General features: G+C 45.8%; 2 protein-coding genes across 3 annotated transcripts in view; one reads left to right on the plus strand and one right to left on the minus strand.

Moving 5' to 3' along the window:
* Positions 1-3,509: 3,509 nt before the first annotated feature.
* Positions 3,510-37,165, plus strand: GPT2 (glutamic--pyruvic transaminase 2). 2 transcript variants are annotated; one of them, XM_082437719.1, is made up of 12 exons: positions 3,510-3,667; positions 3,901-4,164; positions 11,326-11,415; positions 13,467-13,575; positions 17,863-17,996; positions 20,126-20,369; positions 24,287-24,366; positions 26,418-26,554; positions 30,506-30,680; positions 32,202-32,357; positions 33,392-33,504; positions 34,745-37,165. In XM_082437719.1, the coding sequence occupies exons 2-12, from the start codon at positions 3,922-3,924 to the stop codon at positions 34,833-34,835; spliced, it is 1,572 nt and encodes a 523-aa protein (XP_082293845.1). In that variant the 5' UTR covers positions 3,510-3,667; positions 3,901-3,921; the 3' UTR covers positions 34,836-37,165. The 2 variants fall into 2 exon arrangements, with proteins under 2 accessions (XP_082293845.1, XP_082293846.1); XM_082437720.1 differs by lacking the exons at positions 13,467-13,575; positions 17,863-17,996.
* A 20,791-nt stretch (positions 37,166-57,956) lies between these two features.
* The window catches only part of DNAJA2 (DnaJ heat shock protein family (Hsp40) member A2), a 13,627-nt gene continuing 641 nt past the window's right edge, over positions 57,957-70,942 (minus strand). Inside the window, exons 2-9 of the mRNA XM_082437726.1 lie at positions 69,686-69,745; positions 69,146-69,369; positions 66,829-66,909; positions 66,453-66,586; positions 64,694-64,890; positions 60,605-60,749; positions 60,347-60,474; positions 57,957-59,782 (exon numbers count right to left, since the gene is read on the minus strand). Coding sequence (XP_082293852.1) covers positions 59,591-59,782; positions 60,347-60,474; positions 60,605-60,749; positions 64,694-64,890; positions 66,453-66,586; positions 66,829-66,909; positions 69,146-69,369; positions 69,686-69,745 — 1,161 coding nt within the window. The 3' untranslated portion in view covers positions 57,957-59,590. The remainder of the gene's footprint in view (positions 59,783-60,346; positions 60,475-60,604; positions 60,750-64,693; positions 64,891-66,452; positions 66,587-66,828; positions 66,910-69,145; positions 69,370-69,685; positions 69,746-70,942) is intronic.

Below are 70,942 nucleotides of genomic sequence, written 5' to 3' on the forward strand. Positions count from 1 at the left end.
AGGTATCATTCCAGGTTCTAGGGATGCAGAAGAGCCTGTCCATTTCCCATCACCCCACACCCTAGTCCAGGCCAACCCTGGACCTTATTTGTGCCACGGTTCATCCTCCTGCACCCTCTATTGCCCCCCTAAAATTCACCCTCCATACAGCAGAATTTTAAACATAAATATGATCATGTCACTCCCTAATTTTTTAGGCCTTCCAGGGGCTTCTAATTGTTCTTAGGATGAAAAGCAAAATTCTTACATTCGGGACCTGGCCTGCCTGTCCTACCACTGCTCACCTCTGACCCCTGTCTTTCAGCCCTGCCCCTCCCTCACTGTCTGACCTGCAGTCACACTAGCCTTCTTGGAGGTCTTCAGACCTCTCGGCCTTCAGCGATCCCTGGCCTGGGATGCTGTCCACCTCACCACTGACACTGAGATGGAGTGTGAGGTACAAGGTGGATATTAGGAATCCACTCCTGTAAGAGGAAGTGGGAGGAAGCAGGATCAGGCAGAGAAAGAAAAACCATGATGCAGGCCTGCCAAAGCTTTGGCCAACCTCCTGGGGAAGGCCTGGAGCAAATACTGCTCCAGCATGTCCCACAGGCTTCTCCAGTTAGGGTGTGACGGTGACCTCACAAGGCGGTTCTGTGCAGGTGCTGTGCAAGGCTGTCTGCTGACCGCACCCCGTGGTTAAAGGCAAGTTATCCCTTGACAGGTGAGAGGGCACATCTCTGTGTCTACCACACCTGCCAGTACTGCTATCCCTCGTCATCCAGCCAGGCTGCCGGGCAGCTCCAGCTTTCAGGCCACTTCCTTTGGGAAAGCTTTGCTCAGACCTTTGGGCTATAAGTGCTCATAAAACTCCTCAGCAGTTATCATAGTTTGTAATCGTGTTTGTGTGTGCAATCAATGTCTGCCTTCCCTAAGAAACTGTATGTTCTGTGTAGGCAAGGAAGGTCTGTGAGACTCACTATAGACCCAGAGTTCAGCTAGCACCTGGCACCTGGTATGTGCCCAGTAAAAACCTACTGAGGAAAGAAATAAAGATTGGTACCATGTCTTGCACACATATGACTTTCACAACTGTGTGGGTCGTCAAGAGCTTGCTGTGTATTTGGATCTCTCAACTAGCTCACAGGGAGGGCATTTATGATTATTTCAACCAGCTTTTATCTTTAATATTTAGGAGCCTGCCTCCTGCCCTACCTTGACCTGGTCTAGAGGCAAAATAAAGGCAGAGTTCACACTATTACCACCACCATCATCATCACCACGACTACCACCCAAAAGCCTTTTAAGGGCTCAGTGCATTTCAATGGGCAGCTCCAATTTCCAAACCCAGAGAGCTACACAAGCCTGGTCTCTGGGCTGCAGCACTGGGTTAGGAATCACACTTCCTGCTCTACACTTACCTGTGCCACCTGAAAAGATTAAGTAACAAGTCACTTAATCTCTCTGAGCTTCAACTGTAAAATAGGGATAATGTCTGCCCTTTCTCTTTCATTGATGTCTATCAGGTTCGAACTCCGTGATAGGTAAGAAAGTGCTTTGCAAATTGTGAAGTGTGGTTCACAGGAAAGTAAGGGAGCTTTCTTCTCATGCAATCATGACAGGTTGGCAAAGGTCATATTTGGGACACTAGTTTTCTACAGTGGTGACGTGGGAGCCCACATAGATGGGCTATGTGCTGGGCGTAGATGGGCTATGTGCTGGGTGTTGTTTTTCTCAGTTGCGCAGATGGATTTGTGCTCACCTAAGCCCGCCCTGCCTCCCAGCCCACGCAGGGTCCCTTCTGATCAGGGGTGGAGACAGCAGGAAGGGACTGTGTTTACAGCATACGCAGGTCAAGGTTAAGCGTGTTTTGGAGGTGGAGAGGAGCATGTGGGTGTGTGGCCCCCCAAGTGGGCAGAGCGGGTAAGAATATGACATTAAAGGCAGTGGAGTCCTTAGAGAAGCTAAGCTCCCCAGGGGAGAATCTTTTACCTGGAGACTGAATACCTAGCCATTGAGACAGAGGCTAGGAAGGAGACACAGGTGCTGGGGGTGGAACCAGTGATGAGAAGCCCAAATAACTTTCCAGGGACCTCGGCAGGCCAAGACAGTTTGCTAACATAGGAATTCTCAGCGCGATCTTTGGTTTCTGTTGCTCTCCCCATCCCCCTTTCCCCTTCATTGGTAATCAATTTATTTAATCAAAGTATATGGCATTCCCTTGATAAGGATGAACAAGAGTGATCCACAGCACTAGGTTCCAAACTCTTGACTTTTACAGTTACCTCACTGAACTTTCCCCATAGTCCCACTAGGTAGGTGTGTTACCCCATTTCACAGATGGGGAAACTAGGCTTACAAAGACTAAGCAACATGTTCAAAGTCAGCCAAGTGGTAAGTGGCTATATGCACCTATATTCAAACCCAGATTTTCTAGTACCTTCTCCCTTACACTGCTGTGTTTTTTAAGTTCCTTCTGCCCCCCACTTTCATGAATCTAATGTGTGTGTGTTTGTTGGGGTGAGGGAGCTTTGGACTGTTTATCTGCCTGAAAACACCTAGACACACAATTTCCAAGCCCAGGAGGGACCTCAGAGGTCATTTAATCCAACTTATTTTGCAGATAGAGAATCTGAGGCCCAGAGACAGGAAGTGACTTCTCCCACATCCTCTCTGTCGATTTTGTTGTCTCAGAACAGTTGTCTTCCATTCCTACTCTTGCCCTGCACTCACTCTGGGTAAGCCAGGATGCCTTTTCCTGCAGGTACCTTTGCCAAAATAATAGTTACCATGCGCTGAGCATTCATTCTTCCGCAAACGTTTACTGGGTGCTTACTATGTGCTGCGAACACTCAGAGGTGTTGTGAACATGATGAACAAGAAAAACGCTGCCCCTGCCTTCTGGAGCTTTCATGGTTAATGGGTGTAGAAAGGAAATTAATAGAGGTAACGGAGGTGTGGTAGCGTTTCAAATGGAGTTGTCAGGAAGCCTGACCACCTGGTATATACCAGCTGCTTGGTCCTTTAATTTTCACGACATTCCTTAGAGGCTGTGAGCTGATCTCCGTTTTGACGACAAGGAAACCGACGCTGAGAGGGGTAAGAGTGGCAGTCAAGTCCAAAACTGCTAAGCCCCGCTTCCTACCAGCCCCCGTAGAGCGGCCACTGCCACCGTCGGACCCTGGATGATGAAACTTGGGGCGAGGACTGCACCATCTCTCAGCCTGTGCCCTTGCAGGTGTTGGGGGAAGGGATGTAGGGGGGAATGCAGGATGCGCTTCCAGGGAGAAGCTGCAAATAGCTCTAAATTCGCAGAAGGCTGAGGACAGACCCCGCCAGGACCCGTCCCAGCACCGCATCCCCTCTGCCAGACAAAGAGCCCGCCCAGCCTACAGCAGAGCCAGACCACCGCTCCCGCCTCCTGCCCGGCCCCCGATCAGGCCAGCGCGGGGCACTATGGGACTTGTAGTTCGGCCACCTCTCCACAGCTGCTCTGAAAACAGACTAGGGAACTACAAGGCCCAGGAGGCAGCGGGCAGGCTCGGGCGGACTCGCCGGCTGTGGGTGTGCGAGCGCAGCGGCCGTGTGTTGCGGGACCTGGGATGCGGCTGCGGGCGTCCGAGTCGAGGAGCAGCTCCAGGCGCGCGCTCTAGCCGGACTAGAAGAGGGGGTGGCCAGGTGGCGACAGGCACGTTGCATGCATGCATTGGGAGCAGACTTTGCAAAACCCTGTCGTGCAGCGCTTTGGCTCTGCAGCGGCTAGGTGCAGGGTCCGAGTCGACGGGGGATGGGCACCCGCCCCAGAAGCCAGGCTGGCACCGCTCGCTGAAAGAGCCCTTGGCTGGGCTTGGGGACGGGTGCCGGCGTGCTCGCCTTGGGCTGTGCGTGACGTGTTTGTTCTCTTTCCCTTTTTGTCCTAAGGTTTCTCTGGGCGGGCGCGCGATGCAGCGGGCGGCGGCGCTGGTCCGGCGGGGCTGCTACCCCCGGACCCTCGGCCCCTGGGGCCGCGGTCAGAGCAGCGCGGCCGCCGAGGCCTCGGCGGTGCTCAAGGTGCGGCCCGAGCGGAGCCGGCGCGACCGCATCCTTACGCTCGAGTCCATGAACCCGCAGGTGAAGGCGGTGGAGTATGCGGTGCGGGGACCCATCATGCTCAAGGCCGGCGAGATCGAGCTCGAGCTCCAGAGGGTGAGCGCTGGCGCCAGGGTCCGTGGGGCGGGAGGGCCCTGGGAGGCTAGGGGGCACTGGTGGGGGGAAGAGTAGCAGCTGTCCCCTGCTGGCGTTCGCCCGCTGGACTTCCTCTCACCCGCGTGGCCAGCTCTTTCATTCGGCCCACCTTGGCTAAAACGAGAGAATGCCCTCCCCCCATCCCTTCACCCGCCAGTGCCTGGCACCTGGCACAAAGAAAGGCCCTCAAATACGGTTCACTTGTTGAATTGAATTCATCAGTTATGATTGAGCTGCCCTTAGTGCCAGGCACTGCCTGCTATGTGGCCGTCCTACCCGCGTGGAACCAAGATCCATGGGGGGGTGGGGGTGGGGGTGAGGACAACAACAGGCAGTTAAGAAAGGAACCAGAATTTCAGAGATCACATTAGGTACCAGGGGAGGGAGGAAGGCTCTGAGGAGACTTGGGTTTGCTCCCGAAGCTTCTTCTCTCTCTGTCTGAGACCTTTTGGGTCATTCTGCCGGTAATGATTCCCTGACAAAAGTGGAGTTGTTGCAGAGTGTCCTGCACAATTCCTTCCCTTAGGCCCCCTTTGGAACCCTGACTGACAGCCGTATCTTGTTCTCCCAGTGAGTAGCAGAGGCTTGGGCCTTTTGGGCCTTGGTAGGGTGGCCCTGGGACGTTCTTCCTCCTGGTGGCCATCTGGCTGGGACCTTAACTTGAGTTCATAACTGCGTGTAAAGTGACCACACACCCAGTAGTGATTTCTGCCTCCCTGCAACCAGGGCGGCTGAGGTGGGTGTAAGAGATGCCCCTGTGAGATACCAGAGTTCTAACCCAAGTGGAATTCAGGAGGCAGAGTCAAGAGGGTAATGTAAAAAAAAGTAAGCACTCCTAAGATTTGTAAGAACTGATGAAATAGTCACCCAGCTGCTTGCTCAAAATAGTTCTAACCCAGGAGGGGGGGAGGGTTCCTTGATCTCGCTCTCACAGGCACCAGAACTGGATGTCTTGGGGGTGAGTTGGCCACTTAATGTTCCTTGAATGCATGGGAGGAAGCCGTGGTGGGACCGTTACGTGAACGCGGGGACTTTCGGGGTTTGATGAGCTCATGGCTTGCTGAGACCTTGTTGGGACACTCAGTTCTGCTGACTCAAAACAGTGAGTTGGACAAGTCAGAGTCCAGTGTCTCCCTCTGACTCCTTGCAGGGCTAAGTTTAAAGCCTGGCCCACAGAAGGCTGGCTCGGTTCCTGTGCCTCCCTATCCCGAAGGTGGGCCACAGGCAGAGAAGACAGGTGTTTGCTGCTTTGCTCCTTATTGATATCTGGCAGACTCGAGCTGGCCCTCCTTAAGACAACAGTCTCCCTGTTAAGGCTGAGATTAAATTGTTTCCGGTTTATCACTTTACAACTGATCTTTCTGGTTCCAGAACTAGTAGGGGTTCCAGGGATTATCTCTGCCTTTTGTTAAATAGCAGCTTGCGTGTGGGCTCCATGAAGTACAAGGATGATTAAGGCAGAAGGGGACACTGTCTTTTCCTTTCAGGTATCTGATTGCCATATTGTCCTCTGGGCCTGAGCTTCTCTTCCCCCAATTCTTTAAGCATTGGTGGGATTTTTTTAGCAGGCACAGAAAATGTGAGAGCATTCCAGGTGGAAGGAGGGCTGTGAGCGAAGACAGAAGGTTGGGAAGTTCTGGGCGTTTGGGGAAGTGAATTGGTGCCATTTGGAGAGCACTGTCTGGCAGAGAGATATGGTAGATGAATAAGATGGAAAAGGGGGACTGGAGTCTTGTGTGCTGGGCTCAGTACTTTATGGTGCAAAGTTTGGTGTGCAATGGGGAACCAGGACGGTGTTCCAACAGGGTATGGCTCCATCATTGAGGTGGAGAAATTTCTTGGTCATTTGGGCTGGAAACACCCTGTGATTTCTAAGACAGATGTCCCCACTGCCATGTCCTACCCCCGAGTAAGTTGAGACATTCTTTCTGTCCACCTACATTCTCCGGTGCTTTCGTTCAAATTCCTCCCTTCTTATTCTCTTCTTACTTGGTCGAATCTCAGTTGCCTGATTCTTGGTGCTGGAGATAATAGCCCCAGCCAAGCCAGCATAGCCTTGCTTAAACCTTTCATTCTCTAGAGACAACCTTTCCATTTTGCTAGCTTAAACAGTGCCCCTTCTGAGAGAGCCATATTTTCCCAGTCTTTTTTTTTTTTTTTTTTGGCTTGGCTTGGCTTGCCTTGGCTTTGCACAGCTTCAGTTTTTCTACCTCTGTTTTGAACTCTAATGATCAAAACTGGACTGATGTTATTTTAAAGGGTTCGATTTGGTTAGAGATGGGATTTGTAGGGAGTTGAGTGACTTGGGGTGAATCTTCGATCCTCTCTGGGCTTTGGTTTCCCTAGTCTATAAAAGGAAGGTCTGGTGGGCCCAGGGTTTTTCCCCAAGTCCTGACTTTTGTGCCTCTTTGTCCATCTGAAGGCCTTTAAGCTGCCTTATGGAATCATTTCACCAGGTGCTCTGTAAATAGTACCGGCTGATCGGCTGGACACCTGGCTCTGGTTTTTTTTTTTTTTCAACATCTTTATTGGAGTATAATTGCTTTACAATGGTGTGTCAGTTTCTGCTTTATAACAAAGTGAATCAGCTATACATATACGTATGTCCCCATATCTCTTCCCTCTTGCATCTCCCTCCCTCCCACCCTCCCTATCCCACCCCTCTAGGTGGTCACAAAGCACCGAGCTGATCTCCCTGTGCTATGCGGCTGCTTCCCACTAGCTATCTATTTTACATTTAGTAGTGTATATATGTCAATGTGGCTCTGGTTTTTGACTGTGGGGTGTCTTGCCAGGCAAGTCTCGTCTGTCTTGCTTGGTGGTAGGAGTGGAGGAGAATGTTCAGGAGGGCCTGAAGGAGGAGGGGCACTTGACTAAGTGGGTGTGTGAAAGGGGCCATTCTCCTCCAGCCTGGGCTGTGTGCTCTCAGGGAGGCCCTGTTTCTCCCTGACAGCAGCTCTCAGCGGGAGAACCTATCAGCTTTTCAGATCCTGGTGTTCATTGGGAGCAGCATTTAAAAATAAGCTGCCATTAGTAGGAGTTTTGAAAAGATCTGTCTGTTCCTCCTCAACCTACTTCTTTTTCCCTTGTTTTACTGGGGGAAGGGAGGAGGTTGGCATAACTGGAGACAGGAAGGCTTCTGTTTGTAAAAGTACACAGAGTCAGGGCAAAACATTTATGAAGGGAAAAACTGAATACTGTTAACATCAGTGTGTGCTGCTGCATCTAAACACAGGTAAAAGTGGAGAATGCTGTAGCACCTCCTTACTGTTAGCTAAGAACTAAGTCTGGAAACTCTGGATGTGCCAAGCACAAGAGGTGAAATCTCATCGGTCATTCTCTTTAGAGCTTAGATGCTATCTTAAAATAAAGAAATTTGTAGTGTAGGCTTCCATTTGGATGAACCCTCCACCCACCCACCCTGCCCAAGTCACCAAGGACCTGCATCCTGGGCTTTGCCTTTATGTGCTGTGGGCCTCAGACAAGTCATTCAGAGCACCTTGGCCTCAGTTATTCCTCTGCAAAATGGGCCCAATTTATTTCTCCTAAAGACTAGTTGGAGATGTTTAGTGATGATGCTTTGAACAGCTAGAAGCTAGTCAGAACTCTTTTTTTTTTTTTTGGCCCCTGCTAAATGGCTTGCAGGATCTTATTAGTTCCCCGACCAGGGATTGAACTTATGCCCTCAGCAGTGAAAGGGTGGAGTTCGAACCACTGGACCGCCAGGGAATTCCGCAGTCAGAACTCTTAAGAGTCTTCGTTTTCAAGCTAATGAGAGTTGCTTGGGGAGAGTGCCAAGGGTCACTCTTTCCTTGCCTTCGTCTTGAGTCTCTGGGTCTAGGAATGTGCTCTTTGGGGTTTCCTCTCCTGCCTGGGCCTTAGCCTTGCTATCTTGAATTATCCTGTTTGGAGCTCATTCAGCTTTCATCCCTGCAAACCTCAGCTTCTACGGTTGACCCTCCCACAGGCCCCTAGACTTCAGGAACCTACGTCCAGCCTTCCCTGCTTCCATGGTTAGGAAACTCAGCCCTTGGAGCTCCCACCTCAACTCTTAATCACAGGCCTGTATAGGTTTGGCTCGGTTTCTTCCAACTTTGCTTGTCATAATGGTCCGGGCCAGACCCTGTGCTGAGCCTCGGTTTCCTCAGCTGTGCAGCGCACCTGTTTTCAGGGACCCTGGGGACTAGTTGGGTTTGTCTCTGGGGCTTCCGTCTGCAGCTCTCTGTTGGGCTTCCTGCCTGCCCAGTCCTGCTCATGGCCCTGGGGTCTTTTCACGTGGCCTTCCTGGCCTGGAGCCAGCTGTGCCCTCTCTCCCTTCTCTGAGGCCACTTTTTCATCAGCCTGGGCTCTGAAGGTGGTGGCCTTTCCTGTGTTGCCCACTTCTGTCACAGGGCATGATTCATAAGTGTTTGTTGAACGAGAGGGAGGCTCTCTGGGGATTAACTGTCCTACCAAACCTTCCCGCTCGCATGTCACATGACATAACAGGAGCCATCCCTACCTCGAGGAAACTGCCTTGTGCCTGTTAGAATTGTCCATTGTTCTAAAGCTGGGCCTGTGAGCTGGGAAGGACAATGCTAACTCCTTTTTCCTTCTCCCTGCTGACACCCTCTGAAATATGCCATCCCCAGAGCCTGGGGGCCTGCTCCTTGAGCCCTCCTTGAGCTGAATTGTGGGAAGAGAGCCCCCCCTGTGTTGGCTCTCATCTCAGTGCCCCACAGGGAGGCAGCTCTGGGCAGGATGTGTGCAGGTGAGTTTAACAGGTGGGCTCTAGGATGCTGGGAATTGGAACTAGAAAGCTATGTGCTGACCTGGCAGGCTCCCGAGGGCGGGGCTGAGGTGCCATTGGGTGTGCGTGCAGGCCTGGATGAGTCACTGTGGGCAGGAGTTTGCCCCTGACTCCTTGGTGTTTCCCAACCCATGTAGATCCCAAGTGCCAAGATACAGGAGTCTCCTTTGTATGGTGGCCCTTGGCTGGGCAGGCTGGTCCCCTGCCCATTCAGAGGAGCCAATTTCCCACCCTGCAACTCATCCATCATAGCGAAGTGTCTGGAGACCATAGATACCCAGACCCGAGAAAGGAGATACTCAATGCTCCTAGGCTGCTTGTTGGCAGGCCCCAGATTGGTTGAGCAGTGCAGGGGGAGGGCACGGAAAGGAACATCCAGGGATCTGTTCCAGGCATTATTCTCTCCCTGCATTGAGCTGGCCGAGGGCCCGCAGCTGTGTGTTGTAGTTCCTGGCCCTCGACTGTGACACATTTACTCCCTACCGAAGAATGGACTGTGCCCACACCATGGAAATCACCTGAGTTCAGCTGGCCAGGCCTGGGGGACCGTGGCAATTGAGTGAGGCTGACAGAGCGTCCCGTGCCAGGAGCCCAGGCCAGTGCCAAGGGGTGGGTCAGGTCTGCCCCTTTGCACACAGTGGCCTGGATTGCTCCACCTGTGGGACGAGCCCTGAGGCCACATGCCCCACATCCTGTCTCCAGGGTGCCTGCCCTCACCCCAGCCCAGCCCTGGGCAGTGGGTGGTGCTGTCCCCCTGCCTTGGCCCCCTGAGACGTCTTTCCATATTGGCCATCCCTGAAGAACTTGGTAAAAGGGGCAGGAGGGAATTAAAAGGCCTTTCTCCCCCCTACCCGCCACCAAACATAGCTTTTGGAGACTTATCAGGCCCTGTTTATGACGGTCCAGCGCTGTTTCTGGGGTGCCCTCCTCAGCGCCCCATGCCTCCTGGCTCCCGAAGCAGCTGAAGAATTTCTGTATGGGAGGGGCTCAGGAGTGGCAGATGAGGGTCAGGAAGACTTGTTTGCCAGCTGCTTTCATCCCTGAAGCCCACTGGTCTTTACTTAAGGGGTATATTACTGAGTTAAAAAAGGGAAAGTTTTCTAAAGTTGCTTTTATGCACACATTGTGAAATGGAGAAAGCAAGTGTCAAAACCATAGAACTGTACCTTTAAAATTTGTATTTAGGGTGCCTTTGGGGAAAGGGCAGCTGGAGATGGGAAGGTGGCCAGGCATTCCACCCAGGCCCCCCCTTGGTACTGCCACCCCTTGCCCCACCGCCTTCTTCCTCCACCATGACCCTTGTGACCTTGTTCCTGGTGCAGCTTTGTAAGATGATGATGTTTGTACTCTGCCAAGTGCTTTCATACTGTTTGTCTCAGATAATCCTTTCAGCTGCCCTGGGAGGTCCTTGAACCTGCTGTTGATTCTATCTCTTACAGTGGCTAATTCTGGATTTATCAGGGAGCTGCGTGGAGTTCCCACATTTCCAGATGCGCACAGTTCTCCACCTAAAACGCATTTTCTCCTTAGCAGCAGCCGGGGTGTCCTGCAGTCACCTCCCCAGTGACGTTGTTGCCAGGGTTTCCGAGTTCCTCCTCTCTCTGCCATCTCTGTTCTGTGCTAAACGCATTGCTCAGGCAGTGGCCTCAGTTTTGCTCTTCAGCCAGTCTTTTCATCCCTGATGCTTTTTTTTTTTTTTTTCAATATGAAAATCAGCCCACATTCTTCATCCTGCAAAGACAGGGTTGCAAGAGAATGACCCCCGAGAGGTCCCTGCTGATCAGTGTCTTCTGGAGGGGAGGGTGGCTGCAGTTCCCCAGTCATTCACTTAGGGGTGGAGGTGGAGCTGCGCTTGGGGGGAGGGAGCCGGCAGTTGTGGGCTCCTCTCCCTGATGCTTTCTGCTGCTGACCCCTCCCTCCCTCCCACCACATTTGCCCCAGGGCCAACGTGGACCTGCAGCTGCCTCAGGGTGCTCTGGCAGCCCAGGACAGCTCTTCTAGCCTTTTCAGAAAGTGGGTAACCTTTTGAAGCCTTAATTTCCTAATCTGTAAAAAGGGATTAATATGGGTTGGCTGAAAAGTTCATTCGGATTTTTCCATAACATCTTATGAAAAACCGAAACCAATTTTTTGGCCAACCCAATACTGGCCCTTCCTCATAGGGGTGGTTATGAAGGTCACATGGGACCAAGCATATCAAGGGCACTGTGCCTGACACCTGGCAAGGCTCAGAATAGGGCTGCTTATTAATATCCTGTTGAGCATTGCTTGGCCTCTGGAATCCAGGGTCTGAGAGTCACTAAGTAACCACCTGTTGCTTTCTCTCTACTCAGGGTATCAAAAAACCATTCACTGAGGTCATCCGTGCCAACATCGGGGATGCCCAAGCCATGGGCCAGCAGCCAATCACCTTCCTCCGACAGGTGAGCTGGCCCTCAGGAACAGAGGCCACTGGGACAGCAGGGAACCAGCCAGCCAGGCCCATTACATTACCTCTGCCTCCTTGCCTGTCCAGCTCCCTCAGGACACAGCAGACACCAGAATCCCACAGGGAGGTGCCATTGAAGTAGCAGCCCTCTCCAGTGCCTGACATCCCCACTGGTTCTCTCCCTCAGTCTCCTCCCCTTCCAAAGCTGTCTAAAATTCCTAAACCCATTTTGAGGATGCTCTAGTATACAAGGCTCCCAGGTGCGTGGTCCTGGATGCTGAGTTCAGAGCTGGGTTGGTGAGGGCATCAGAGAGTAGATGGGAGAGGTAGAGGCCCAGTGGGCTGGGAGGTGGTGCGTGGGGGTCCAGGTATGGCTTCCCAAGTGAGAATCCCCAGGCTTTGCTGCTTACCAGCTGGGTGGCTTTGGGCAAGTGGAGATCACCAGACACTGCCTCAGAGGACTGCTGGGGAACTCCATGAGATGAAGAGTATGAAGGCCCTCAAGAGGCACATTTCAGTGTTTCAGTTTGAGTGCCAACTGCAAGCATGCAGCATGGGCCAAAATTGTGGGATTGGTGGGCTAGAGGGGAAGAGATAAGGTGGGAGAGTACTCCAGGGCCTGCTAGACAGAGGTTTGAGACCAGCTACAGGGAAAGCTTTTCCCTGGAGAAGGAATGGGGCAAAATTTGGTCCTTGTGTGGTTAAGGTTGGCAGGCTGGGGCAGGCAGGAAAGCTGAGTGCTGAATGCCCTGGTCTTCTTTTCCTGCCTGTATTTCCTGCTGCAGGGACTGGCACACAGGAGGGGCGATCCTGCCCTGCTCCCTGGGTGGAGGGGTGTTGGGGGCCCCAGGGCCTCAGCCTGCAGCCCCTCAGGGAATTCACACAGGGTATGGGGGAGAAGAACCAAGGCTGGCAACGACCTCAGGAACGTCCACTGCATGGACTCCCGTGGCCGCTGTTGCAGACCTCAGGAGCGTGCCAGCTGCCCATGAATGTCAGAGGCCCCAAGCTGGTCCAGTGGTGAGGAAGTGGATCAGACCAGACAGAGTGGCTCTGCCAGGGAAGTGGAGCGGGCAGAGCATCCTGGTTGTCCTGGAAGGTCGTCCTGGAAGCACACAGTTTAGGAGAGGAGAGGCCCAAAGTGGCTTGCCTCTGCAGAGGTTCCCCATAGGTGCCTGGGGCGCCTCCTGTTGCCTCAGCCTTTTCTGGCTGGCTGGCACACTCCCGGATCCAACCCTGCCGCTGGCCATGGCAGGCCTGGCCTCTCCCACTTGGTGCTGGCCTCCTCCAGCCTTCACAAGCACCCCAGGGAGGAGGGCAGGCTGGGTCACTGCCTATTGCACAAATCTTTTCGAAGAAAAGCTGGGCTTCAAGAAGCCTGCGCCCGCCCAAAGTCCCCCAGCCGTGAGCATAGCCTGCCTCAGTGCTCCTGGCTCCCGCTCTTAAGCTTCCAGCTTAGACTTGCCTGGTGAGCGGGGGGTTTGCCAGCACTTTTGCAAACATTTCCTTGCTTAATCCTCTTAATTTGTGAGGTTAGGGTGATTTTCTCTGTTACAGAGATGAAAAAGCTGACTCGGTTTTCAGTTCTGGCCAGGAAAAGGGGTGATGGGGTGTGCTCAGGCCATAGGCAGAGGTCTGTGCAATCCTGTCATCTGGGGTGCACCTGCCTCCGCAGCCCCGGCCCCCTGCTCTGGAACCCCTGGTTCTTGTGGCCTTGGGTATGTGAGCTGCTGTCCTTTATGGAGGAGTTGGGGCAGAGTAAGCAGCCCCCTTCTGTCCCCTGGCTCCTCTTCTGGTGGCCCACCCTCCACCCAGGCCCAGGTCATCATGGACCTTGCCTCTCACCGTCTCCCTTCCGCTGCAGAGCGTCCACTGTCCTCCTCCCCGCCTGTCCCCAGGCCCCCACAGGCCGGGGCCCTTGTGGAGAGGCCTGTGACGGCACTGTCCCTCAGAGCTGTCGTCTCACACCGTCGCCTGCCCGCAGTCCTTTGTGCCCCTCCGGGGTGGGAGGTGCTGGGAGCCCAGCTCATGCCTCTGTTCCCCCAGGTGATGGCACTCTGTACCTACCCAAACCTGTTGGACAGCCCCAGCTTCCCAGAAGATGCTAAGAAACGAGCCCGGCGGATCCTACAGGCTTGTGGCGGGAACAGCCTGGGTGAGGCCCCGACTTGCCAGGTCCCAGCGGGCGTGAAAAGAACGTGTGTTCTCAGCGGGGGCCTGGGCCTTTGCCCGGAATGGAGGGGTAGACGTTGAGTGAGTGTGTGGATGTGTGTGGGGTGGGTGACATGCAGAGTAAATGACAACGTCCTTCTTGTCCATGCTCTGTCAGCCTCTTGTTTGCTGAGCTTATGGGGTCGATGCCATCTTTGGGTGGATTGGGGCACTTCAGGCGCAAGAGCCTGCATCTGGCTGGGTTTGGGGTTTGCACTGGGAGCTGGCTTTGATGCTGAGCCCACCCTCAGAGCAGAAGGTCTCCGAAGCCGGAGGCCAGAGGGAGGCACACTCCCCGCTGGCCCGGCGTCTCACTTCCCTGTGGCCACGCTGTGAGGTGCCTGTGGCCCCCTTTTGGTGGCTCCCTCGCTCTGAAGGTGCCGCCCACCCCCCAACTTGTGTGTTACGTTCCCGTCACCGGACTGTGCTCCTTTGTGCCGGGAGCCCACGCCCAGCCTCGGCCCCCGGCACCAGAGGGCTCCACGGAGGAAGGCCCTGTAGATGTGAAAATGATCTTCTGTTCCTTCCCTGCTGAGACGGATTTCCAGCCTCTGGGCCTCTGGCTCTTTGTTCGCATCTCATGTTCTTTTTTCCTGTTTATTTTTGCTTCATTCCTTTGCCCAGTGCCTACATAGGGAATCCAGCTTCCTTTGTCATGAGGAAAATCGTTGTCCTTAGGGCTTCTTTAGGACTCGTGCCTGAATGTTTCAAAACATGGGACAGGGATGCTTGTGGCTTGTTCAGCAGGGGGTCAGCCACGATTGGCATCTCTGTCACCTCCCTGCCTTTCCCCTCCCCCTTTTCTGCTCTGTCCCTTTATGAAGAGCCCTGTGCTTACCTTCCTGGCTGTAGTCACCCTACCAGCCCTCTGTCCAAGTTTGTGTCCTTCACAGCGTCCCTCTCAGGAAGGGGCCAGCTTCCCTTTGCTTCCCTGCCCGCCAGCCTGGTTGGGGTGTGGGCCAGCACCTTGTGTGGCAAGGACTAAACCACAAGCTGGCAGAGGCCAGCCCAGAGGCCTGGCCTCCAGGCTCCTTTCCTCCTGCACCCTCTGCCCAGCCCAGAGGACAAAGGCGCTTCTCGAAGACCCATGGCAGTGGGCCTGAGACTCCAGGAACTGCAACCCGGAGGTGGAGGGAGGGGGTTTGCTCTTGCATATCTGATGTCAACGTCTGGGGAACGGAGAGGGGATCTTGTGCCATGCACTAAGCCTCATCGACAAGTTTTTTCTGTGTTAGCCAGGGCTGGGAGAATGGCATTGGGAGGCCATGTCCATGTGAGTCAGGACTGTTGGCCTTTGGGGTTTTGGGAACCTGCACTGAGTTCTGTCTGAGGATTTCACGAGGACAGGTGAGGTAGGTGCTCTCTGAGCTTCTTTCCTCGTCCTTGAATTAGGAGAAACTTTGTACCCACCTCCCGGGTTTGCAGGAAGGTTGGCATTTGTGCCCCTTATCAGATGTGGAGAAGCCCCGCCCTGGAGGTCACTACCTGTTCCTGCCCATCGTGGGGGGATGGGCAGTGTCCTGGCCGAGACTGGGACAATGGGGGGTGGTGCTCTGTCAACTAAACCTTGGGCAGCCTGAGCACCTGCCCACAAAAATAAAGGAAATGGAAAATGTCAGTATGCCCAGGGCTACCCTGGCCCACGGAGAGATTATAAAATGTGTACGCAAGGTCTTAGGGCTCACCTGGACGTGTTTTTATCATGCCCTTTAAAATTATTTCTTACTGGGGCTTCATTTATTTTTTGTTTGATGAGTAATCCAGTTCTCAGGTTGTGTCCCGGACCTTAAGTGGGATTGAGGTGAAACCTAGACACACCTGGGGGAGGTGGGAGCCGGGAGATAATGCCCTCATCAAGCTCCTCTCTGAGCCCACGCCGTGTACCAGGCACTGCTCTAGGCCCTGAGGGACACTGGTGAACAAGGCAGGTGGAGTTTCTGTGCCCGTGAAGCTCACTGTCAGATTTGGGAGAAACAAACATTAAAAAGAATTAACACAGAAACATAATCCCCAGTTTTCATGAGTTCTTAGAGAAAGAGCAGAGAGCTGTGGGGTTATAACAAGGGATTCTAATGTAGAGGGAGGGTTTAAGGAGAAACTGGCATTCAAATTCACGTGGAAGATGACTAAGAGAATCTGTTAATGCACACCAGGCAGAGGAAATGGTATGTGCAAAGGCCTTGAGGTTTAAGAACTGAGTGTGATCGAGTGAAAGGGTCTGGGTGCGATGGCGCTGGGGGCTTGGCAGATGGTGCCAGTTTGTGGGCAGTGGGAGGCAGGTTGCCATGGGTCCCAGGGCAGAGTCCTACACAGGGGTAGGTGCTCTACAGAGATGAACAGAAGAAATAGGTGATGGTCCCTGCCCTCAAGTCAACATGGGGAGGCAGGGGTTCATCTGTATAAAATAAGATAACTGGAGAAATCACAGACTGGGAGAAAGGCTGGGGTGGGGCCCTATCTCAGGCTTCCTAGAGAGAGACTAGGTCTGAGCTGTGAAGGATCAGTGTGGTTCAGAGCATAACAGAAGGTGGAAGTCTGTGGCTGGCAGGAGCAGGGAGCTTGCCCGTGGGGGAAGGTCTGGGAATTCAGGGAAGCAGGTGAACTACAGGCAGGAAGAAGAGGAGGCTTAGCTGGTGTGGAAAAATGGCCAGGCCGCATGGAGTGGAGGGGAGGGCGCTGAAAGAAGGCAGAGGGAAATAGGGAGCACAGGAAACTTTCTGAGCATGGGAGCTCAAGAAATATCAAATAAGACATCCAGTAGAAGAAGGATTCTCTAACACCGGCATCTGTACCTCCCCACTTTTTTATTTACAAAATATTTCAAATGCATTCTATACCCCAAATAATGTGACAAGACTCTGTACTCACCACCCAGGTTTGATACGTGTTAATGTTTGCCACTTGAACCTTAGAGAAGTGGTCCAGCCTCCTTCCCCCCTCCACCTCCCCCACTTACAACTGGTCAGAGGGGAAGGGCAAGCCCAGTGCTGCACAGACCCTGAAACCGAGGGCCTCCTGGGTGCTGGGCCTTGGATGCTGTGCACTGAGACCCAGAGAAGAGCTGGCCACTTTCCAGAGCTCCATCCTGCCTCCTGGTGGTGCTGTTGCAGTAGTCTTAGAAGGAATGAGCTGGTTTTCTTTAAATGTGGTATAAAATTCAAATGGTATAAAAGGATATAGAGTGAAAGATCTGCCTCCCATCTCTGACCCCCAAGCCTCCTGGTTCACTTCCCCAGAGAATTCACCTCACCAGTTTGAGTCTCCTTCCAGAGAGATTTTGTGCATGTGCAGGCACCTATTTTCAGTTTCTTTTTAAAAACAGAAGTAGTGGCTTGACATTTTGAAAAAGTTTTTACGCAAACAGTAAAAAGCACAAATATTAATGTGCACACCTGTGTAACCCCTGCCCAGATCACGACATTGACCATTCCCAGCACCACAAAAGGCTCCTTTGTGCCCCTTTGCAGTCAATACCCCCAAGCCCAAAGTGGTCACCACTGGTTTTGAACTTCATGTAAACGGTGGTTTGGATTTTGATCCTAATTGGCAGCCTGAGCATGCTGTTGGCATGGGGTGGGGGTAGGTGGATCATGCCTCACAGCCCCAGGGGATCTGTGGTTAGTGCTGGTCAGGGTTCTGGATTCCTGGGCTGGCAGGTGGTGCCATTTTGGGGTGACCATTCTCTCAAGTTTTGTGGAACCATGTGTAGGCAACAGTGATGAAAGCATAGCAGTCCCAGCTGTAATGGTACATGCTGTCATAGAACGTGTAAATCCCAGTAGGGTGGGTAAAGCAGGTATGGGCACCATTTAACTGGTTAGAAGCCAGGGCCTGGAATAATGCTTGATGTGTAAGTAGGTTCTCAGCAAATACTGGGTGGATGAATGGATGAGTGGGTGGGTGGATAGATGAACAGAAGGGCAGATGGGTGGGTGGGTGGGCAGGTGAATGGATGTATGGATGAATGGATGGATGGCAGATGGGCAGACGGCTGGGTGAGTGGGCAGATACGTGGGTAGATGGATGGATGACAGGATGGGTGGATGAAGCCCAGATAGGTAGTTAAGCAGCTTGCCACAGTTCCAGAGCCTAGAGTAGTGAGAATAGGGCCACACTGAGATCTCCCTGACCTCCCCCTCCTCCCCACTCCCGGTTAATTATGTGGATATCACGGACTCTATGCAGCCAGACATCCTGCCTCTAGTCACTGTCTTGCTTGCTGTCTTAACAGGATCTTACAGCGCTAGCCAGGGCGTCAACTGCATCCGTGAAGATGCGGCTGCCTATATCACCAGGAGAGATGGTGGTGTACCTGCAGACCCGGATAACATTTACCTGACCACTGGAGCTAGTGACGGCATTTCCGTACGTGTGAGGGTAGCTTGTTCTTGTCCACCGTTCACCCACGTGAAGAACAGCCGTGCATGTTAGGGCCGCGTGTGTGAGCCCGCTAGCAAGGGGACAGCCTGGGAGGAGAGGTTGGCCTCCCTCTGGTCGCTGCTGTCTGCCCCACCCTGGTAACCTGCTGTCCTTACCTTGTTCAGTCTTCATGAACCTGGGTACCCCGGCAGCCTCAGTTTCCCTCCAGAGTGGCACCAGCAGGTCCAGCTGGGAGGAGTCAGGGGTCACTCAAGGGTGCCCGTCTTCCTGGCGACATCGGCCTTTTCTCTCACTCAGCACATACGGTGTTTCTCCTCTGCGAGGCACTGTGCCAGGTGCTGGGGAGATAAACACGTTTGGCCTCTGCTTACACATCAGTGCTGGATCAGACTGGCGTTAATAGCACATAAATACATGTCAAATCTTAAGCTTTCAGTTTCTCTTCTGGAAGAGGACAAAGTGTTACAGGAGGGAGCAGCAGGCACTCTGACCTGGGGGGCTGGGGAGGGCAGGAAGGTTTCTCCAAGGAAGGCCGAACAGATAGAGATCTGGAAGCTGCGTACCCGTGAACTCAGGAAGGCAGGGGATAGACGGGTTCGGAGCAGAAGGTCAGCATGTGCAGAGGCCTTGAGCTGGAAGGAGGCTGTGTGTCTGGAAACAGAGCGTCAGGGGGCACGAGCACACATGGTGAGGGCCAGTTACCAGCAGTGGGCTGGGAGGCAGGTGGGGCCTTGTTGTCCTAAGAGCCTGGCAGCCACTGAAGGATTTGAAGTAGGCGGAGGGACATAATTAGATTTAGGTTCTTAAGCTTTAAATGTGGCAGGAGGGGGCATAATAGATGTAAGGGAGTGTTTAGGAGGCAAGAGAAGAGGCGGCTTGGGCTGGGGATCAGCCGTGGAAGAGGTGAAGAGGGGCTGGTATCAAGTGTTCCGTAGCAGAAGGGGCTGAACCCAGGGCCTGAGGAACCTGCAGCCTCCCTTCCCTTCCAGAACCCTGCGCCCGTGCCCAGTCAGCGCTGGGTGCCATCCACTCACTTTGTTCTCCCTACTCAGGGAGCCTGTCCTGTCTGACCCTTCCTTTAATGGAGTTATCTTTGTCTGTGTCTCTTGACTTCCAAGGCTCCTGTTTTTGTTTTTTGTTAAATGCTTTAGTCCTTTCCTAAAGCCTTTCAAATGCATTAAACTCTTCCTGGAGCCCGGGAGGAAACTGAGGCCCAGAGACCTTAGGTGGTCTGCCTGCTCTAAGTCAGCCTCTTGTGGCATTTGAGATTCTAGTGTTGGACTCAGGCTCCCAACCATGGCATCTTCCACTGTGTTCTGCCAAGGCCCCTCTATTCCCAGAGAAGCCCAGGTATAGGTAGAGGTTCCAGAGGAGGGTGGGGGGAAGGGTCCTCAGGATTTAGTAAAAGAATCAAGTCATTGCAGTTTTTAATGCAGTGGCATTCTTGCAGCAAGGAGCCGAACCTGAGAAAGGAGCTAAGTCTGTGTGTAAGGTGGGGACTCGCCCAGAAGAGTTTGGGCTTATTAATCCAGTGAATTATTGCCACCTCCACCAGTGCCCCACAGGACTCCCCAGGCCTGGTTTCTCAGGAATCCTATGAACCTAGGGTGCACTCAGCTTTGGAAACAGCCGGGTTGGAGCGCCACCTGGTGGCCATAGCTGGGTATTTTATCCCATTTCAACAATCCCTCGTTCAGGGGTCTGTCCAGCCTTGGGCCACCGACCAGACAGATTCCTGGGCTCCACCCCAGACATACAGAATGAGTTTCAGGGGTGAGATCAGAATAATTCTGAGACAAGGCCAGTTTGTGGGCTACTGCTTTAAAAGACCTCTTTAAAAAATACTAACAAGTATTGCGTGTTAAACTACATACCATGCACTGTACTGAGAACTTTAAAACATTTTGCTTATTTCTCAGAGCAGACCCCGTCTTACAGATGAGGAAAGTGAGACTCGGGGAAGTTCAGCCACTCCCATGGGGCTGCACTGGAGGCAGGCAGTGGGGTGGCTGGTGAAAGGCGGGGGTTGGGGCCTTCCAGCTTGCCTGCTGCCAGTCAGCCCCCGCGGGTGGGAGGTGGCAGTGGCCTTGCAAGATGTGACTTCTCGGTTGCAGACGATCCTGAAGATCCTGGTCTCCGGGGGTGGCAAGTCACGGACGGGTGTGATGATCCCCATCCCGCAGTACCCCCTCTACTCGGCGGTCATCTCCGAACTCGATGCCATCCAGGTGAACTATTACCTGGATGAGGACAACTGCTGGGCCCTGAACGTGAATGAGCTCCGGCGGGCCGTGCGGGAGGCCAAAGAGCACTGTGACCCCAAGGTGCTGTGCATCATCAACCCCGGGAACCCCACAGGTCTGTGCTTTACTCCCTGGCCAGTTTCTTGGGGAGCAGGGGCAGGGTGGCTGGAGTACTGGATGTCTGGACACTAAAGCTCTAAGAAACAATGAAGTCCTCTCTGCTCCCAGGTTCCCAATCCAACTTCAGATTTGCTAACATAAAGCCATAAAATTTGCCGCAGGCCACCTTAGGAGGTGAGCAAATGCAGGCATTTTCCTGGGCAGGGTTGTATTAAGACCAGTTTTTCTCCTGTTCTTGCATTTGCAAAGAATCTTCTTTTTGAGGGCACGCACAAACCATCACCATTAATCATAGGCCTCGTTTTACCCTTACTCCTACTTGTTTTTCTGAACCAGTTTTCAGATTGCTGGTGTGTGCGTTGTTTTTCTTTGACACAGCGTTACTGTGTACTTTGAGGCCTGAAAAGGAAATGCCATATTAAAAACAAAAGCGAACAAACCAAAAACACCTGATTCCAGAAGTTGAAAATCACTCCTAATTTTGCGTATTTTTCTTTAAAAAAAAAAAAGCACAGTTCTGCCTGTTTTGATCTTTCCAGGCTGCTGGCTTCATGTGCCCCCGATGCTATTCGGATGCCGAGAACAAGGGCTCCTCTCTCCTCCTTTGTTGAGATAAACTGGGTCAGGGCCAAAGCGTGGTGGAGTTGATTGTGGAATCTGCTTCTTGGGAACATCAAATGATGCTTCAATCAGCTGAAAGCGCCACTTGAATTCCTGAGTGCAGAAAATGGGTGCAGCTGCCCTCCACCCTGGTTTTTTTCCACCGACTGCTTGGGGGAAGGGATGAAGGGTCTAACCTGGTTCAGTAGGAAAATGACAGAGCTGGGTTCTCAATCCTGGTTGCACATTAGAATCACAGAGGGAGCTTTTAAAAATGTCAAAGGCCAGGCTGCACCTCAGAACCTCTGGGGATGGGGCCCCCCGGCATCAATATTCTTTGCAGCTGAGGATGAGAAACACTGCCCTAGGATGATCGTTCTAAAACTTTAGCTTGTTAAGAAAAAAACAAACTGCTGGGCCCCACTTCTAGGTATTCCGATGAAATTAGGCTGGAGTGGGGCTTGACAATTTGCATTTCTAACAAGCCCCCAGGTGACGCTGATGCCACTGGGTCCCAAACTTGGAGTAGTAGGTCCTACATCTTAGGAAATACTCTGTATACCTAGTTTATATCATAGGGTTGGTAACTTCTTGGCCAGGTGCTTACATAAATCTTCACCTGGCTGTCTGGGGAGAAATAACTGCACTAGAGACTTTCCTGTTTTAGGTCAAAGGTGGGGGAGTCATGTGAGTATATGTTAATATAAGCAGTTTTGGGGGTTCTTTTGGCCATGCTGCACAGCTTGTGGGATCTTAGTTCTCCGACCAGGGATTGAACCCGTGCCCTGAAAGTGAAAGCACTAAGTCCTAACCATTGGACCACCAGGGAATTCCCTCTCTGGGGTCTTAATGGGTGAAAATCAGCTATTGGAAGATGGGGGATGGAAAATAGAAACCTACCTGTGATAACCACGTATCTTGCCTGAACCACACACTGTGACCACTTTGGCTAAAAGGTGTCAAAATGGACTGGATGTAAGTGGCTAACAGGGCTCTTTGGGATTCAAGACAGAAACTCATCTTAAGACTTGAAGGGAGCGGATCTGTGAAGTCCAGGGTAAAGCAGCACACTTGAATCAGCGTCATTGTCATAGGAACCCCGGGCCATTTCCCAGCCCTGCTCTCCTCTGGGTTGGAATCCTTCTCAGGAAGCATCTGTCCTGGGAGTGGCCTCCAGCAGTTCCAGTCATCACCCAGCACCTGAGCGCCCTCCGCAGAGAGCCTTGGCCATAGTTTCAGCCAAAGCCGCGGGCCAGACTCTCACTGGCGCACGTTGGCCAACCGGCCCGTGCCTGACCTGGTTAAATCACTGAGGCTGATTGGCTGGGTCTGTATCCCGTGTCCCTTGCTGGAGATTAAAGAGAGGGAGTTCCCCCTAGGACAGCTGAGTGCTGTTGCTCAGAGGAGGGCAGGATGCAGGGCTGGTGCCAGCATCAGGTATCCCCATTCGTTTGTGGGCAATTCCTTTGGCCTGGCCTCTGGCAAGGGGCACTTAGACCCCTCCCCAGCTTTGAGGCCTACAGCAGAGCCACCGCTTTTGTGCGGTGGGCTCGTGTCTCCCCCTGCTGGGCACAGCTGTGCCCTGCCCCTCTAGAGCCTATGTGACTCTCCTTCTGTACCACCGTGTGTGTTTGTCCATCCATTGGCTCAGCAGGCATGTTCTGAGTGACTCCTTCGTCCCAGGCACTGGAGAGAAGTAAGCTCTGTCCTTGTCCTACAGTTTGCATCGCTCATATCGTGGGGATTATTTGCGCACAGCAGGTCCCCTCTCCTCTCCTGAGCTGGAGGCTTCCTGAGGCCTGGCCCTGGCTCAGTTCTCTTAACACTCCCCCTGGCATTATGTACACATGGTTTGATGCTCTTGGTGCTCAAACCTTTGCTTGCATCCTAACAGGATACACTTTGTGGGATGGCAGCCCTGGGAGAGAAGACCAGCAGCATTTGTAGGCAGGCTCAGCCCCCTGGATAGGCAGCTCCTGTCTGTCTGTGGGAACAGCAGCTGGCTCCTTGGAGCATCCAGGGCTACTACCCTTCCTAATTCCCAGAGCCATGAGCTTGCTTCATAGGAAGCCCGGTTGACCCTTTCTTGGCAGGAGATAGGTTGGTCCCTTAGCAAAGGAATTGGTTCATTGCTTAAGACAGTTTAAGTCTGAAATCCTGGCTGAATCATACCATGCTCTTATAAGATACATCTCTATATTTTTTTCTAAGACTTATTCTTGTTATTCTTACATGGACAAGAATATAGTTATTTCTATTTTTAACAAGAAGGTAACATACTCTATATACTGGTTTGCATCAAGATATAGATGCATATATAAATAACACATGTGCACATACATACACACATAAATATATACATATATGTAACATCCACAGATGCACATTTATGTATAGTAAAGAAACAGCCTTTTGTGAGAAGTCAGCATGCCTGACTAGTGCTTTCCCAGAGGCTTTGTGAGTACATCAGACAATCCAGTGCCACACTTATAGTGGGCCTCAGGAAATATTGGGAAAAGGTTCATTTCTACCTTGTTGCATTTGTTCCTTTCCCCACCTAAACCCACAGTATTTCCTGTGAACTGATGGGTAAGTATTTTGCTGCTGGCTGGCACTCATTTCTCTAAGATGGATGAAATGTTGGGTCAAGCCCTGAAGGGAGACCCTGGCAGGGACCCTGCGGGGGACCCGGCAGCATCCTCAGAGGGCGCAGCTCCCATGTAGCTGCTGCCGGGAGAAGCCAGAGCTGGCAGGCAGTCTCATTTCATTTAGAGCTTATTCCACAGTATTTACCGGGGCCCTGCTGAGTGCTGGCTTTGAGGGTCAGCACTGAGCCTGCAGACCTTGTCCCTGCCTCACCGAGCTTGTGTGGGGAGAAGGTGTAGCCAGTGCAGTTCTCCTGGTGCTGCCGCTGTGGGGTAAGGAGGGGAGTGGGGCTGAATGATTTAACTCCTTCAGTTTAATTTTCCTGTTCTCCATGATGCTTTCATGCCTTCTTGCCCTCCAGCACAGATTAATACAAATATACCCCCCCCCCCACACACACACACCTCCAATAAGAATAACAAGAAAGTTGGGTGTGAAACACTGCTCCCTCCACATACCCAGCTTAAGTGAGTCAGAGGGATGGGGCTGACTGTCGGGGCTCCCTGGAGGTTGACTGAACCCCCCCAGTCACAGCAGCTAGGGAGGGTGGTCCCACAGGGTCCCGGGGAACACAGATACCTGAGTGATTCTGACTGGGGTTCTTACCTAGGGACAATTTAAACAGCATTACAACCTACCTTCTGCTTTTGTTTGGGGACTTTTTAGGTCAGGTGCAGAGCAGAAAGTGCATAGAAGACGTGATTCACTTTGCCTGGGAGGAGAAGCTCTTTCTCCTGGCTGATGAGGTAAGAGCGGCCTTGGCTCTCAGAGGTGAGGGTGCACTTTCTCTTCTGGGAGAGGGAGCCAGGCCTGGTTGTTCTATAGCCAGAGAGAACTTTCTAGGTGTTGGAAGAGAGATTCTAACAAGGTTGAGGATGTTCAGTGTTACACCCTGTGAGACTGTGACCAAAAATCATCCCAACATTGGTTTGGCATCTTGGTTATAAGTTTCAGAAATCTAACCCAAACTACTTTAAGCTTGAAAAGTAAAAAGGTGGTAGGGTCTCTGGAGTGGGGCTGGATCCAGGAACTCAAACCATATCTTCCAGCTCTCATTCCATCCTGCTGCCTTGGCCTCACACACGGGCCTGCTATCTTCCCAGTCTAGAAAGAGAGCATTTCTTCCCGGTGGTTCCAGCAGAAGTCTCAGAATTGAGCCTCACTGGTGCAGCTCGGGTCAAACACCCATTGCTGAGCCAATTACTGTGGCCCAGTGGTTGCAATATGCAAACTGACCAGGCCCTGGGCACGGGGCAGTGTCTCTGCCCTGTGCCCCCAAACCTGCAGACAGAGCAGGGGAGGCTGTTCCCTGAGGCACATTGAGGGCCTCTTTCTCAAGCAGGGAGAGTGGGTGCTGGGTGGGCCTAATGCTGTGTCCCGTGAGGAGGGGAGTCTTAATTAACCCCCCACAGCTGCTGCTTCTTGAACCCCAGTTCTGGAGACAAGGCATGCCCATTCTTTTCCTGCAAGGAAAGAAATGAAAGACCCGTCGTATCCTGTTTTCATTTCTTCATTGCTGCATGACTTCTAGTTAGTCGCAGCTTCTAACACAGAAGCTTCATTTCTTTGCCCCTCAGCGCCCCCCCCCCCGCCCCACACACACAGCTTACCCACCAAATTGTTGCCGTGATAAATAGCAGATGGACCTAAAATCTTCATTTCTATAGGAGAGAATGGACAGCAGAGCGACCTGGGGCACAAACCTCTTCCCTCGGGGTCTGGGAAGGGAGGCGTGGGGCAGGAGGAAGCTCGGCCTGGCTTGTTGAAGGTGGAGCCGGCCTGACCCTCCTGCTGACCCACAGCACTCCAGAGAGCCTCGGTTTCCTTGATGTCCAAACTGGGTATGGGAAGCTCATCTCCCAGGGCAGATGGGACGCTTGCCTGTGGCGCGCTAGACAGTGCAGGGACAGGGAGGCGCTGCTCGCACCAGGGTGGGGGCTGCTGGGTCCAGTGTGGGGGCTGCTCGGTGCAATGTGGGTGCTGCTCGGTCCAGTGTGGGCGCTGCTCGGTCCAGTGTGGGGGCGGCTCGGTCCAGTGTGGGCGCTGCTCGGTCCAGTGTGGGCTGCTGGGTCCAGTGTGGGCGCTGCTCGGTCCAGTGTGGGCGCTTCTCACTCCAGTGTGGGTGCTGCTCGGTCCATTCTGAGGGCTGCTCGGTCCAGTGTGGGGGCTGCTCGGTCCATTCTGGGGGGCTGCTCGGTCTAGTGTGGGCACTTCTCGGTCGAGTGTGGGCGCTCTTTGGTCCAGTGTGGGCTGCTGGGTCCAGTGTGGAGGCTGCTCGGTCCAGTGTGGAGGCTGCTCGGTCCAGTGTGGGCGCTGCTCGGTCCAGTGTGGGCGCCGACAGCAGTGGTGGACAGAGAGCTGGGTGAGTGCCGTGAAGTGCGGAGGGTACACAGTTAGCACTTCAGGTGCGGAGGTCAGGACAGGTGCATGAACTGCTTTCACCACTCATCTTGTTGACGGAAGTGAACATCACACTCCGGGAGGAAACCTGCTTGGGCAGGTGGGGTACTTGATGTCGTCACTGGCACATGAGGCAGAAAGGAGGTCTGGAGACTGGGTGAGGTTCATGTGGGCGAATCCAGTGGGCATCCAGCGCGAGGCCTTCCCTCCTTGCTTGTTCTGGAAGGTTCCCTCAGGCACGTCTGGCTTGGCAGTGGTGTCCGAGGCTGGGCCTCACGGCAGGCTGCCTGGCTGCAGTTTGGCCCGGAGCACCTGTGCCCTCCCTCAGCTGCCACCTGGGTGGGTCAGGCTTCTGGGGGACTTGCGATGACTGTCTCCATCCCGTCCCCTCCTGCAGGTGTACCAGGACAACGTGTACTCTCCAGACTGCAGATTTCACTCCTTTAAGAAGGTGCTTTACGAGATGGGGCCCGAGTACTCCGGCAACGTGGAGCTCGCCTCCTTCCACTCCACCTCCAAGGGCTACATGGGCGAGTATGTGGGCCCCCACCTCCCTCTCGCTGCCCCTGGGCCTGCTTGGTCCCTGTGCTTCTCCGCCCTGCCCCACCTGTCTGCTGGATAGAGACGGCTGCCCTTATCCACCGTCTCTGCTGATCTAAGAAGCAGGAGGAGACAGGCCACACCTCCCCAAAGGGAGCACGGTGGTGTGAGGACAGACCTTGTGCAAGGGCTCGTGTATAATAAGGCTGTGATGAAAATGAAAACAGGACCTCACAGCAGCTTCCAGCGCTAGTGTTTTCTGCCAGCCATGTCGCTGTTGCTCTGACATTGACTGAACTCTGAGGGCCAGGGAAGGCAGGTTGAGTGGACAAATGCTGTCAGGCCAATAGGCCAAGCTCTGTGTGCAGGAGCTCTGTATGCACCCTGCCTTAGCACTGCGTGACCTCTGGGGCCAGAGTCAGCTTCAATCCTGTATTCATTCATTCAGCTAATATTTATTGAGCACCTGCTATGAGTCCAGTACTGATCTCGGCACTGAGGTTACAGCAGTGAGCAAACCACAGCCATCCCTGCCCTCACAGAGTTTTGCTTTAGTGAGGAGAGAGAGGCAATAGACAAACGAATATCACACGTCAAGTGGACAAAAATAATTAGAGAAGAGATGGGAATGCCGAGAGGTGGGGTCTGGTCACTGAGGAGTTGGCTTTTGAGTTAAGACCCATGGGAGGTGGTGTGGGGAGCTACACAGATGTCTGAGGAAAGTGCATTCCAGACAGAGGTAACAGCACGTGCAAAGGCCCTGAGGTGGAAGGAGCAGCTGTTTGAGGAGCGGCAAGGGGACTAGAAAGGAGTGAGAGAGAAAGTGGCAGAAGTTGAGACCAAAAAAAGTCATAGGAGGCCAGATCACCCGGGCTACTTAGGTTATTTTTTACTTTTACTCAGAGTGAGATGGGAACCCTTGGAGGGTTTACACAGAGGTGTGACTTCTCCTGACTTATGTTTTACCAGATTCTCTGGTTGCTGTGTGATGGGGGTAGGGACAGAAGTGGGCACTCGAGTCAGAAGGCTGTTATGGTCCAGGGGAGATATCGTGGGCCAGGGTAGAGGTGGGGAGAAGATGTTGGAATTTGGATATGATTGAAGGTGGAGTTGACAGGTGTTGCTTGATGGAAAAGGTGGGTGTGAGAGAGAGAAGTCAAGGATGGTTCCCAAGTTTTTTTGTTCAAACAGCAGGAAGGATAGAGTTGCCATCAATAGATGAGGATTGCTGTGTGTGAAGCAGGTTTTGGGGTAAAATTAGAAGTTGGTTTTGGATGTGTAGAATTTGCAGATGCCTATTGGATGTCCAGATGGAGATGGATGTGTGAGTCTGCAGCTCAGGGCTGATATCCAGCTGGAGATTAAAGTTTGTGAGATGTCGATGTATGAGTTGTTAGACAGATCTCTGAGCCCGGATGTCTCACCAGGGGTGAGTATAGATAGAGAAGAGGTCCAGGGACTGGGCCCAGGCCCTCCCTGCTCAGCAGTTAGGGGAGGACGGAGGAACCTACAAACGAGACTGAGATGGAAAGGCCAGTGCATTTACAGCTGAGGACATTCATTCCCCAGCGTTGTGGGAGTTCTGCTTTATGCCAGGTGTCAGGAGGGGGTCTGGAGGCCAGTGTAACTGTGAAGCTTCAAGAAATATTTTAGCCAGGTCAAGGGAGCTGTCCCCTTGGGATGGTCACCCAACTGTTCTTGGCTATATTTGATGTGGGCAGGGGTTGATTTACGCTGGTCTTTCTGGTCTACCCCAGTAGTGATGCTGCCTCCTTGCTAGACTTCATGTGTCGTGTAGCTCTTTTCCTAAACAAATATGTTCTCCATTAACTCATTTTTCAAACTCAAGTGTGTTTGTCACATACCTGCCCATCTCTCCATCTGTGTTACTGATGACTGTTTTAACGGTAATACCCTGGATGTCGGTAACCTGAGGTGGTATCCTGTTGCCCTCAGATCCTGATTACCTAGGATCAGACCGATTTGCCCAATTTGATATTCTGCTCATCAGCAGAGGATAAAGCAGAAAGTTTCTTCTTTCAACTTTGTTACAGGAAACGTTTCCGAGGTGCCAGAATTTATCTTCCTGCATTGGAAAAGCGAGTTGAGGGATCACATGGGGATCTGTCTCTGCCAGTTAATTCTGCAGCCTGATCCCAAAAGCGTTTTATTGAGTGTCTCATATCAGGGGCTCTGAGGTTGTGTGGGTGTGGTACACATACAGAGGAAGGCAGGAGCTGGTGCCTGCGTTTCTGTGCTTATTAGTCTGAATGTTATCAATCAAAGTCCAGAAAGTGTGACTGATGGAGCTGATTTCGTTCTGAAAGGTTTTTGTTTTGTTTTGTTTTTTTGTATGATCTCAGCTTATTTTCATGAGATTTGACTGTATATCAGTCAAGATCCTTTTGGAAATAAGTAACAGAAACTCAACTTGAACTGGCCTACATCAAAGAGGCTTTTTAAAAAATCCATATCAGGGGACTTCCCTGGTGGTCCAGTGGTAAAGAATCTGCCTTACAGGGACTTCCCTGGTGGCACAGTGGTTGAGAATCTGCCTGCCAATGCAGGGGACACGGGTTCGAGCCCTGGTCTGGGAAGATCCCACATGCTGCGGAGCAACTAGGCCCGTGAGCCACAACTACTGAGCCTGTGCGTCTGGGGCCTGTGCTCCTCAATGGGAGAGGCCACGACAGTGAGAGGCCCACGCACCGCGATGAAGAGTGGCCCCCACTTGCCGCAACTGGAGAAAGCTCTTGCACAGAAACGATGACCCAACGCAGCCAAAAATAGATAAAAATAAATTAATAAATTAAAAAAAAAAAAAAAAAGAATCCACATGCCAGTGCAGGGGACACGGGTTCGATTCCCTGGTCGGGGAAGATCCCACATGCCGCGGAGCAACTAAGCCCGTGCACCACAACTACTGAGCCTGCGCTCTACAGCCCTCGAGCCACAATACTGAAGCCCGCACACCTAGAGCCCATGCTCCGCAACAAGGGAAGCCACCGCAATGAGAAGCCCGCGCACCGCAACAAAGAGTAGCCCCTGCTCGCTGCAGCTAGAGAAAGCCCGCACGCAGCAACAAACACCCAACGCAGCCAAATAAAAAAATAAATAAATAATAAATAAAATTTAAAAAGTCAAGGAGTAAAGTTGAATCAGGGGGCTTAAAAGTGTCACCAGATCTCTGTTTCTGCTTTCTGGCTTTGTCTTGTTTTCTTTCTCAGCTCTGCTTTCCTTTTTATTTATTTATTTATTTTTGCCCGCACCGCGTGGCTTGTGGGATCTTAGTTCCCCGACCAGGAATTGAACCCTGGCCCTCAGCAGTGAAAGTGCCAAGTCCTAACCACTGGACCGCCAGGGAATTCCCTGCTTTGCTTTCCTTTGGGTTGGCTTTGTTTTCAGGCTTCAGAAAGTTCTAGCAAAGTCCTCAGGCTACTGCTCACATGCCCACCCCTCGAACCTGTGCAGGGGGTGCCTGGTCTGAATCACATGCCCCTTTGGAGCAGGGCCAGTATGTAAGTTAAGAGTCAGGCTAAGCTGCTCTAACCAAAAGGCCCCAAAATACAGTGGCTCAAACAAGATGGAAGTGTGTCTCTGTGATAACAGTCCAAAGGCACGGAGAGTCCAGGACTGGCTCTGCCCCATGAGGTCATTCAAAGATGGGCTGGTGGGCTGGCTCTGTCTTCTCAACGTGTGGCTAGCGCGGAGGCTGCTGTTCTGGCGTGTGCATTTCTCAGGAGGTGGGGAAAAGGAGAGAGGAAGGAGAGAGCACGCTTTTAAGGAAGTGATGTGGAATTTACACATATCACTCCCATTCCCTTTCCACTGGCAACACTCAGTGTTGTGCATGGGGATGTTTACAGAAGATTCTGGCCGGCTGGATGCACTTAGTAGAGGTCTCTCTGTGACTGGTGGGTCCTCTCCCCATCTTCAACCTTTTAGGTGTGGCTACAGAGGAGGCTACATGGAGGTGATCAACCTGCACCCTGAGATCAAGGGCCAGCTGGTAAAGCTGCTCTCGGTGCGTCTGTGCCCGCCAGTGTCTGGGCAGGCTGCCATGGACATCGTTGTGAACCCCCCGGTGCCAGGAGAGGAATCCTTCGAGCAGTTCAGCAGGGTGAGTCGGCTTGTCCCATGGCCTGTCTGCATCACTGCCGCGGCCAGTGTTCACCATGTATTGTCTCAACGGCCAGCCTCTGTCTAGATGGCCTCCCGGGGATGCTTGTTGTTCCACGTGGTGCCTGACCCACCCCAATGAGGTTAAGTCTCAGGATGCAGCTGGGCTGTATTTGAAGTGGGAGGACTGTTGCATGTGTGTGTGTGGGGAGGGTGCACCCCTTCCTCTTTCTCGCCTGTGAACACCACGGATGGGCAGGCGCCCAGAGGGAATGGCCTTGTGTCCTGAGAACACCCTGGGTGGGAGTGGGAGGGGAATGACTCTGTTACTAAACTAAAAGGGGGAAATGCATGAGCATGGCATTGATTCCAGGCCACGGGCCTGCCTGTGGCTTAAGACACAGCTGCAGGCTGTCCTTGCAGCTTGAAGTGATGCAGTCAGACCTTTTTAACTGCAAGTGACAAAAACCCAACTCTAAGTAGTTTAAACAGAAATGGAATTTATTGGTCATATAACCAAGAAGTCAGTTCCCAGCTGTTCTAGATTCACAACCTTTTTTAAAAATTGTGGTAAGATACACAGAACATGCAATTTACCATTTTGATCATTTTTAACTGAACAGTTTAATGCATAAAGTACAACTCAAATTGTTGTGCAACCATTACCACCATCCATCTCCAGAAACTTTTCATCATCCCAAACTGAAGCTCTGTACGCATTAAACAATAACTCCTCATTTCCCCCTCCCCCCAGCCCCTGGTAACCTCTGTTCTACTCTCTGTGAATATGACTACTCTAGGTACCTCATATACAGCATTTGTCTTGTGACTTTATTTCAATTAGCATGATGTCTTCAGGGTGTATCCCTGTTGTGTGTGTCAGACTGTGTCTCCTGTTTAAGGCTGAGTGGCATTCTGCTGTGTGTACATGCTACGTTTTGCTGATCCGTTCATCCACAGGCCACAGCTCTTCACCCACACATTCCAGTAGTACTTGCAGAAGCGCTGGGCTGCTTGCTCCAGCTTTGGACACATGTCCACCTCTGAGCCTGTCACTGATGTGCTTTGCCTGGATCACGTGCTCCAAACGCACCATATGGATTGGGGGAAGGGTGGCTCCCCAAAATGAAGTGGTGGGGCTGTCTCCTAGAAGCATGTTCTAGGGTGTTCCATCCAGGCCCAAGTTCATTCAGACCAATGCGCAGGGACTGGTTTTTCTCATTTTCAGGAATGACATCCTGGTACAAGAGTAGAACCCATGACACAGGCTACCTAGGACCTACCTGTGGCCCGTGTGCTCCTGCCCCAGGGCATGTGGCAGCCTCATGGGCTGAGCGTCTGTGGAAGAAGTTCCTGCAGAGGGATGTGTGTTTCGCCCACCTCCCCCATTTGCCGTGCTTATGCACACACAAGCTCACCTGCACCAGTCTGCCCCGACGCCCTAGTTTGAAGGGCTAGTTTCCGGGGTCTGGAGCCATGATGTCCAGAGATGCTAACTTCTGTGCTTTCTCTGTCTCATCAGGAGAAAGAGTCCGTCTTGGGTAACCTGGCCAAAAAAGCTAAGCTGACAGAAGACCTGTTTAACCAAGTCCCAGGAATTCACTGCAACCCCTTGCAGGGGGCCATGTACGCCTTTCCTCGAATCTTCATCCCTGCCAAAGCCATGGAGGCAGCTCAGGTCAGGGGTGCCAGGTCAGGGCTGGCTCTCTCACTGGGTTCACATGGGACTGCTTCTTGCCATGGGGAGCTAAAGTGTTGGCCCTAGAGGCTCTGAACTTTGTGTATCCGTTGGTCAGATGGTACTTAATGTGTAAAGATGACGGGCTCTCAGAGAGCCAGCCCTGCAGCATGCTGTGCTGAGGCGGCAGGTGTGAGGCCGCCCCCAGGTGAGCGGTGCGCTGAAGGCAGGTGCCCACGTGTGATGTGATGCATTTAAAACTGAACAGATGCTGGGGAAGCATCAAGAGCTGTCGCTTCCACCTGGCCACAGTACCCTAGAGCAGCGCTTCTCAAACTTGAGTGTGTACCTGGATCACCTGGGGTCCTGTAAAAATGCCGATACTGGTTCAAGAAGGCTTTGGAGGGGCCCAAGATTCTGCATTTCTAGTAAGTTCTCAGGTGGTGCCACAGACCCTGGTTTGAGGATCAAGGGCCAGAGCCGTATTTCTGAAAGTGTCCTCACACCCCCTTACCTCCTCAATACCTTGTTAAACATTCAAAATCTGGCCCCACCCCTCGGCCGATTGAATCAGAATTTCTGGTGTTGGAGCCTGAGAACCTATTTAACAGGTGGCCTGGTTGTGCAAACCGAAGTGTGAGAAGCACCAACAGTAGGGCCCCTGAGAGGCTTGTTCCTTAAGGCCCCCTGGGCAGAGATGTCAGGGCCCCGGCTTGGCGTATAGGAGGACACAGCCAGTCCTTGTGGAGCTGCTCCGTAGGGGTGGGGTACACAGGCAACAGGCTGGCACTCCGCACTGGAGAGCAGAAGCCCCGCAGCCCATGGCTGTCCCAAAGTGGCCTTTGGGTTCCTTGTTCCCGGTCCCAGCTGCCTACAGCACCCAGCATCCTGCCTTGGTTCTCACAGGAAGGGAGGGCAGAAGGGCCCTGCCATGGGAAAGAACCTGCCACCTCAAGTGTACTTGGCTTTGAGATTGTAATGTTTGTACAGTGCGAAACCAGGAATGAATCCTAAGTTCTGTCCCACTCCCACAGGCCCATAAGATGGCCCCCGACATGTTCTACTGCATGAAGCTCCTGGAGGAGATGGGCATCTGTGTCGTGCCTGGCAGCGGCTTTGGGCAGCGGGAAGGCACCTACCACTTCAGGTACCACTTCCTCTGCACCGGCGGGCTGGTCCCGGGTTTGTCTTGGGAAACTTGGGCTTCTTAACATCAAGGCACCTACAGAGACTGGGATATGTGGAGCCCCTGTCCCCCCATCCCACTCCCATTCTGTCCTGCTGCAGAGATAGCTGAGACCCTGCGCCAGGGACTAAGGAAGACTGTGGGCAACGCCAAGGTCATCTCCTTGACTGCTCTGTCTCCATCTATCACACGCCATCTGCAGTGTTCCCGTGCTGTGTTTTCTTTTCCTTCCCCTGTCCCTTTTCAACTCCGTGATGGTATCTTACAGCATCCAGGAGCTCAATAGCTTGTCCACTGCACCAAAAGCCTGCTGAGATGTTGCCTCCGAGACAGGGTGGAATTGCTGTGCCGCCTTTCACAGGCATGTGACTCTGCTGGGCAAGCCGGAGCAGCTCAGCCAGGTCCTCCGCTGAGGCCAGCTCTGTTCCAAACAGCACCCTCTCCATGCACGGCACTCTCAGATGTTTCCTGCGGCAGGTGCTAAAAAAAGAAATGTCATGGGCTTAGCACCTGGGGCTAAGTCTTGAGTCAGTGAAGGTCGTGGGTAGGGCCCCCCGCCAGTGGACAAACATGTGTGGGTGGTGTGGATGGCCTTTCCACCCTTGTTGGGTTCACCTTGGCACTTCACGGCTCATTCAAGAAGTGGTTACTTCTCGAGGGCTGCCCTTAAGGCTGGGAAGCAGGCTGACAGTATTGGAGGGAGGAGTTAGTTACCATGGCAACGTGGGAATTCCTATGGAGGAAAGTTATAACTGGAGGTTCTCACTATGAGACTGATGGTGGAGATGGAAAAGGCCTGTCTAGCAGGAGTGGAGTCTCGCTCTGTAGCCATAGGAAATACCAAGAGTCACACGCTCGAGAAAGCCCTATGCACCTCTCAGTGTTGGGCAGACCTTTTGTGATTATGGGTGGATATGTTAGTGAGCTGAGGTGCTGCCACCAGCTTATTGCTTTTGTTCACATGTATGAGTTGGGTAAAAAAATGTGTGAATGGTGGGAGAAAGTGGTTCAACAAGTGCCAGGTGCTGTCCAGGGCCTGGAGCCATCGCAGTGGACAAGACAGGCCTGTCCCTCCCCACGCAACTTGCCCGCACCTCCTGGTCTCTGCAGCCGCAGGTGGACGAGTGACCTGCCAGGTTCACTTCTCTCCCCTCTTCCAGAGCAACTCATGTCCGACTGACGCTGTTCTCTTTCCTGACAGAATGACCATTCTTCCTCCGGTGGAGAAGCTAAAGACGGTTCTACAGAAGGTGAAGGACTTTCACATAAAGTTCCTGGAGAAGTACGCGTGAGGACTCCTCAGGCCCCAGAGGGAGACCTGGCCCTCAGCCTTCCTCCTGATGCCCACCCAGCCCAGACTGGATTTGCCCCCCCACCAGCGACTCCGCCTCAGGCCCTACGAAGGCCACTGGTCGCTTTCATCGTCATTTTGCCCCAGGAGACTTCCTTCTTTGTGCCTTGATGTTGGGAACACCTCTCTTCTGAGCAAATGTGAATTGGGGTTGTCTCAGAAGCCCTGTTTTTTGATGCAACCAAAGTAGAGGGGACTTGCTCAGCGTATGTGGTGGTGTTCTCAGAATCTCTTGTTGTTGCTTTTGGAAAAATCTTTCGGGGTTGAAACAATCAGGGTGTGTTGGGTGAGCTGTTTCAGATCTGGAGAAACAAGGTGTCGGGAAATGTATAACTTAACCATGATGAGGACTGGAAATCCCAAACTCACCACCATGATCTGTGAAATAAAACCCTTAGCGGTGTGAAAATCTAGTCCTTCAAACAGGAGAGCCTAGAGTCCACTGGAGGCTCTGCCCTGCTGAGGCAGCCTGCTGAGGCAGCCTGCTCTCAGACAAGAATGGTAGGGGCAGCAGCGCATGGGGCTGGACCGCATGCCAGGCTAGGTGGTGGCGGGCACCGGGGGCTATGGCCAAGGTCAGAGGGTCCTGCAGGGGAGGAGTGGGTGTGAGCCAGGCTCCCATTTGAACCAGGCCTCCACGTGGGAGCACACAGCAGGTAGTAAGGACTCTGCACACACAAGGGCTTTGGGTGAAGGGTTCTCTTGGGCACGCTTAGGCTGGGACGCCCACCCAGGGGTCTCCCTGGACTCCAGGGGCACAGGGTTCAGCCCAGCAATATCCCAGTCACGTAGAGGGACTCTGCCTGGTGGCGTGTGGCTCCATCCCACTGTTACCCAACAACCAGTCTCACCCAAGGGCTTGAGTGAGCCTTTAGGTGATAGGAGGGCAAGGAAACACTGAAAATGTCCTAGTGAGGGAGGGGTGTCCTTAAGGACATGAAGACAGTTAAACCACACCCCCTTCCCATAGCGTTTGTTGAGTTGTCTCAAGCGGAATTTGGTCCATTTCCTAGCTCTTAATTGGTCAAAGTGCCTGGTAGCATGGCTGCTGTGTACATGTGATCCGATTCAAAGTTTATAGAAGTATTTTACCTTATATGCAAAGTGTTTTGCCTCCACATCTGCTTCTGGCTCCCCTCCCAGACTCTGCAGACTGTCCTGTAGCATCAGTCATCTCTCGGGGGGGTGGGAGTTGGGGGGGGTCATCCACCAAGTGCGCAGTTTCCCTGGTATGAGCAAACCTGGGTGCAGGGCCCAACCCGTGCTCCCAGAAAGTGGGCACTACGGGTGGCAGCAGACTTACGCCCTCTTCTCCTACTGTGGGCCTTCCCTGGTGGGCGGTTAGGGAAGCCAAGGCCAGCTCAGGAGTCTGGGGATCCAGCAAGTCCCAAAGTGGAATTGAAGGGACTGGAGAGAAATCTGAAAAGGCTAAAGGAGTGAGCTTTGAAAGCAGCCTCCTGTGCTATAAGTCCCATGCCGGGTCCATGCAGGGGATGCAATAGGAAACTTCAAACTGTCCTTACCCCGTAGCATTACAGTCCCTATGAAGAAAGTAGCCACAATCTCAAATAACAAAGAAGGGAATGTTTTGGGACTTCTTTTTCTTCCTTAAAAATTTGAGAAAATTGCACTTGTGCTTGTTGATGGTATAAAATCCAGGATGTGTCCCAGAGTTGTGAGATTTCTGGTGGAAAGGTTAAATAGTAGAAGCTAGTATATTTTTTATATTTTTGTAACAATTGCTTTTTTCATGGGGGGTGGGGTAGGGTTAGTCTTTGTAGTTTTAACAAGTCCAGTAGTTTTTTTATGAATCTCTTCAGATTATAAATAACCCCTAAAAACTTTGCAATGTTTACATGATTTTTTTAAAAAGATGTCATATACACTTGGTTTGGTTTTAAAATAAATGAGTAAAAACTTGATAAGGTCAGTTGGTTTAGGAGGTTAACTTCATTCAGGTAGGAACGCTGATCATGATAGATTTGATTTTCTGCAGATTCTGATGTCTTGTTTGGGCACCACCAGGGTAAGTCGTTTGTCATTTGGGGTCGCACTTTAAATCCACACCTGTGAAGTTTTCTGCTGTTCATCTAGATCTGCATGTGGGGATGCTGGGCTATACCTTGTTGGTCCATCCCTTTGCACCTTGAGGCCGGACTGGTTGTCCTCATGTTTGTGGATTTGCAGGAAGAGCTGTTTTCCAAAGGTAAAGGTACTTCATGATAAGCTCTGGTGGAAATTTCTGAACAATAAAATGTATGTCCAAAATGGTGACTGTGTTCAACTTGCTTTGTAGTTTAAATCTAAATATCAAGTGGACATCACTCATTGTATATCTTCACTCTTATGTTCATTCTTACATTCCTAAGTCACAGCTTTTCCGTTTCCATTTCTTCTTAGGTGTCAACTCCAAGGACCCTGGGCTGCTTTTTATTGCTTGAGGTGGGAAAACTTCACGGATTCTTTAAAATAGAATGTTGTTCAAATGAAAACAGACCTTAATTTTCTAGTGGGAGTGAAACAGGAAGTAGCAGCCTCTTCACAGGGGGCAGGGGAGGGCAGGCAGGCAGGGAGAGCCAGAGAAGCAGCCCTAAGGCCAGTGGGGAAAGGGGAGCTGCCTATACAAGGGATTTCATTCATTTCCCTAGCCTTTCCCAGATCCATGTCAATGTTAAAGTATGGTTCTGGGATTCAGAACTTTATTTTTCACTTAAAACAGAAACGTCTGTCTTTATTAAAGAAAATTTGGAAAATATATTTTTAAAAAAATAGGATTCTTTCAGGTGGAAGACATGGAAACCTACTCAAAGTAGCTTCAACAGAAGAGAATTTATTGTGTCATGTAAGAGGAATTTATTGAAATCCTGGAGGGATGCTGACTTTAGTTTTGATGTGCACTGTTAAGTGCAAAGCCTGCCTGTCTGTCTGTCCAGTTCTACATCGAAAAATCCCGCTGAAGGGCTCTGCCTTGGTCCACATGCCCTTCTCTGAACAGTCACTGTGGCCCTTGAGAATAGAGTCCTGTGGCCCTGTGCATGAGCGGTGGTAGACAAGGGCCTAGAATTGCCAGACCCATCAGGGCCATTGGAGGAGAAGCTGCTCCCCATAGGAATGGGGGCTGGAGGTGGTGCCACACCCACAAACCTCATTTAACCACAGGTGGCTCTTTAGAGAGGGGCTGGGGAAGGAGGTGGTGTGTTCAAGGCAGGTTGAAAGTCATTACTGGTTGATAACCAAGGGGACTGGAGATGCTCTGCACACACACACTGTACACACACATACACACACACCCAGGGACATGTGCATCTCCTTGTCTGGGGAGCAAACTTGGTGTAGTTTATTCTACAAAGAGTTTATTAAATGGACAAAGATGGGGAAATACAGTAATTATTCTAGACTATTTTTGGTATAGTGTTTGCTGTAACCACACCTAGAAAGCTTTCCAATGTTTGATTTGAAAGCATAAGCCACAGACTTCTAGGGAATGGGGAATCAGAAGCTAATAAGATGTGGCCACTGTTCTCAAAAAGCCTACAGATGGAATGGCCACCAGATGGTTCAGTGCTCAAATCCCATCCACCCAATAGTGCTGGGCTTAAAAGAAGTATGTGGGTGACGCATAGGAGGGAGGGGCTGATGCTGTACTCTGCCTAGTTGGGGGGCCTCTACCTACCTCTGCTCTTTCCACAGTGCCTTCTGAGGGCTTCCAGGTATCTTGCTTTTGGCCTTCATCCCGCCACCGAGCCAGGAGGCCCCTCAAGAAAAAGAAAGATGAAACTTACTGCCAGGCACCCACCCAACTCTCTTCCTTAAGAGGACACGTCAGTTAGTTAGAGTTTCCTATTTCATTCTCCCACTTGAAAAAATAAGAGGCACCCACACACCTATGGTCAATCAATCTATGACATAGGGGCAAGAATGTACAATGGAGAAAAGACAGTCACTTCAGTAAGTGGTGCAGGGAAAACTGGACAGCTACATGTAAAACAGTGAGATTAGAACATTTCTTCCCTCACGCCATCTACAAAAATAAACCCAAAATGGATTAAAGACCTAAATGGAAGACCCAAAACCATAAAACTCCTAGAAGAGAACGTAGGCAGTACATTCTTTGACATAAATCATAGCAATATTTCTTTGGATCTATCTCTCAAGGCAAAAGAAATAAAAGCAAAAATAAACAAGTTGGCCTTAATTAAACTTCAAAGTTTTTGTACAGCAAAGGAAACCATTGGCAAAATGAAAAGACAACCTACTGACTGGGAGAAAATATTTGCAAATGACCTGACTGACAAGGGGTTAATACCCAAAATCAGCTCATACAGTTCAAGGTTAAAAAAAAAAAAAAAAAAGCCAATCAAAAAATGGGCAGAAAACCTGAATAGACATTTTTCCAAAGAAGACGTAACAGATGGCTAACAGGCACATGAAAAGATGCTTGATGTCGCTAATTATTAGAGAAAGAAAAAAAAAAAAAAAAAATCACCTCACACTGGTCAGAATGGCTATCATCAAAAAGTCTACAAATAACAAATGCTGGAGAAGGTGCAGGGAAAAGGGAACCCCCCTGCACTGTTGGTGGGAATGTAAATTGATACAGCCACTATGGAGACAGTATGGAGGTTCCTCAAAAAACTAAAAATAGAACTACCATATGACCCAGCAATCCCACTCCTGGGTATATATCTGGAAAAAATGAAAACACTAATTCAAAAAGATACATGCATCCCAATGTTCATTGCAGCACTGTTTACAATAGCCAAGACATGGAAACAATCCAAGTGCCCATCATCAGAAGATTGGCTTAAGAAGATGTTGTATATATGCGTACATACACAATGGAATACAGCCATAAAAAAGAATGAAATAATGCCATTTGCAGCAATGTGGATGGACCTAGAGAATATCATACTAAGTGAAGTAAGTCAGAGAAAGACAGTGTATTACATCACTTATACGTGAAATCTAAAAAATGAATGTGTATAACAAAACAGTATCATATAGAAAACAAACTACTGGTTACTAGTGGGGAGAGGGAAAGGGGAAAGCACATGATTGATAGGAGTATGGGATTAAAAGATACAAACTACTATATATAAAATAGATAAGCAACAGGGATATATTGTACAGCAGAGGGAACTATAGCCATTGTTTTGCAATAACTTTTAATGGAGTATAATCTATTAAAATACTGAACCACTATGCTGTACGCCTGAAACTAATATAATACTGTAACTCAACTACAATTTAAAAAAAGAATCTGTCACTAAAAAAATTAGAAGATATAGAGTTGTCCCTTGGTATCCATGGGGGATTGGTCCCAGAATCTCCCAGGATACCAAAACCTGAGGATGCTCAAATCCCTTATATAAAATGGTACAGTATTTGCATATAACTTACGCATATTCTCCCATATACTTTAAATCATCTCTACATTACTTATAATACCTAATACAATGTAAATGCTACATGAATAGCTGTAAATACAATGTAAATAGTGACTGGTGTGTGGCTAATTCAACTTTTGCTTTTTGGAATTTCCTGAAAAAAATATTTTTTGATTTGAGGTTGGTTCAATTCACAGATATGAAGGGCTGACTCTCATGTTTTTGTGTTTTTTTTTTTTATCTCTTCCCCAGTTTTGTCTGCTTTACTCTGAATGCATAACCTTGAAGTCCTTTTGAAGATATTAAATTTCAAAACTGTAAAAACATCGAGAATCCTAGTGATGCTTAGGTCAGAGCACAAAAGTGTACATTAAATCACAGTGTAAAACAAAAAGTATTCTGATTATCAAAGTAAAGATGTTCATGTGGAAAAACTAGAAAATAAAAGTCAAGGAAGAAATTTTAAAATTCCCTGTAATTCTCTAACCAGAATTAATCAAGCCTACATTCCTTTTTTTTGGCCACGCCACATGGTTTGAGGGATCCTAGTTCCCCAACCTTGACCAGGGATCGAACCCAGGCCCTTGGCAGTGAAAATGTGGAGTCCTAACCACTAGACCGCCAAGGAATTCCCCTAACATTCCTTACTGTCCTTTTCCTGAGAGTATTTTTATATGGTTGAGATGTGTGTATGTGTTTAGATCCTAACTTTTCCCCCTTCGACATTAGAACATGCTAATAAAAGTGCCTGGTGAGCAGTTTGGTTGGCTACTTCATCAATTCTATGGATAAATAGCCATTTGGTTAACTGCACACTTAAGCATTTGGATTATATACAGTTCCTGGTGTTTAAAAATAATGCCACTTAATACATCCATACATAGAGAGGGTATTCCCCTCCCTCACCCTTGTGTTTTAAGGCTTGTTGTGGAACATGCTCAGGAGTGGGTGTTTTCCATGAACCTCCAGGTACTTCATCCCGGAGGCAGAGCCAGAGCTGGGCACATCATTGTGCACACCTTGGCTCTAGCACTTACCAGCTAAGAGATCACTGAGCCTCAGTGTTGCCATTTGCAAAATGGGGCTAATCATACCTATTCATGGGGTAATAGAACAACTGTGAGCACTGAATGGGAAAATGTATGTGTGTGTGTGGGGGGGGGAATTAGCATATCTCATGCAAGTAGCTTCATTTGTTGACCACTTTCTGTGATAATCTGATTCATCTTTAGAGCAGTGCTGATATGATACATGTTCAATAAATGTTTAAATTGAAGGGAAAAATACACCCTTGGAATGCTAGATACAATATGAAAATGACACGTAGAGGAAGTGAGGACTCTTTCCCAACACTTCTGAACATACTCTGCTAGACAAAGTACACAGGTTATTTTTTTTTGTCAGTGGTAACTTTTTTTTGTCACACAGTTTCTGAAATAAAAAATGCATTGGGTCCAGTTACACTAGACTCCTTATGAGGTAGGTCCAATAAAAAAAAAAACAACACTTTTACAACTCTAGTGAAACTGGACATTTGTTTTTGGTGCAGATCTATCTTGACCTGCTGGCACCAGTTAGGAACCGGTATTTGGGGTTGGTATTTACATGGGGTTGTGTCCTCTCCCAAAAGGAACTCTGTGGACCTTTTTCCCTTTATGGTCAAAGTAAGCCGCTATTTGCCATTTCCGCCTTAAAACTTTGAAACAAAATGCTCCCAGTCGTTTGAGCCAGCATCATGATACACTTTGAGTGACAAAGCCCCACTCCAGGAATTAGAGTGTATATGTGAGGATTCTTTTGGTTGTACATGACAGAAAACCAAATCTGAGAAGTCAAGAGGAACTGGATAAGTCAAATTTAATGGGACATCATAAATAGTGTCACGTGGCAGCTTCTGGGAACTTTCCTTAGGAGAAACCTGCCCTGTGTCCCTTTTCTTCCTTGTCCTGTCCTCTAACTGCTTGGAATGCATGGGTGACAACTGAGCCATGACAACAAGTGTTTCTTGTGCAGAAACACTGTGTAAGATTTTGCTATTATTTTTGTTGTTGTTATTACTCCACCCTAATCCTAATGACATAATCTTTTGGGCTTTCAGAATCATTTGCCTGGAATTTAGCTTGATCATCTCATCTTTGTTACCTACCAGGGCAGCCTAATAAGTGTTGGCAACAGTCATAGAAATGCTAATAACTTCTGTCATGCATCTAGCACTGGCTGAGTAGCTGTGTGTCAGGCACAGTGCTTGGTGATGGGGAACCAGCAGTGAGTAAGACGTGATCTCATGGTTTATAAGGTTGATGATGCTTATGCTGATAAGAGTGGGAGAAGTAACCGTGATACACTGTTGATAGGAGTGTGAGTCTGTACCATTTTTTTGGGAGGGCATTTTGGCACGGTCAACATTAAATATACACATGCCTACTTTAAAACTGCAGTAACTGGGACTTCACTGGTGACGCAGTGAATAAGACTCCACACTCCCAGTGCAGGGGACCGGGGTTCGATACCTGGTCAGGGAACTAGATCCCACATGTATGCCGCAACTAAGAGTTCCCATGCCACAACTAAGGAGCCCACGTGCCACAAATAAGGAGCTAGTGAGTCGCATCTAAGGAACCTGCCTGCCACAACTGAGACCTGATGCAACTAAATAAATAAATAAATATTTAAAAAGAAAAAAAAAACTACAGTAATCAAGACAGTATGGTATTACTTTAAGGAGAGACAAAAATAAAGAACAGAATAGAGTCCAGAAATAGAATCACATACATTTATCACTTTGGCATAAAAGAGACCACACACACACATACCTACATATGTATCTTTGACACATCTGTATTGACAAAATAATTTTTGACAAGCATGCTAAAGCAATCCAGCAGGAAAGGAAAGTCTCTTCAACAAATGGCGCTGCAACACCTGGGTATCCCTATGGGGAAACAAATGAACTTCAACTCTTACCTCACACATATGCAAAATTTGGGGTGGATCATAGACCTAAATTTAAGAGCTAAAACGATAAATCTTCTAGAAGAAAAACATAAGAGAAAAATCTTTGCGACTTATGATGTAAATATTTCTTAGGACAAAAAGGCACAAATCTTAAAACAAAAAAAAAATTGATAAATTGAACCACATCAAAATTAAGAGCTTCTGCTTTCTAAAAGGACATGATTAGGAAATTAAAAGACAAGCCACATGCTGGGAGAAAACATTTTCAGAACATAAATCTCATAAAAGTCTTGTAACAAGAGTATATAAAGAACTTCAAAAGTCAATAAGACAAACAACCCAATTAAAAAGCAGAGGTGGGATGAATTGGGAGATTGGGATTGACATATATACACTATTATGTATAAAATAGATAACTAATGAGAACCTATTGTATAGCACAGGGAACTCTACTTGGTGCTCTGTGGAGACATAAATGGGAAGGAAATCCAAAAATGAGGGGATATATGTATACACATAGCTGATTCACTTTGCTGTGCAGCAGAAACTGACACAGCAACACAGCAGTATAAAGCAACTATACGCCAATAAAGAAAAAATTTGTTTTTAAATGGGAAAGACTTGAACAGACACTTCACAAAAGAAGATATACAAATGGCCAATGAGCACATGGGAAGTTGCCCAACATCATCAGTGACTGAAAGGAATGCGAATTAAAAGCACTGAGATGTCACTAGAGTGACTAAACTGAAGAAGATTGACAATACCAAACGCTGATGGCGTGGAACCACCAAAATCTCGGGGGTGATGCAATCACTTTGGAAGACTGGTGGCTTCTTACAAAGTCAAACATACATCTACTTAGTGACCCAGTAATTCCGCTTCTAGCTAGGTGTTTCCCTAAGAAAAATAAAAACACATGTCCACAGAGGCCTTGTCTGCGAAGGCTCTGTTTGGGAACCCCTCTCTGCGCTGTGGTCTGGAATCCCTCACGAGGCAGAAAGCTGGGGCCATCCTGGGGCTCCCTTCGTTTGGTCCCCATCTCTGAGGGAACACTGTCTTGTGTTGACTGTTGTCCGTTGTCTGAAAAATATTGTTTCCTGTGTTTTTTCCACTCAGTTTTTAGTTTTTTAAGGTGGTTGCGTAAATCCAGTGCCCGTTACTCCATCATAGCCTGGAGCAAAATTTTCCTGTTCCATGTCTTCATAGGGCTGTGTGCTACACTGTTATATTCATCTGTCAAAAATTATAGAACTGTCCACTTAGGATTTGTGTATTTCACTGTAAGTAAATTATAACTCAACAGACTTTACTTCGGTTGGGGAGGGAATACATGTATCCCTTGATCCAGAAATTTCACCTCTAGGAATTTATCCTAGAACGTTTTCCCACTTGTGAAAGATGTGTTTGTGTATATATATATATATGAAATAAAATTTATATTTTAAGGCAGGACAAGAAAAAATTAAAGATAAAATTCTCTCTCTGTGTTTGTTTGGGCCGCCTTCCCCCCTCCCTAATGTGCAGTGTGCATCTACATTACGTTAACCAGAGCTCCTCAAAGATGGGAGTCCCTGCTCAACCATAAAGATCCTTTTTTTTTCTTTCTTAGGACGCTAGCAGTGTAAATTTTTAAAAGAATAATGTTCTTTCCCAGCTCTGCAGGGGTCATGATGACTTGCTTCTCGCTTTGTATGTGCTTACCTGGACTATGTAACCTTGGTGAACTTTATGTAAAGTATCAGTATGTCATTTTCATGTACGATCTTTTGTCTCAGAAATGTATATGACTATGCCTTCAACTTCTAATAGGCATTCTCAGAGCTTTCTGAGAATCTGCTTCCCGAGTTATAATCCTCAGTTTGGCTTGAATAAAATGCCCTTTGTTTCTTCTTAACTTGACAGTTAATTGAATTTTCGTTGACAGTATTCAGGGATGTTCTTGGCAACATTGTTGGCCATAGCAAAAGAGGGGGAAAACCTACATATCCATTAATGAGGGATTGGTGTACCCCTCCAAACGAACACCATGCAACTGTTAATCCAGATTAGTACATCTGTATCTACTGACATGAAAAGTCATCCAAGATCCACTATTAAATTGAAGCTGCAATTGCAATTGCCACACGTAGTGCAGTGGTGGACATCTCAGTATTGTCTGATCTGACTCACCCTCTCCTGGGAATGTTCTCCCCCCCACGTCAGGGGCTGCCTCACTCTAAGGTGAGTCTGCACCCCCTGGACTGTGGCTGGATCAGTAAGTCCATTCCCAGGATTGTCTAACTTGAAACATAGAGTCTAATTCTCGAAAGGCTAAATTATTTTTTAAAAATGAAACTCAAGCCCCAGAGAAACACATGGATCTTGTCTCATGGAGGAAAGTGGTCTTCAATGAGACAACAGAACTGACATTCAGAGAGGATCAGAGATGAGAGTCCACAACCCAAAGGCCTTCATGGGTTTTGCCTTGAATTTCTTCAGTTGTTTTCAAATTCCCAGCCACATCCCCGCCGTTCCTGTGGCTTGGTTATCTGATTTATTGGATCCTAAGTACCAATAAATTCTCCTTTCGGCCACGTTAGCCGGAGTTAAGTTCCTGTTGCTGCAGACAAAGCGTATGTTAGTATATGCATAAGGAAAATTGAGGGGAAAAAAAGTTTTATGTATATATATATCTGGTCTATAGATGCTCAAACTGCTCAGCTTGATTTTTAATAAAGGGAACTGGGAGGAGGAAATGGTGTGACCACAGCTATCCACAGCTGTTGCTGGGTTTATCAGAGCAGTAAGTGAGGCTGGGGCTAGTTTCGCTTAAAGGTAGAAATGTGGATTTTGAGCGGGGAGTGGGGGTCTCCTGGGTAACCCTGAGATAGCTCTGTTCCTGACTGGTATTTGATTATGGAAATCAGTCTCTCTCACTTGCTCTGTCTCTGTCTCTTTCAGTCTCTGTGTCTCTGTCTCTCTCTTAAAGACAAAGGATTTTCCCTCATAATGTTGTTCTGCCCTAAAATACTTAAGCTGACAAATCCTTAAGAAGAATTCTTAAGAATCATTAAGCTGCTAAAAAGTTGCAAGCCCTTACTTGTCTTTAGAGTTTTGCTGGATTCAGTCGCTTAATGTAATCTGTGTTCCTGGGAAAAAAATGTGTAAATCAAAGGATTTTTAATTTCTTTTTGAATTTTATTTTATTTTTTATACAGCAAGTTCTTATTAGTTATCTATTTTATACATATTAGTGTTATATATGTCAATCCCAATCTCCCAATTCATCCCACCACCACAACCGCCGCCCCCCACCACCCCCCGCTTTCCCTCCCTTGGTGTTCATACATTTGTTCTCTACATCTGTGTCTCTATTTCTGCCTGGTAGACAGAATGGTTCACCTATACCACTTTTCTAGATTTCACATATATGCGTTAATATACAATATTTGTTTTTCTCTTTCTGACTTACTTCACTCTGTATGACAGTCTCTAGGTCCATCCACATCTCTACAAATGACCCAATTTCATTCCTTTTATGGCTGAGTAATCCATTGTATATATGTACCACATCTTCTTGATCCATTCGTCTGTCGATGGGCATTTAGGTTGCTTCCATGACCTGGCTATTGTAAACAGAGCTGCAATGAACATTGGGGTGCATGTCTTTTTGAATTATGGTTTTCTCAGGGTATATGCCCAGTAGTGGGATTGCTGGATCATATGGTAATTCTATTTTTAGCTTTTTAAGGAACCTCCATACTGTTCTCCATAGTGGCTGTATCAATTTACATTCCCACCAACAGTGCAGGAGGGTTCCCTTTTCTCCACACCCTCTCCAGCATTTGTTGTTTGTAGATTTTCTGATGATGCCCATTCTAACTGGTGTGAGGTTATTTTTGTAGGTTCCTTTCTTCTCTTGTGTTTCCCACTTAGAGAAGTTCCTTTGGCATTTGTTGTAGAGCTCGTTTGGTGATGCTGAATTCTCTTAGATTTTCTTGTCTGTAAAGCTTTTGATTTCTCCGTCGAATCTGAATGAGATACTTGCTTGGTATAGTAATCTCTGTTGTAGGTTCTTCCTTTTCATCACTTTAAATATATTGTGCCCTCCCTTCTGACTTGAGTTTCTGCTGAGAAATCAGCTGCTAACCTTATGGGAGTTCCCTTGTATGTTGTCATTTTTCCCTTGTTGCTTTTAATAATTTTTCTTTGCTTTTAATTTTTGTCAGTTTGATTACTATGTGTTTTGGCATGTTTCTCCTTGGGTTTATCCTGCCTGGGACTCTCTGCGCTTCCTGGACTTGGGTGGCTCTTTCCTTTCCCATGTTAGGGAAGTATTCGACTATAATCTCTTCAAATATTTTCTCGGGTCCTTTCTCCCTCTCTTCTCCTTCTGAGACCCCTATAATGCGAATGTTGGTGCATTTAATGTTGTCCTAGAGGTCTCTTAGGCTGTTTTCCTTTCTTTTCATTCTTTTTTCTTTATTCTGTTCCATGGCAGTGAATTCCACCATTCTGTCTTCCAGGTCACTTAACCATTTTTCTGTCTCAGTTATTCTGCTATTGATTCCTTCTACTGTATTTTTCATTTCAGTTATTGTATTGTTTATCTCTGTTTGTTTGTTCTTTAATTCTTCTAGGTGTTTGTTCTTTAAGTCTTCTAGGTCTTTGTTAAACATTTCTTTCATCTTCTCGATCTTTGCCTCCATTCTTTTTCTGAGGTCTTGGATCATCTTCACTCTCACTATTCTGAATTCTTTTTCTGGAAGGTTGCCTATCTCTACTTCATTTGATTGTTTTTCTAGGGTCTTGTCTTGTTCCTTCATCTGGTTCATTCCTCTGCCTTTTCATTTTGTCTGTCTTTCTGTGAATGTGGTTTTCATTCCACAGGCTGCAGGATTGTAGTTCTTTTTGCTTCTGCTCAAAGGATTTTTAATTGTTTAAATTGTTGCTTTTTAATAATAGTTGTTATGTTTATTTGTAAAAAAAATTAGAAAACACAGATAAGAAAAAATAAGAGAAAATCACTCATGGAAATGCAAATATAATCTGGGTAGTGCAGAAACTGAAGGGTTTATTGTTAATATGTTAGGTGTGATAATGGCATTATAAACACATAAGAAATGTCCTTTTTAAAGACGCATGTTGAAGTATATAGGGATAACATTCAGTGATGTCTGATATTTGCTTTAAAATACTCCAGGAGAGAGAGGTCTGTTTTAAAAAATAGGTGTGAAATGTTACTATTCAACAAAGTAGTGTAAGTTTTAAGATTAAATGTATTTCTTTATTGGAAAAAAAAATAGGTGAAGCAAGTGTGGCCAAATATTGATGATAATTAATGAATAGGGGCAATAGATTATAGAGGTTCATTTTATTATTTGACTTTTGTGTACATTTTCATAATAAAAAACATTTTTAAACACCTGTAACCTTCAAATGCAGAGAAAAATCATTATTTTCAACTTCACATACATCCCATCAGAACAGTTATGCAGGCATACATTTTAAAAACAGCAACATATTGAATGCATTTTCTATTATATAAATGACATCATGCCATAAAACATTCTTTACAACATTGTTTTTTAACAGCTACCTACTATGCATTGAATGGATGTAACAAAGTTTAATGGGGGGATGTTCAGGTAATTTTCAATTCCTTACAATCATAATCTTTCAATAAACATTCTTGTATTGAATCTTGTTGCACAGTCATAACTTTCCCAAGATAAAGGCCTAGAAAGGGAATTTCCAGATGAAAAAATATTTAAGCACCAGGGGGAGCTGGTCACCTTTCCGATACCCAGAAGCTCTGTGCATGTGTGTGTGTGTGTGTGTGTGTGTGTGTGTGTGTGTGTGTGTGTGTTAAAAGCAAACCCTCGCCCTTGAACTTAGCAGCTGAGCCCATCTCTTGTGTCATATTTCAGCTTTATGAGATGAAAGTGCAAAACACCTGGGCACACAGCCCCTAAAGAATGCCTGATACCCAGGAACACTTAACAGAGTCTTTGAAACACTCTTACCAAGACAGACAACAATGGATTAAATAGACATTATGGACATGTGTCAATGTAGAGATTCTGTGCAGTGGCGGGTGGGATGGGTTCTGGGTGGGTGGGTGGATGTGCACACCAGACTCTAGTCAGGTGTGAACATCCACTGGGCAGGTTTTAGCCTACAGGTGATTCTCTCTGCTACATTCTCATTTTGTAGGCCATCTTGTAGTTATTTTGACCCTTTGACTGGCTTTGAGAGCCAGATCAGACTCTTTCACCAGGTTGCAGGGAAGGAAACCAAGATATTTAACAACTGACTTGCTTCAGAGGTTGTCAAGATCCTAATTCAGGTGCTGCCCCACAGGCTCTATTCCCTGGTAGATACACATCTCTTTGTCAGAAAGGGTCCTCTAGGGATGACCTCCGAACATTCCAGCTGGTCAAAGATGACAAAGGACAGAGCACAACAGCCAGGAGTTGAGGTAACACACCAACTCCCGGCCTCTCCCTGCCCACCCCCTGACAAATGTGGATAATTGATGTTTCTCAAACACACAAAATGTTATCACCTTCCAGTCCCAAACACTTCTATATGAAAATGCTGGCACTGCCACTGCCCAGGTCACGTCATTTAGGTGAGAATGGCCCCACCTCAGGCTCACAGTTGGACATGGGACCCAGCCTGGTGCCCCTGACCCCAGTGATTAGTTCAAGGATGGCACATGACCAACACCAGGCCAATGGGCACCCCACACAGGATTTGTGCTAGGCGGGTGGAGAAAGTGGTGCGGCTTTTACAGGCTCGCTGACTTGGTTGTATAGCACTGTATTAAAGAGTCTGGGCCTTGGAGTTTGGACTTGAATTGGAATCCTCTCTTCATCACTTATTGGCCATGTGACCTTTCTGAAATTTCTTCATATCTCTGAGATTTGGCTTCCTTACCTATAAACTGGAGCAATAGTAATTTCTACCTTACAGGGTTGTTGTGGGGTTTGTGTGATGTAACATATGTAAAACACTAAGCCCTGAGCCTGGCACATGTCAGTCATTCCATGCTGTTGGATGGCTGTTATTACACTGTCCGCACCCTGAGATATAGAAGAAGACAGCAAGCTTCCATCCTGCTAAGGCTCTTAGTCCACAACACTATTGCCCTCTCATCAAAGATATATACATCTTTTTCCACTGTCAACATATATATATATATATATATAAATGAGGCATCATCATATGGTGACCATGCACCTGGGATTTTCTGGGAACTCCCAATTTCAAATATTTGATCCTGTGGACAGAAAACAAGTTGCAGCTTCTGGTCAGAGGAACATACTTCCTGTCCATCTATGATGGGGATGGACCAGCGCCATTGCTCTGGGCATGTGATTTAGGCCATTCTAGGAGACAGAGTGATTTGGGCTGTGCTACCCTTGTGTCAGGAAGGACTCAGTTGGTTGCCAAGTGACAGAAAACCCAACTTTAACTGGCTCTAATTCACAAGAACTGAGAGTGAGGAAGGTACTGGTCCCTTAGAGCAGAAGTAAGCAAATTTTACCTATAAACGGGAAGACAGTAAATATTTTAGACTTTACAGGCCACATGGTCTCTGTTGTAAGTGCTCAACCCTGCTATTGTAGCACAAAAGCAGCATAGAAAATATGTAAAAGAATGAGCATGGCTGTGTTCCAATAAAACTTTATTTACAAAAATAGGTAGTAGGTGATTTGACCCATGGGCTATAGTTTGCAGACCCCTGGCTTTAGAGGAAAACCAGGGTATAAGCACCCAGAGAGAGGGGATTGAATGAAGGTAGCTAAAATTTTTTTAAATGCCCTTTATAAGCCCCTAATACTCCTGACATAGTCTGACCCTTGATTGTCCATGGATCAAGACTCTTGGACTTTCAACAATACAATGTATTATGTATTATGGGCTCTTCCTCCTCCAGATGTGCCTCACTGCTTCTTAAGACTCGTATGTTTTTGTTCATTGCAATCACAAGATGTCTTAGATGCAATTACGTACTAATCAGTATAAGCAGATATGTAATCAGCCATTATTTCCTTTGAAATGTCTTGGTCAGACAAAAATGTATACCATTGGCAAAGGCATTCTAAAGATTATATGTAGACCAAACATTAAATAGTTTAAGGAATCTTGTGTTGAAAAAATGTAGTCAATAGTCCTCTGTGAGTAAATACAAAGGACAAGGAAACTCTGTGGACAAACTCTTTGAAGCCAAAGCTGTTCTAAAAATGAGTCAGAGGGTTTCTAAAGGAGTGATGGCCAGTGGAGCACTGCTTCTTCATCCTTGGTCTTTGAACTTTCCCACCTCTGAAGGATCAGCTATGACAAGAGCCTAGTCAATAGTTGAATCTCTCTTTTTTTGTTGTTTTGTTTTGATAGCAAGAAATGAAGCATAAATTCCTATAGTGGGGCCACTATAGTGGATGTCTCTAGACTGTTGGGATACACAGGGAATATCCAACACTGCCTGTCTTTCCTAGGATAATCATTCTGGGTACCCAGCTACTGATTGATGTCTAGGATCAAACAAAAGAGGACTTAGAACCAAAGGAGCTTTAAATAAGACACTCCTGGATCAACGGGATGAAAGGAGAATGGGCTACGGTATCACCATGTTGTCCTGTCATGCCACTGCCATCCATATTGATAGGTTTCTTTGGAGAGTCTGGTCATCAAGAGCACTGAGGACAAAGGATCAGCTATGCCTTCAAGGAAATGGCTCAACCCTCCTGGTGAGCTCTGTAGAATCCACCTTTTAGATGCCTGAGCAAGGCCAGAACCTCAGAGACTTGAGTCCAGCTGAAACCAATTGCCCATATGAGAAGATCAAGAGTCACTTCCTTCATTCAATAAATATTTATTTAGGTTCTACTATGTGCCAGTGTTCTTTGCATTAGAAGGTTAACTTTGTAATCTGTGCATTGTGTACAAATGCACAGACATATTTATGAAGATATTATGCATATCATTGTTTGTAATAAGAAATAATTGGAAACGATCCCAATATCTATCAATAGAAGAATGAATAATGGTTCATTCAAACAATAGAACTTTGAGATCACTAAAAAGAAGACATAGATCTTTATGTATTAGTATGCAAATATGGCAAAGGAATAATAAGACCAAAGAAAATTTATAAAGTAAGTTGTATCCCATTTTTACACACACAAGAAATTGGTAAAAGTGGTGGGAGGAGGACTAAAGATGGGAGATTTGGTTCTATATGCATTAAAAAAAATCTTGAAGAATAAAGACCAATCTATTTGTATTGATAGTCTCGTGAGCATGGGATTTGATGGGGGCAGTGGATTACTCATATTTCCAAGTACATAGTTCTGTAATGTTTGATTTTTTAATAGCTATGTACTGCATTCCTAACAGAAAAAATAATTTGTGGCTCACAAGAGGGGATTAGCTGTTCACACATAGGCTATTAAAGTACACCACTGATTGAAAGTTCTCAACCTATCCCTGCTAAAGAGATTTATCAGGCCCTTTTCTTCCTATAGCTGAGAAGTCAGGTCTTCTAGCATCTTTAGCTTGACTCATTTGGCCTACTTTGACTAGAGATTTAACTGAACTTTCAGAAATTAAAAACAAGAATCATACTAACAATATTCTCTAGAAGTCTGTGCCAGATTACGTGGGCTTCAGAATTTTATCAAATCCCATGCAACTGGAGATGACTTAATCACAAGACTTTGGGAGTCTTTATTAGTAGTATTATTATTTTGGCTGAGCCACTCGGCTTGCGGGATGTTAGTTCCCTGACAAGGGATCCAACCGGGGCCCTGGCAGTGAAAGCACCGAGTCCTAACCACTGGACTGCCAGGGAATTCCCGGGAGTCTTCATTATTAGATTACATGCATCCCTTTGTAATCAAACTCCAGCTATTTATATTAATATAAAATGTGTTTACTTAATGAAATACTATAAAAACTTCCAAGCTAGTAAGCCAGAAAAGGAAGACTAGGTTTATGGATCTAACTTACTAAGTGTGGCATAAGTAAATGGGTTAGCAAGGAAAAGCAAGAAAATGAGTGGGTGTAGCAGCCACTGTGGAAAACAGTATGAAGAGTTCTCAAAAAAATAAAAAACTATAACTACCATACGTACGATCCAGCAATTCATTTTCCCAAAGAAAACGAAAACACTAATTTGAAAAGATGTATGCACGTCTATATTCATTGTAACATTATTTACAGTAGCTAAGATATGGAAGCAACCCATATATATATATATATATATATATATATATATATATAGTGGAATATTAGCCACAAGAACGAATGAAACTTGTCATTTGCGACAACATGGGTGGACCTAGAGGATATTATGCTAAGTGAAATAAGTCAAAGATAAATAGTGTATGATTCCACTTACATGTGGAATCTAAAAAACAAAACAAATGAACAAACATAACTAAACAGATACAGAGTCATAGATATAGAGAACATACAGGTGGTTGTCAGGGGACGAGGGAAGGGGGGGATGAGAGAAATACGTGAGGGAGATTAAGAGGTAACGAACTTTCAGTTACAAAATAAATGAGTACAGGTATGAAATGTACAGTGTGGGGAATACAGTCAATAATATTATAATATCTTTGTATAATGACACATGACAACTAGATTTATCAAGGGCTCATTTTGAAATGTATGGAAATATCAAATCACTATGTTGTGTACCAGGAACTAACATAAAGTTGTAGGTCAATTATAGCTCAAAAACTCATAGCCAAAGAGATCAGATTTGTGGTTACCAGAGGTAGAGGTGTGGGGAGGGGGGATTGGATGAAGACAGTCAAAAGGCACACACTTCCAGTTTTAAGTACTAGGGATGTAATGTACAACATAATAAATGTCATTAACACTGCTATATATTATATAAAAGTTTAGAGAGCAAATCCTAAGAGTTCCCATCAAACACAAAAAGTATTTTTTTCTATTTCTTTACTGTTGTTATCTATATGAGATGATGGATGTTCACTAAACTTATTGTGATCATTTCATGATTATGAAAGTCAAATCATTATGCTGTCACACCTTAAACTTATACCGTGCTGTATGTCAATTATATTTCAATAAAACTGAAAGAAAAAAAAGAAAATGAGTGGGTATAATCAGTACTTGGGGCAAAATACCCAAGACTTAATTGATGTAACTGTTGAACAGTAACTTCATGTAGGCTTCCCAAGTAAATTATCAATAACCAAGTAAGGTCTACAATGTCCTACGTACTCCCAGAGCCAGATGACTGCTGTATGTAAAAAACCAGCTACTATACCACAATGAACACTGAAGGTCATTTCCAGTGTTATACCTTGGTTAAAAATTTTATATAAGTAACAAAAGAAATAAATTGGACTTAATGAAAATTAAAAAAACTTTGTGCTTCAAAGGACACTATCAAGAAAGTGAAGACAACCCATGGAATGGTAAAAAATATTTGCAAATCAAAAATCTGATAAGGTGGGACTTCCCTGGTGGTCCAGTGGTTAAGAATCCCCCGTCCAATGCAGGAGACATGGCTTCGATCTCTGGTCAGGGAACTAAGATCCCACATGCTGAGGGGCAACTAAGCCTGAGCACCGCAGATACTGAGCCCACGAGCCAGAACTAGAGAGAAGCCCACGTGCCGCAACTCAGACCTGACACAGCCAAAAATAAACAAATAAATAAATAATAAATCTGATAAGGGATAAACTGTGGTACAGCCGTACAATGGAATCTTTTTCAGCAATAATAGGAAATGAACTATCAAGCCGCAAAAAGACAAGAACGCATCCTTTATTTTTAAAGACTTTTTTTTAATTTGGACCATTTTTTTTTAACGTCTTTATTGAATTTTTGTTACAATATTGCTTCTGTTTTATGTTTTGGCTTTTTGGCCATGAGGCATGTGGGATCCTAGCTCCCCAACCAGGGATTGAACCCGCACCCCCTGCATTGGAAGGTGAAGTCTTAACCACTGGACCACCAGGGAAGTCCCCAAGATATGAACACATCTTAAGTGCATATTGCTAAGTGAAAGACTGAAGAGGCTACATACTATATGACTCTATATGAAATTTTGGAAAAGGCAAAACAATAAGTGCTTGCCACGGAATCAGGAGGGGGAGAGGAGTTGAATAGGTGAAGTCCAGGGGATTTTTTTTATTGTGTATGACATGCTAGTAAATACATGACACTATGCATTTGTCAAGACATTTTGAACTTCACAACACAAAGAGTGACCCTCAATGTATGCAGATTTTATTTATTTATTTTTGGCCATGCTGCACAGCTTGTGGGATTTTACTTCCCCAACCAGGGATTGAACCTGCGCCCTCAGCAGTGAAAGCATGGAGTCCTAACCACTGGACCACCAGGGAATTCCCTGTATGCAGATTTTAAAAAATCATTTAGGAGGTGTCGGTGGGGTGGTTCCTAGGATAGAATGTAGAATGCAATCACACAATTTAACTATATTACAAACGTATGAAACAATCTCATGGAAGGGGGTGGGGGGAAAGGTTACTTTCCTAAGTAACTTTGGAAATGGAGTCTGTGAAATTAAAGGTAAAAGAAACTATGCTTAGCACTGTACTCTAGTTGATTAGGTTTTTTTTTTCCCATGTGGGTATGGGTTAACAATTCTGATACTACCACACGTGTATACTGGAATTGAACAACTAAGCAAAAAGTTGGCAGATGGTGGGAGCAAGGTTTCCCACGTTTCTCCCAAAGTACACACTGATTCACTCATGCAAGACTATTAGAAATAATTTTTACACACGTGCCTTGACAGTTTATAATATGCAGCTGTTTCACTGAAATATCAATAACACTGTGATACTGTGATAGAATAAGAAAAATAATTTGGTTTTCATCCCTGGTTCCTGGCAGAGAGCTCCCCAAACCCATGGAACTTCCCGATAGGGGTTAGTGGTGTGTCTTTAAATTTATAACAAGCCCCTTTCAGCTATTCCTGAGTTTATATTAATGACGGGGGCTGCTTACCAGAGGGAACCAACCATACGGTAAGAAGGTTGGAACTTTCGGTCCCACCCCTAGACCTCTGGGAAGGGGAGAGGGGCTGACACTGAGTTCAATCATCAATGGTGAATGATTACGCCCTATTCCATTTGGCTGTTCCTGAGTTGTATCTCTTATAATAACCTGGTAATCTAGTAAGAAAAGTGTTCCTGAGTTCTATGAGCCATTCTAGCAAATTACTGAAACCGAGGAGGGGCTTGTGGGTACCCTGCATTTATAACTAGTTGGTCAAAAGTACAGGTGACAATCTGGGACTTGTGATTGGTGTCTGAAGACCAGGCAGTCCTGTGGGACTGAGCCCTTAACCTGTGGGGTCTAACTCCAGGTAGTATCAAAAGTGTTATGAGTAGAGAAAACAGGTTTTTCTTTTAAACATCATACTGATACATTCCTGCAACTAGTACTGTCAGAATCAACTTTTACATATGTTAATACTAATATTACATTGTTCATTCTACAAAATACCTGACTACTATTGCTCAAAATTGTCTAGGTCACCAATCAAAAACAAAATCAGAACTGTTACAGCCAAGAGGAGCCTATGCAGATATGACCAAGTGTAATATGGTGTTCTAGAACAGAAAAAGGTTAGAAAGTAAGAAAATCTATTGAATAAAGTATGGGAAAAGGATCTGAAATAGACATTTCTCCAAAAACACACAGATGGTCAGTAAGTACATGAAAAGATGCTTAACATCATTAGTCGTAGGCAAATGCAAATCAAAACCACTTCATACCCACTAGGATAGCTATACTAAAGGACAGCAAATGTTGGCAGTTACATGGAAAAATTGAAACCCTCATACATTGTTGTATTGTAAAATGGTGCAGCCTTTTTGGAAGTTTGGCAGTTCTTCAAAAGATTCAAGTTACCATGTGACCCAGCAATTCCACTCCTAGGTTTATCCAAAAGAATTTAAAACATGTCCACACACAAATTTGTACATGAATGTTCACAGCAGCATTATTCCAAATGGAAAAAACTCAAATGTCCACCAACTGATGGATGAGTAAACAAACATACGGTATTTCTATACAATGGAGTATTATTTTGCCATAAAAATGAAATACCAATACATGCTACGACAGGGATGAACCTTGAAAACATACTAAATGAACACGTCACAAACGGCCACATACTGTTATGATTCCATTTTATAGAAAATATCTGAAATAGGCAAATACTTAGAAACTAGAGATTGCAAGTAAATACTAATGGATTTTTCTTTTCTGGCGTGATGAAAATATTCTGGAATCAGTGGTGATGGTTGCAAAACACTGTGAATACACTAAAAACCACTGAATGGCACACCTTTTTTTCTTTTTTTTGGCCGTGCAGCTTGCAGAATCTTAGTTCCCAGACCACAGACAGAACCCAGGGCCCCAGCAGTGGAAGCAAAGTCCTAACCACTGGACTGCCAGGGAATTCCCTGCACACCTTCCTTAAAAAGTAGATTTAATGGTATATGAATTATATTTCAATAAAGCTGTTATAAAAGGTTCTTTGTATTGATGACATATGCTTATTCTCTAGACAGATGCTCTACAACGTAGAGCCAGTAGAGTCAGTGAAATAACAGACCTTAACAAGGTTTTATTCCCCTTCCATATGGTTCTCTACTGTAGTACAAAAACCTGGGTAGAAGAATTGAAAGAAAGACTACACTGAACAACTCTACTGTTTTATAAACCTTTATTGGAAAGGCTACAAACTTTGTATTGCCACTGCATTTCTTACTTAAAGTGGTTGTGGGGAAGTAACCTTGGATACAAAACTACTATGCTGTTGCATCTTGCCCAGGCTGGTTGTAAAATAGTTTTTGTACAATGGAGGTAGAGTGGATAGGGCAATAATTTAAACCTCAAGGCCTTGATTAATGCCAGGACACCTTTTTTTTTTTCATTCAGGTTCTAGTAGACCTAGAAATAAACCACAAGTACTACAATTAGGCTCAGGGATGGCATAATACATTTAAAATTCTTAGTTTTTGGCTTTCTCCCATTTGTCCTTTTACAAACGTAAAATCTATAAATGATGTCTCTTTTCCCTAAAATTAAAGTGTGTTCTAAAAATACCTACTCTGGGAATGAAAAGAAGGTAGTAGAAGATGAAAGAAGAGCAATACAACATCCTTTTCATAGTAGTTTTACCTGATTTTTCTCATACCAGCCTAAGAGTCTTACTTTTCTATAAAACAATAGTAATCAATGCTTCCCCCCCCCAATCTCAAATATTCAACTTAATGGAGACAAGAGAATCTTTAACTTAACATTTAATGAAAACAGAGCATTTTAACAGGTTCTATGCAGACATGGTTCTAATATTGATTTGCTGTTACCTTATTTTTTTAAAAAGGGGGTGTGGTGAGGAAATACAGGCCAGATTAACCTGGCCCCAGTGCTCAGGATCATAACTTAGGAGTTACATAACTCAGATGTCCTTGACTCTACAAAGCATTAATTGAAGCCAATAAAGCCTGTTTCTACCAACATATCAAACTTTCTTTTGTCTTTTGAAACTATAAAATGGGCATGTGCCTGAGGCATAAGCTTCAGGCCAATGGGTTTTTAAGGGCTGTTTAAGAACCAGAACTAAGGATACATTCTCCAGTTTAAGGATAGATTTTACAGTTCAAAATATTTCTTCCTTCTAAAAATGTGAGACAAAGAGTAATTTACACCAACTGCTTTTTATTATTGAGTTTCAGAAACCTTTCACAAGATGGTAAAAAAAAAAAAAAAAAAAAGGAAGGAAAAAAAAGGGGTGGGGGAGAAACCCCAAACTTTACAACCACAGCTCAGCTAATGTTTTTTCCATTGTTCCCAGTCAGCTCCAAACCCATTGTGTGCAAAGCCCATTTTTCCATGCATCTAAATGATAGATACAGGCTATGAAATTCTTTATTCTATTTGTAGCAGCTTATGCAGGTGCAGCCAAACACAAAGCTTCAGGACAAATTGTACACAAACTTTACAATGTGGGATTTGAATTTAAAATATGAAACATAAAATCTACACAAAACTGATAAAAATCAAGCACAGATACCAGGACTGAAACTTATAACCCATGTGTGAAAGGGAGTCTTGTTTCCTTTCAAGTGCTTTATTCTGCTACAGAACAGTCGAAATGAAGATGTAAAGCTTTGTGGTTAGTTTAAATTATACACTCTGTAGATACTACACCAATTTTAAAAGTTACACATAGACCAACAGATGTCCATCAGTTCATCTGGGTTGACCAGCTGGATCGCTGAAAACAAACCAGGCAAGTGTGGAAAGAAAATCCACCTGTGCAATTTGTTTGCAGAGTTTACTGATGGGCACATTGCACTCCTGGTCCATGATGGCTACTGCTTTCTTCATCAGAGCTATCATTATAGGCTTCACGCCTCTGACCACCTCCTGAGCCCCGAGTGCTATCAAACTCTTGAAGCTCTACCTCCTCTGTGTCTCCAATAATGTTCGGAACTTCTGGTCTAGATGGCAGAAGATCTTCTAATTCCTTCATTAAAATAAACAAAAATAAGGTTAGCTGGAAGATTATCTTCATCCACTATCAAGTTCCCTTTTGATACAATCCAAGGTATATGTTTGACAGTTAGTCTTTGCACTTTAAGCCAGAGATCACAAATGGATGACCCACAGACCAAATCTGCAGACATCTTTTGTGCAACCCATCTATTGCTTAGAAAACAAAAAACAGAATTAGTTGCTAACGTTTAGACACTGGAAAATTTCACACTAGACATGCCTTCCTGCATGAACAACCAGCAGATGCTAAGCTGGGGGGCTGCCCTCTTCAGGTGAGAGATCTGCTCTCCAGGGAGCCCCAATCCTCCCACCACCACCTCACACGCAGTCTGCTTTACTCCTTCACTATTCCCTACTTGGCCCCGTAAACTTTTACATCAGGTATCCTCACTTTAAAACAACCAGGACAGCCCATCAATCACTCAAATTAATAAACTGTGTAATCTTAGCACCCAAAACAAACGCAAGGTGACACAGAAACACAACTATTATTAAACTTTAAGTCATCTGTTGCCTAAATTTAGAGAACACTTACAGAAAGCTTGTCTGGGTTGATCCAGTTGTTTTCAGGAAACTGCACATCAAATTTTATGTAAAGATCACCTTTTTCAAAGGGATTACGATACTGTGGCATTCCTTCACCTCGAACTACACGGACACATCCTATTATTTGAGTAAATAAAGGGGAAAGTATTAAGAATTTTACCCAAGAAGGTGCTCAATAATATTTTTTTGAGTCACCTACTGTAGAAGATTACACAGAATCTTGGATCAGACAAAAATCAAGATTTACCTGGCTCAATTACTTTGCCAGGCGGGTATTTCACCACAATCTGACGTCCATCAAGGTGCTTAAATGTGAACTGAAATCCACATAGAGCTTCAACAAGTCCTATCTTATATGTCATGTGCAAATCATTTCCATCTCTCTGGAACACCTACAAATAAAGCACACCAGGAACATCTTTTTAAAAAATTATGGAGGCGTATTCTGTTGTTCTGTGCTCCTTGAATCAATTTCAAAACCTTAGTTCTACCATTTACTGCAAAAGCCAAACTGCCACCATCCCTAGGTTTCCTAAATTTATATAAGGAAACCTAGCTATTCTCAAGTAATATGCTAAAAACTTCTATCACGAAAGAACTGGAATTGGGAAAACAATGGCTCGTAAGGTACAACTGAAGCTTCAAAAACAGAACCAGGTATATTTTACAATCATGGACCATTTCCGAACACTGCCTCTGAGTGAAAAGGTGTACAAGGCCCAGTGGGATTCTGGAGAACAGGTTCACTTGGTGTTTCCTCCAGATGTGATCCCAACAGGGGAAGGGGAAGGCCCAAGTTCAACTAAAAAAGCTCAACCAGTAATGCTCAGCCAGTAAAGGGGCTCAAACCCCATGCTTCATACAAGTACAAACAAATTTTACCTCACCTAAAATTCAAAACTTGCTTAGGTGAATGTAAAACAAATGCTAAAGTTGGCTTATTATTATACCATAAGCCTATGGACTAGGTAATGCAAAGGTTATTCAATAAACATTAAAAAATGAGCGTTCAGTGTGTAGGGAAAAATACATCCAATTTCACACATGCCCAACTTATAACGTTTGCTTATTAGAATTCACAAATATCTATAGTTAACTTTTGAAATTTACGTTTGCTTATTAGAATTCACAAATATCTATAGTTAACTTTTGAAATTTAAGTTGAAATAAAATTAACTGCAGTGAAAGGTCACCTAGTTTTTTTTCAATACAATAGTTATCTCTTCCAAAGAATAATCCTGGCTGGTTCAGTCAGAGAGGAGAGGAAATCTGAAAGATATCCTCTTTTCCTAAATTATCCTCCTAAATTTACCTACGAAAAAAAGTTAATCTCAAACCATTATCTTGACCAGTGGTCCTGGACCAGCAGCCTCAGCAGCACCAGGAAACTGGTTAGGAATGCACATTCTTGGGCCTCATCCCATAACCACTGCATCAGAATCTATGAAGGTGAGGACCTGCAATCTGTAGTTTTAATAAACCCTCCAGGGGATTCTAACGTATGCTAAAGTTTGAGAACCACTGAACGTATATTTCCTATGAGAGTTTACTCAGGTGTTTCTCACAATGGGTGGAAAAATTAATTTCAATACGGTTTCTTTCATGCAGCACTTTTCATTGCTTTTGCAAGTTCATAAAATGAAAGTGTTTCTGAACATATCATTACATTACTGTTCCAAAAACTATCTTTAACCAAATATTCTTTGGTTAAAGCTATATTAGAAGCAGGGAGTGGACTTCCCTGGTGGTCCAGTGGTTAACACTCCGCATTCCCAATGCAGAGGACACAGGTTCCATCCCTGGTTGGGGAAGTTCCACATGCTGCACAGTGTGGCCAAATAAATAAATTAAAAAAAAAAAAAAAAGAAGAAGTAGGGAGCATGAAGGGATACTATGTTCTTGTATAGGAGACCTCAACTTAAAGTAATTCCAATAAAAAACGGTATTAGGGGTTTTTTTGGGGGGAGGAGGGGACCAGCAGGAAGGGTGGTTATATTAGACAATTTGATGCTAAAATTCAAACAGAGAATAAACAGGCAACAATGGCCAGGAAATTTTTGAAAAACCAGACTAATGAGGAGAAATTACCAAGAACCAGACAGTAAAACACTTAAAAGCTGTAATAATTTCTGAAAAATAAAAATATAGAGCATAGAGGAGAGACTAACATCACCAGATCTTACCCACCACTGTGGTTCTTTGCTGTACAAATGCACTATGATAGCAAGATTACCAAAATACACACACACCTGTACTGAAAGATGATACACATGCATACACAGCACTCTCAAAATTGAATTTTTTTTTTTTTTTTTGATCAGAAGATTTACACTCTGTTTCAGCTACAGTACCCACCCTGATCTCATGGCCTCACAATTCCTTCAGCACAAGTGTTGAGAATTTTTTTTAAAAAAGAAAGTCCCCAAAAAATACAAGTATGTTCATGAACTAGTCAAACTAATCAATTTTTCTTAAGAAGGTTAAGAATATTCTCAATGGTATAAATGAAACAAGATGCCTAAATCTCATTCTGGGCTCAAATTTACTTTACCGGTCACAATAAAACCAAGAAGGAACAATCTTTGACCTCTTACTAGATGAACTTCCATTCTAACCTTTATCATCTTCTATTTTCTACTTTAGACAACCAGTAACATCTGCTGTCTGTTGGAAATTCCACGCAATTCCACTGCTGCCAATAATTTTGGAGGTGATTTACTTCCAAATGCCTCCTCCTCACAGCCCCAAGAAAGAAGAGCAGCTTATTCATTATCTCATTTGATTCTATACTATCTTTCTGAGGGACGACATTTTTTTTTTTAGTATGCAAAGCCAAGCCCAGGGAAGCTAAAGCTAGTAAATGGGAGCCAGAACTTAAGTCCCTTGTCTCCAAGGTCAGTGATTTCTATTTTTTAAAATCCCAATATACTTACAGAATATTTTAACCCATAACACTCTAAGGCAGAATTCTAGAAATTACTCCTTAAAAAAAAAAAAACAACAAAAGCAATCTAGGGACCCTTGCCATTGGTAGGTTTGGCAATATTCACAAAAGGCCAAGATATATAGCAATTTACAGCTTTCCTGAGGCAATAAATTTGACTAGTATACCTTGAGAAAGGCTTGTCTAGGAGAGCAAGCCACAATCTAATGAGGGAATGAATCAAATCAAATTCCCAGAATCTGCATCTCAATATGGCTTTAATCTCTACTGGATTCTTGAAGTGATTTTTAAAATTTACTTTATTTGTAGAAATCACCATCAAATGGGAGAAAATTTTAGTGTGAACTAAAAAAGGCTGCTGACTTGTAATCTAAATACTTCCAAAGGAACTCAAAATGGCAATGTGATCAAGTACAAAGCCAGAATCCTGTCAAATGCTTCTATATCCAAGAATTTAGGGGACTTCCCTGGTGGCCCAGTGGTTAAGACTTCACCTTCCAATGCAGGGGTTGTGGGGTCAATCCCTGGTCGGGGAGCTAAGATCCCACATGCCTCGTGGCCAAAGAAACCAAAACATAAAACAGAAGCAATATTGTAACAAATTCCATAAAGACTTTAAAAATGGTCCAAATGAAAAAACAAACAAAAAACTTAAAATATACTCCATCACACATGTAAAAAATACAGATACAATGGTATAATCAAAATAACATATACCAGGCCACATCATCAGCCCAGTACATTTTGCCATGTACATTAATGGATACAATACAGAGTCAATGAGCAATTTAAAAATAGGGTGTTCCATGGCAGTCCAGTGGTTAGGACTCGGCGCTTTCACTACCGTGGGCCGGGGTTCAATCCCTGGCTGGGGAACTAAGATTCCACAAGCTGCGCGGCATGGCCAAAAAAAAAAGAAATTTAAAAATAAAATGTTTTTAAAACTGCAGAAACTTTTCTTTCAAGAAAGCTCACATAGATACCCAATATGTAAAACAAGTCAACAGAGCAGTACTGAGGACTGAAGCCCTCACCAACCATCCAAGGAGTTTCACAGTGAAAACTAGGCTGCCTAGATTATCTGGTCCAATGCCCTTATTTTCATAAATAAGGAAACCGGGGTACAGACACAACAGGATTACTTAAGGTTATACTGCCAGTCAATGGCAGAGCTGGGACCAAGACCAACTCCTTCTACAGTGCTTCTGACAGCACCTGTCTTGTTGGTCTACTAAAGAAGTCAGTTCTTATGAACTCAGCCTAAGGACTTAACAACTTCATCTATGTTCAGTGTTGCTTCAGGAAACTCAAACTGATCTAACCTATATCTTGCATACAAGACCCATTTCTGGTCTTCTGAGGCAAAAATAAAACAAACAAAAAGGAAATTACCTCATGTTCTTTTTCTTGTAGCAAAAGAACAATGTCTCCTGGTTCCACTCCTGGGGCCTGGTCCGCTTCCCCAGTAAATGTAATTCTCTGTCCATGTTTCATGCCTTTGTCTACGTGGACTTCAAGAATCTTGACTTCTTTAATCACCTTCTTCCCTTCACATTTTTTACAGCGGTCCTTTTCATTAATTACCTCCCCTGGAAAAAGAGGTCATTCAAACTTCCAGCAAGGGTACTATACCGCACTCAAGTAAGATAGGTCTTGATAATGTCTTTATTCACTAAATAAATTTCCTGAACGTCTTTAAACTGCTACCTAAACTTTTGATTAAAATATCATTCTTAATAACAAAAACTCACATCTTACTGCAGGTTACCTAAAGGACCCAGCTAACTACTCTACTCTATTCCAGAGTATAAAGTATCTTAAACAATATTTTCTTAACTCTTGACTCTACTTCCTAAGTTAAAACAAAGCCTAATGATCAAGCAAACAAAATTGGTGGTCGGATGCCTGAACTTCTACAACTGCTTCTTCATTTTTTGTCTTAGTTTCATTTAAATTTAACAATGGAGAGAGACAACCCAAATAAAGATTTAAACATCCTTTATTTAAACATCCTTCAGTCATATGTATTCTTCTGAAATATCTGATCAGTGCTATAATAAAATAAAACCAAAGCTGTACATAGTAAACTGTGAAAAAAAATACCATCAATTTCTAATGGCTGATTAGTGGCACACTTTAATGCTCAGATGACATGTGTAAGTGACTTCAGGAACACTGCTTCTGCAAAGTATGCTCTGCAAAGCACCAGTTCCTTAAAATGGTAATGGCACATGGGAAAAGATTTCAGTCAATTCTGATTTCTTGAGAGTGGGAATTGTTAGCAACTTTAATAAGGTAAAATGCCCTGACACGCTCCAGGAGGGAAATATGATATGCAGCTTCTCCAAATTATCTTGTCTCTTCCAGAAGCAATTTGGAAAAGGATGTTCTAGAACTGACCAATATGGTAACCACTAGCCAATGTGGCTATTTAATTTTAAAATAATTAAAATTAAAAGTTCAGTTCCTCAGTCATACACAGGTGGCTAGTGGCTACTATACTAGACATTACATACACAGAACTTTCCCATCATCACAGAAAAATTCTTTTGGATAGCACTGCTCTAGAACAAGGGCTGGCAAACTAAGGCTCACAGGACAAAATGGGCATGCCTTTGTTTCTGTAAGTAATGTTTATCTAGAAGACAGTCATGCCCACTTGTTTACATATTGTCTGTGGCTATAAAAGTGCTAAAAGGGCAGAAGTGAATAGCAGTTTCAGAAAACATTCGCCCACAAAGCCTAAAATATTTACTTCTGTAAAAAGAGCTTCAATTGCAATAATCTATCCTCAAAAGCTAACTAAAGCTTACAGTAAAATTCTCCACTTATCAGGATGAGAACTAAACAATTTGCTCTCTCTCTTTTACCAAATATAACTTTTTAAAATATAAAGGGACAAAAAACTTTGCCCCATCTTTTTGGAATGAAAAAAGACTAAACATTTCACTCAACATAAGTTTACTGTTTATCTGTGTTCACTGGGCCTATGCATAAGGAAATATTATTTTTACATTTTTCTTTCAGAACTCTCTGTATCTTTAATAAGATGAATACAAACACACATTGAAAAAGAAAAACTGTAAGCCTCTCCAACTTCTGCATTCCCAATCCATCCAACATAAAAGCAGAGAAACACTGGCATGCATACCTTCTCCATTACAGTCAGAACACACAGACTGCATCTGTTGTACCATTCCTGGAGCCAGCTGTCTGATCATGATGCGTACACCTCGACCCCGACAAGCACTACACTTCTGAACAGCTCCAGACTTTCCACCTTGGCTAAAAAGCAAGCAAAAGTATAAATTAGAATTTTCCCCCTAGGCCATGACAAATAGGAATTGTGCTTTTCACCTTCATCTTCAATGGCCAATGACTGGTATTTAAAGACTTTCAGAGGTATCAGAAAGTGTTCTGGGTTGGGTAGTCAGTTTGAAGTCACGAACAATTTTTATCTGATATAGACTCAATGTGCCACTGAAAGAATGGATGAAATTCATTTCATAACCAGAAAACACACTTACCCACTGCACGCGCTACAGAGTACATTCTTGCTAAGTTGTAGTTTGGTTGTCTTGCCATTATACAAATCTTCTAAAGATACTCTGGGGAGAAAAGAATTAGGTTCAAATTTTGCCAAGTTCTCTTAAATTCAAGATATAAACGATAGCTGATATAGCAAATTCCACTATAACCTTTTAAAAAAAGAATTCAAGAACACCTTACATAAATCAACTGAGTGAGATTTTATTTTGTAGCTCAAATTGTTTATGGCTATAAACAATATATGTATTGCTCAAAGCCACAACCTAAAGGATCAGGCCAATAATTTACTGTGTTGCATTTCCTGATAAAGCTGATAACTGCACAAACTCAAAACATCACACCTTCTTCTGGCCTCAAGGAAGACCTCCACCTAATCCAACCCTCTGAATGAGGTATATATTACAGGACAAAATTGAGGCACAGAGAAGTAACTTGCCCAAGATCACACAGGCAGTCTGGCTCCAGAGTCCAGGCTCTACTATAAGGCTCTGTCCCCTTCAAGGACAATTCAGAAACGCTACAAAGTTACATTACAATTTACGGGAGGCAATTAGATTGCGTATGTCTTAAAAAAAAAAACTGGCCTTATCTAGAGTGTGACAGATGAGAAGGATAGGTTTCCAAGAGAGAGCCTACAACAAGTTTTAGATGTCTGAAAAACGCAGTGAATTATAAGCAAAACTTGAGCAACTTTTACAAAAATTTCAAAGGGGTCTATGACCCCAAAACGGCCAAGTTAAAAAGCCTATTAAAAATCGCATCTGATAAAACCCAACTCGTCTTTATTCATACAGCATATCTGAACTGCAGGACCATTCATTTCCAAATAAACATCAAAAAAAAAAATCTATATACATCAAAAGTCTCAAAAATATTATTCATTTACAATTTGCAAGCAATGCATTTAATTTGGTTTTACCCTTCTCATGGTGTTTTTAAATCTCCTTTAATAGTAAAGGTTTACTTTAAAATAGAGGAAAAAAAGAAGTTAAATGTGCTTTGCAAAGCACCTATACTATTTTGTGGCATTCAAACTTTCTCAAAATTGTTTTTTATACATTCTAGACAGTATAATAAAACACTTATGGTCAAAACACTATCAGCACTTCCAAACAACGGCATATCTAGACCTTAGACCAAAGCACTTGGTTCCATCAGACTTTAACTTCCTCCTAAGAACCTTTAACCAACCATTCACATGATAGGTAGGTCTTCTTCCCCTTACATATTAAACTGCAATTAGTATGCAACACCACTGTGTAAGAGGCCAGAAAAATCTTCATTTCAATAAACATGGCAAAAGAAGGAAAAATGTGGGTAATGGTCTAGTGAAGCTGGCACTCTCCACCAGTGGGGCTAAACTGGCACAATCCTCTACAAGGCAATTTAGTTATATTTATCAGCCTCAAAACACTGATGCCTGCCCAGGAATCTCTGCCAAGGAGAGACAAAGCTGTACATAAAGATACGCACAGCAGCACTATTTATGATAGGAAAAAACTGGTAACATCCTAAAGGAAAGGGAATGATTAAAAATAAATGATGGAATGGAATATTATAAAGCCACCCAAAATGAAAGGTTGTAATAACGGGAAAATTTTAACAAATTACACTTTACTTCCTCTTACTTACTCAAATGTATATACTAGATACTATGAAATATTTCAAATAAACTCTTGAACTTCAGTCTCTGGCATTTGCTAGTATAACCATTACCGGTCCATGAAAAATTAACGGGATAAAAGGTCTCACAAATTTTGCAAAGTAAAATAGTTATTTTCATATTGGGTTCACAGTCTAAGATCAAGGTCAGACACCATTCATATGTTGGCAGGTTAATGTCAGGCTTGAGGCCAGCAAGCTCCGCGGAAATCAATTTAGGAGAGTTCACACTGAGGAACAAGTAATGAGTTACTGTAACATGTTAACAAACTAGCCAGATGGTCACTCAATTTGTAAGTTTTTAAATAAAAAGTAACTCAGGAGGTTTAAATACTTCAAAGAAAAGAATCTTCATAATTGAAATCTTAAAAACAAGCAGCCTCAGAAGCATATACCAAAACAATCTTCCTACTCTGTAAAAACACCAACCATCCTTTAAGATCTGTTAGCAAAATACCAACATTCAGGTTATTAAATTCAACTTAGTCACCCAATGAGGACAGCATGGTAAATGGAAGATTTTTTTTTCTGATGGACAGAGTATTTTTGGATGCCTCTTCTCTCTTTTACTGAGTACTTCTACTTGAAAAAAAGTATTTAGCATTTTTTTGAAAAAAGAAAAAAGATATTCACTTGAGTGGATGCATCATGTCTTCTCCTCTTCTTCTGCCATTTCGACTTCTGCTCTGATTGCCCATGAAGCCGAATAATCCCCCACCAAAAATGTGAGAGAAAATATCATCCATGCCACCACCTCCGCTGCTACCTTCCCGAAGACCTTGTTCTCCATATCTGTCATATAGTTCGCGCTTCTCAGGATTTGATAGTACTTCATATGCAAAACTTATTTCTTTGAACTATAAAGAAAAAGTAAAAAGGAAAACAATTGGATTTTCAAATAAAAGACTACAAATAAAAAGCTATAGGAATCTAGAATTCATTTAATTCTAAGAAAAGTTACAAGTTACCTTTGGTTTGATTCTGGTCCTATTTACCACCTACCACTGCCCAGAATGATAGTATTCCCATTATAAAACCAAAATACTCTTAACATAAAAATTTGGCACCATGGGCATAAATGGACTTTTCTTACAACATTCCCTTTCTTTCCCAAGAAGGGCGATTTAAGTTTAAAACAGAAATCTCAGGGGAAAAAAGTCTCAAATAACTTACTTTGTCACCAGCATTTGGATTCTTATCGGGATGGTATTCCTTGGCTAACTTTCTGTATGCCTTCAATAAAAGATTTTTTAAAAAAAAGGTTATATGTAAAGACCAGTTTAAAGATTTGTGAGTACTAACGTAACATCCAATTTTCTGAAAAGCAATGTTCTAAAACCATAACCTCCCAAAATATCCTTTATTCATTGGCATTGTTGGGCATATTCCATCTTAATACTGTTTACTCACTAATAACAAAGCAGACAGTAGTTATACTTGAAAATAGGTTATACTAAAGCCAGATACAAACACTGAAACAAAGCCACAGAGAAAAACAAAATACTGAAAAATCCCCTATTTTCACTACTGTCAAATGTCTTTGATGGCCCGTAATTAGACCAAGACGACTCCAATAAACTCTAATGGGAAATGACTGTTAAGCTCTACAGCCTGCAAAACCACTATTATTAAAATTAAGCTAAGGTAAGAATCCGGGCTCACGATGGCTCCTCTAATTGTAGCATCAGGAAAAAGCGAAGACAAGCTCCTAGGTCATGGTTTATTTTCATACGGTGGATTGATTGGGGTCTTAATTGGAGTGACCTCGGTCTTAGTGAAGCAGCATACATTTGGGTGGCTGAGATATAAAGCACTTAAGCGTTCATTCACAGACACCTGAATTATGTAACACAGAATAGCATTTCCGGTAAGGTAACAGGAAGTGCTTTTATTCTCAATTGCACCCGTCCCACTGCCTAAGGAGCATTCTCATTTTTCTAAGCTTACAAATCCGGATATTCTAAGCCCCGTGAAGATGCTGTAGGGCTTAATCAAATGCCTCAAATGCTTTGAAATCCTGAGATGAAAGATTCGCAGCAATGCAAACAGCGATAATGAGGCCTTCTATTTATTTTTAGTCAGTGTACACTCAGGTGTTTGGCTGGGACCCACAGCTTTTTCCTGAAACGAGTACATAACATTTGGGTTACCTGCCCACAGAACAATGCACCCAGACACAGACCCACGCCACCTCCGGGTCAATGGGCGAGGGAGGAAGAAGGGGAGAAGCTCCGCGGCCGCGGCTCCCAGGAAACATCCCTAAGTTCCCGCAGGCACCCGGCGGGGGCGGCCTCGACCCTCCGCCAGGCCCCAGACCAGCCCCGACGCGGCTCGGGCGCCGACGTCCGCGGCGCGGTCAACTCCTCTCCCGGGGCCGGGATGCGCTGGGCGTCTCGGTCCAACCTGTTTTTCCAGGGTGGTGACCTCGGC

Source organism: Balaenoptera physalus (genome assembly GCF_965194825.1).
Source record: "Balaenoptera physalus genome assembly, chromosome: 19".
NCBI lineage: Eukaryota > Metazoa > Chordata > Mammalia > Artiodactyla > Balaenopteridae > Balaenoptera > Balaenoptera physalus.

What these genes read in the sequence shown, in the direction of transcription:
- GPT2 (XM_082437719.1), top strand. Translation starts at nt 3,922, where the DNA reads ATGCAGCGGGCGGCGGCGCTGGTCCGGCGGGGCTGCTACCCCCGGACC. An exon ending in TCTTTCTCCTGGCTGATGAG is followed by an intron (nt 24,367 to 26,417) that starts GTAAGAGCGGCC and finishes CCCCTCCTGCAG; the next exon opens with GTGTACCAGGACAACGTGTA. An exon ending in CCTTCGAGCAGTTCAGCAGG is followed by an intron (nt 30,681 to 32,201) that starts GTGAGTCGGCTT and finishes CTGTCTCATCAG; the next exon opens with GAGAAAGAGTCCGTCTTGGG.